Consider the following 72089-nt stretch of genomic DNA (forward strand, 5'->3'; position numbering starts at 1 on the left):
GCTGAGAATAAGAGAGGAAGCTGATTCAAGTGGCCACATGGTAGGACTCATGAACAGGTCAACCGAAGGACCAATGGAAGTTTAGCTCAGAGTAAATCCCCACAAAAGGATGGCTTCAGTTTGGTAGATTAGACTTTGTTTCAAAAGTAAGACATGACGTAAAGGGCCAAAACGCCATGATGATGATGATAATAATAATAATAATAATACATTTATTTGTATAGCACCTTTAAAAACAGCAGTTGACAAAAGTGCTTTGACATAGCAGAAATCAAATACACAAACACACACAAATACAGTATAAACAAAACAAATAATAATCATTGTAAAAATCCAATGAGGTAGAACATAACCATACGTTACGCATCATTGTATAAAAGTGTACAGAGGACAAAGGAAAGTATTATTAGCTTGTTAGTGAATTAATTTGAGCTGTTTGCAAAGAAAGGCTAACAATGAGATAAAAAGACGGCATCACAGGAAGACAAGTCTATGGAAATGAGTTCTAAGAAGTGATTTCTGCGGTGCGTATTGTATATTGTATAAACCTACGTTTAACCACAATGTCTGTTGCACTCTGTCACATCTAGTTTATTGTTTGATTTATCTTATGTTAGATTTATTTTTATTTGATTTATGTTAGCTTATTGTTACTCTGATCCTTTCCCATCTTTGTATTGAAACTGTTGCACAATAATTTCCTTCGGGATAAATAAAGCATCTTGAATCTTGAATCTTAGAAGAGGACACTGAATCAGCAAGCCTTATCTCCGCCTATGTCAGCAACGACCCAAATAAACGGATGAGGGGGTAAAACTTCATTAGATTCATTGAGTAAGAATGTAAGAATTCAAAGTTCAATTTTATAAAACATTTATTTGCAAAAAAAGTGACGTGAGAATTACAAAAATTGCTCTACTTCTGAAAATGCATACAACGCAACTTTAATGTTCCCCCAGGAAAAATAGAGACAGCTGATGAAAAAAAAAAAGATTACATCAACCAGTAACAAATTAATGACATTAATTAGTGTCATCGCCATCTCCTGTTTACCTCCATTAAGTTAAATTAGCCCCTATTTGTGTAAAATAATACATTAAATATACATACAGTGTATACAGTGTACAGTATGAGTCATATCTGTGGTCATGTGCAGAGTTAGAAAAAAAAGCTTCTTGCTTTTTAACATGCTTTATGTCAAAACCAACTGGCTGAACCTTTCAAACCTATGCTGATACTGAGATAATACTAATAATTGTGATATAGCATACGGACTGAGAGCAGCAGCAAAGTTGGATTAGTTGTGTTAGATGTCTCAGAATGAAGTGATGGACTCCACCGTGGCTCATCTGAGCTGGTAAAGTGTCCGTCCGTCACGGGTTCTGCCCTTGAATACCATGTGCAGTGTCTTCCAGCAGAAACTTACAACAGTTTGCTGCCACAGAAGTGTCAAGAGATCTTCAGAGTGCTGTGGTTAGTGTCCCTGAAGCTTAAGAAGGATGTTTTTATACAGGAAGGCTCTATATTGCTGAAAATACATGTACAAGGTTGTTATCACCACTGTCAACATGGCTTCAATAAAATAAACCAACAGCCTGTCAACTCATCTGTGATCCTCTTCTCGCAGTCAGTCTACACTTCTGCATCATGTTTCTTTTGATCAAACTGTGGCTCAAACTAAATCTACCTTTCTCACATTGAGTTTAGGTTTCCACAACACAGGGTCGGTTGTTTTATTTACTGGATGTGGACATCGATTGTTTCTTTAAAGGGAGAATCCCTGGACATGTCTGAGCACACCCAAACTGGCCGATATTGAGCTGCATCTTTCTGAGCGGGATGGATTGCAGTAATGTGAGCCTCAGATCGGCTCCAAGGGTTCTCCGAGGCTTTTCAAAGACGGCAGCTCTTCAGTTTTCATACAGCATCTCCCTGTGAGGTGCTTTGTATCACTGAAGGTGTGAATGTTGACAATACGCAGAGCTTTAACAAGATCACCTGCAAAGAAAGAATATTTCTGGCTGGAGAATTGTTTGGCTCAGTATTCATTATCATGATTTTTTTTCTTTTTGGCAGACAACATGCTTTTCTCATCCCAGAAGGTATTGCATTAGCTGACTATAATAAAGAAAAACTGGTTTATATAAGCCCTCACTGGTACTTGTCATGCTGATACCAGACAAAGCAGGAACTGCACAGAGAGGTTTACAAAAAAAAAACAGCTTATAAATACATTGTGTTTCGAGTTCATTACACTATTGAAACTTTACTTTCATGAACTTTGACTGCAGGACGTTCACTTTTAATGGGATATTTTCAAAACGTGGAATTTCTACTTACATAAAGGGAGATATAATAATAAATTCCCACTCCTACAAATTAAAACACAGTTTCACATTCATACTACACCAGGTATTGTGTAGCATCTTTAGTACGTAAGACCAATGTAACCCTATGTGACCAGCAATTATAGAAAAGGCTTGAGCTCAGACTGTGTAGTACATGGAGAATGACAGCAGCAAAGGTCCTGAGGTTGTTTCTTATTTCAGTAGAACAGAATTTGAGTGGTCCCTCCTCATCTCGACAGCGTGACCTGTGACCTTTCCAGTCCCTTTGTAGCGAAGAGAGGAGACAGGGTGATTATTCTCAATAAAGTGTGCTGACAGACGATGGGCAACGTTATTACATCAGACAGCGCACCGACGCTCAGTTGTATGTTCTGACAGCAGACATCCTGTACCTGATTACAGAGTGTTGTATTCTGGCTCACTCTGGACTCACCGGCTGTAAAATGAGTGGCCATGACGTTCCCACACAAAAGACCCTAAGCATGTCCAGTGTATTCAGGGTCACTGAATGTACACTAAAATATAGATCATTGGACTAACAGACTGCTTACAGTATATACAGTAATTAGATTCAGTGACACTTTGGAGAGTAAGAAATACAAAAGGGAAATCTTATATTCTGTGGATTAAATCACATTTATTGTTAATCATGTTATTTTCTCAAGTGTCCAATTATTGAGAAATGTTCAGAGGAAGGCTTTAATGATAATGTCCAAGTTCTGTGTGTTTTTCTACCCTTTCATTTATCACCCCTCTGTATTCTCAATACATGGTAAAATAGTATCTCTCTCTATCTAATGATCTGATCATGCTTAAGAGCTAGTAATAGACCTAGATGCAGCATTATTATATATTGTTATGATTAAATATGTTCTTTAACGAGACAAAGTTTCAGGGACAATGAGGGACTCTAAGGCGTAGTTGGGTCTACATGCTTGTGCTTATTTCACCTTTTTGGTAACCTGTTGACATAAACTCTGCTCCACTCCTGCTAATAATGACTTTGGGTACAATATTGGGTGTATGATATTCTACAGTGAGCAAGTCACAACTCAGGAGGAGAGAAAACTCCTAAAGAAATGGCTGAGAACACCATTAAGTTTAAATGACCATTAAGGAGCACTACTTTCTAGTTATTTTCTGTCCGGCTATAGTAGCTTATGATCCTTAATGTATTATTGTGTTTGTTATTTTGTTTTTTTCCCCCCCCCGTAATATTTGGTGAAATTGTCATTTTAATTGAGATGAAAGAATGATTATTTTGTTGGCATGCAGTGACTAAAATAAACGTTGAGTCCCTCAAATATTCTGTGGCACAATAATGACAGTGTTGTAACAAATGCACCATCTTACATTCACAGCAAACCCACAGCAATTGGCAGCTGATACAGTATCAGAGTGCCCACATATTTGTAAATCCTTTTGTCTGCTTGTCTGATTACTCTAACCAGGCAGTTTTAGTCCAAAGCTCTTCAAACAGAATTAAGTTTCCTTTGGATTGCAGCTATCCGGTTGTTAAGTCTGACGTAACACCCTTTCAAAATACGATTTCCGGATCCAAATGCTCCATTGAAACAAAACAGACAACGGTTGAACATGTGAACATCACCTCGATCACCTCTTTCATCAGTTAGACATCTTTTTCATCAATAAGAAAGAGGTAAAATGACAATTATGTTGTCTTTTTAAAAACTCTGACCTTTTCAGACAACGGGGAACACAGCACTGCAGTGTTGCAGAAATACGAGGCTCTGTACAGCTTGGACCCGGAAATCATGTTTTGAAAGGGTGCTACGTCACGTCTTAACAGCCGGATTATTAGGAAATGATTTCTGCCTTACATCTTGTCATCTGTATTTTTTTTTTTAATTCATCATTACAGCATGAAAAAACTGGCCTTGAAAAGACACAAAGCTCAGTGATATATTACTCAACCTGGCTTCCAGTTGAGTCTAGAATTTACAAGTCAACTCAAAACACTATGATTAAAATATCCCAAAAGAAAAGAAAACATACCAGTGAAGTATCTCTGCTCTCTCTGCTCTAAGCCTTCCTTATTTATTTATTTTATAAACACAGTGCTTGATATCTACAGTATGCATTAAATATATCGATCCCATCACTGATGACGAACATGAAATCCATTTCTTATCTTGGATTAAGGTTATGAATCCTTCTCACACAAACACACATTGAGATGAAATGATAGCATGGTGCTGTGTTCAGAAGATGTGCGCCATAAATTGCATCTTATATCTTCCCAACAACCTGCGGAGCTTTGGGGCTTTAGGATGAAACCAGCTGAGCCAAGCGCTACTTCAGAAGGCAGAGCAAAATGTCACGGCTGAAATGCTCCTTCAGTTTCATCACTGATAAGGCAAAATGCTTAGAAAAGAAAACAATTTTTCAGCATGAAGAACACCAAACTGAAGATATTTATATTTTAATAAACGCGACGATCACTTCTCTTACAGCCTAGGGTATTATCCAAGTCAGATCTGGCACTAAACGGAATTTCTGGATTAAAAACAGGATAATGTGTGGTTTTGTGATCCATGATCATGATATGTGTTCAATGTTCACTGATCTCATCTTTGTGTTTCTCTCAAATACTCTGACATGTGGAAAGAAGCAAATGTGAGGGGACATCCATCCAGAAGCAATGGCATTTTCAAAAAGGAAAGCCTGTCGTCTGAATAATCCCCAACATCCTCTTGGCTCTTCAAACTTTCAGATGACTTTCCAAAGGATGCTGTTCAAACCGGTCATGTCTGTCTGACTTTAGTAACTTCATTTTAAAATCTCCCACTTTGAGGGAGTGTAAGAGATAGAGTATGTAGCCTAAAACCTTTTTTAATCCAATTTCTCTGTTTTACACTCAGTGATATCAATGCAAATGCTGTTATCTGAAAAAAAGCATCATAATTAGCATTTGTGCAATTCTATTATTGCAATCTCACTGAAGTCTCTTCAAAAAGCATGCAGAGCACTAAATGTTTTAAATGTTGACCTACAATGACACCAAGTGGACAAAGAAGGTAACTACAGCTGCGGTAGAAGAAGAAAAAGAAGAATTCCTTTATTTGTCCCGCGAATGGGGAAATTCAATTTTTTCACTCTATTATTTTCATTTTACACACACACAGGCCCGAAATACACACAAATGCTCAGACAGGACCTATATACATGCAACCAATGGAGACATGTTAGAGCGAGGGGGCTGCCAGTGACCGGCGTCTCGAGCAGTTGGGGGTTCGGTGCCTTGCTCAACAGCACCGAAGGCAGTGCCCAGGAGATGAACTGGCACCTCTCCAGCCATCAGTCCACACTCCATTAATGGTCCACACAGTGACTCAAACCAGCAACCCTCCGGTTCCCAGCCCAGTCACCTATGGACTGAGCTACTACCGCCCCAAGGTACTTGTACTGTAAGTACAAGGTCTGTACTTACAGTACAGTGCAGTTCTGTCAGATTATTTAGGACAAAAAAAGTTTTTTGTTTCTCTTCTTTTCTTTTCAGGCAGCTATTTATTTGTATCTGTGACTTCATTCTTAACAGATGAGACAGTGCAGTCAGTTTATTTTGGCCAGCAGGATGTGACAGAGCTGGATTACCCAACTCGACATCTGGGAGCAAGATGCCCGGCCAGATGAGCAGTGTCTTCATTCCTGTCACCTATTTATACTATTTTTTTTTTCATGCATTCCTTTCAACTTTCCTCTACTATCCTTGATGTCTACTGGCCGCTTCTTTTCTCGTACTCCCTTCCTTCTTTTGGCAATCATACTGTCACATTTGTTTTCAGAGCCCCAGAAAAAAGACAAGACAAATACAGTATCTGCTGCTCGCATACCAATATCCAAAAGAGTGGGATAATAGAAACAGTTTAGTTCAGTATAGAACAATAGGAATACTATGAGAAAACACTTTGACCAAACTTAGTATCGGAATAGTTTGACATTCCGAGAAAAACTGTTCACTTTCTTGTTTAGAGTTAAAATGAATACTCTTTTGTTTGAGAGCGGTGTTGTTCTTCTCATCAGAGTACGCTGCAAGAACGCAATAAGCCCATTTCCTAAAAGGCTGAACTTTTCCTTTAAGCTGAAAAAACAACAAAACATCCAACTTCCAAACACGTGCATTTTGTACTCACATGTTTCTCGCCAAATATCAACTCATTAGTGCAGTATTTTGGCACATTCTCTGCTTATTTTACCTTTAGTTTCATGTCGCTGATGCTATATGTTCATCAAATTACCATGCACCTATATATTATAGTGCTGCCTATATACATATTCTGTGTATTGTGCATTATACTTGTATTGCACCGAGGCTCTCATTCTCATTATTATCATAACGTGTAAAGCTTATCCTAATGTTTTTTTACTTCCTATTTTAGCCAGAGACAAATAGTGTGTTTAAATTGAACACATCAGACCATACATGTGGTTTCAGAAACATCTTCAGCAAGTAGTTTCCTACTTCAGTTTACTTCTTTTCTTTTATTCACTTCTGAGTGCACACTTTGAATTGCATGAGAACAGCGCACAGTAGGACTTTGGAGACGGAGACAGAGCCAGTGACCTTCGTGCTCGAGGATCTGTTTTAGTTTGTTGGTTCTTTCAGACTCTTATCCCTTGTTCCTGACAAACTCAAAACAAGCTCCTTCTGGATCTCAGTCCAGACATTTCCTGTCCCCCAGGGATTCAGGGCAGCATCTCCTTTGTAAGTGTATTACAATAGCGATGTGCACTGAATCCTCAGGGTTTTGGTTAACTGAAAGTCTGGAGTCTTAGGTTGTGACGGCAGGCGCAGACGCCCCCCCACCCCCCTTCCTTTCTCTTCATTCCAGTCCACATTTCAATATGACAGGGATCTTAAATCTTATGAAGGCTTTAGGGGATCTGGACATGATCGGAGGAAATACTTTGTATTTTAGAAAGTAATATTCTAACTGAGGACGTCCTCTTTATCATCCATCCCCAGGTCTGGAAGACACATTACCTTCAGGAGGCTACTTCATTTTTAATGAGTTTTCTTTTCATATTATGGTAACACTTGTTTTTATTTGTCTGATATTTTCCTGATAATAGGTTCTTCCAAGGTTTTCTGTGACTTTCTACTTTGTACAGGGAGATATGAGATACAGTAGATATAAATGTGGACATTTATACAATTAACATATACTATGAAGAATAAGGCTTTTGATAATAAATCAATAATTACTTACTATTTCCTTAGCACAATACTACATGTTCTTTCCAGAAAACCAATGAATGTATTGCGAAACTATTAGGAAATTAGGGACCCACAAAGCATTACTTATTTTAGACTACTACTGTATGTGCCAACTATAGAATACTTACTCTGCCTGCAAATGTTTTCTCAGTGTTAAAATCGTTAAATATTGTTTCAGCATTTTGCACCACACAATGTAAAGTGAGCTTTATCAGTCAAGCCAGAGGCAGAAAGAATGTGTACTGGTCCTGGTCCATTTCCCACACATGTTACACACATATGTTTACAGTACTTACTCCAAGAGGCCCCGGCACCCGCTTGGGGAGCACCAGCCAGGAGAAAAAGAGCGTAAGACAGCGATAGCAGGGTAAATAAGAGTCGTCTGATCAGAGGCAAGTATTGGCACCGCTCACCTCCCCAGCCGGACCTCAAGCGTGTGGGCCCTTGGCGGGTGGATAGACATGTGGTTCTGGGACTCCGAGGAGGAAGAGTAGCCAGCTGGAGCGGTAACAGAGAGGTATTGTGAGCCGACTGACGCCTCAGTGGAGCAGAGACGCAGGCTGCTGGGGTGGCCTCTTACTGGGCCCCACAGGGCCCCTGTGCTGATACACTGCTGGAAATGGGTCAGACAGAGACACAAGAGCACAGTGGAGAGCGATCAGAGAGTGTACGCTCAGCAGAGATCCAAGACAAAGAGGCATCTAAACAGTGAAGCTTGTGTACAGTGAACTGAAAGAGACAGGGGCAAAAGGCTTTGTTGACAAAGCATTATAAAACTTCTAGTGCACAGATGATTATCTCCAGTGTGGACAGATTATTTCACGTGATAGTAGCTGCTTCGATGTTTAATGCAAACCGGCTAGTGTCTGTGCTAATGTCTGTCAAATGCACACTAATCTCCATTTGGTGTACCGATATGTACAGAATCCATCCTTGGCTATCATTTTTTGGTTTTTTTCTTAACCCCCTGAATAAGCCAGTGATATAACAGAAAAACAATCTGTTTCCCTCTTGTCATATACAAAGTAACGTGTAATGATTTGGACTGTTAATGACAATATGAAAAGGCCTCTTTGAAAAAACGTCAAAGCGAGAGACTGTAGCTCTTCTTGCCAGAGGGAGGCAGTGTTCAACACACATTAACATTCTTCACAGCATCCATTTTGCCTCCAATTCTCTGCAGCTTTTAAGCTGCAAAATGATCGCCAGCCACAGAAGCAGAGAGCAGCTAGTTATCTTGTTATTGATGTGGGCACTTTGAAGTGACAAGGGCTGCCACATTCTGGCAGATGAGAGGCTGGAGCACAACAACACAATAAAAGAAAGATCTGAGAAGACAGAGGAATGTGAAGAATTGGAGAGTAAAACCTACTTCAGAGGGCTGACAAAGGCATTGTCACACATTAACCTGAAATGTGCTTGGAAATACCATAAAGTTATGTTTGGGAGTTTGTCCAGGGCAACTTTGACCACACGCAGCAGAGCGGTGATTGTACTTGAAGTGTGAGGTGCTCAGACGTACAGTAGTCACAATATTTCAACTCCACTCAGCATGAAAACAAAAACTTTGTTAGATTATGGTGTCAATCAAATCCCAACATTTCTTAAAATACACATTGACACAAAAAACAGATTTTGTACCTTGAATATTTTCAGGAAAGTCACATTCCAGTATGCTGCAACACGTGTGTACAGACGACTGAATGGTTGTGCTTTACATCTGTCCTGGCAGCCTGTCAGAGCATCATCTGGTTACCCGTTGTGTTTGTTCTGAAACTGAACATGCTTTGTATTTATCCTCCCACGCACAGCCACAGAAGGGAATCCTGTAAGTTTAAAAGCAGAGTTTAAAGAATAAAAAAAACGTCTTTATCCCTGAAATCTGGTGACAATGGGGAATAGGGAAGTGAGATGTGGTTTTGAGACAAAACAAATCACACCATCACACGCTTGGTCTTGGTAAATACTTTATATGCAATTGTTTCTTGATCTTTGCAAACACTGTATAGAAAACACTTAAGGTAACATTTTTCAAACATTTAAAGCGCGTCTGGGCTTTCAGACAGACATGACACAGTAATCTACAGCTTTATAAACATTCTCCCCCCTCTGGCCTGTCCATACACACCCCTCACCACGTTCCCAACCACATACAATCCTTTCCAAACACGCACGCACACACACGGCCACGGCTATCAGGCTCTCCACTTATTATTCACAGTAGGCTTTATAACACTGTTTCTGTATTGTATGATGGTTCTCAACATTTTTTATTATTTAAAATAGCTATCGACATTTATGCTGTAATATTTGGAAAGTGATACATTTGTATTTACATAAGCTTATTGAGCAAGATTCAAATACAATGTGTGTACGTAAATATGTATAATTGTATGTAGGTGTGTATATTTGCGTGTGTGTGTTGACCAGAGCCACCTGATCGTTCTGTTAGAGTCACTGACCGAACACTACTTATACTGATAATGTCCAGTCTGTTCAATACAGTCCAGTTAGAAAAGAAGAAAAAAGTGGTGTGGAGTGGTGCTTTGATGCAGGGCAGCAGAGCAGAGTGAAACTGGTCAGTGACTGTGCCTTACAGCTTGTCTGTAATAGTATGAGGAAATTATGGGAGACTGAAGTGACCGGAAATGGTGTGAGGCGCTCACAGCACGTTGGACTCATCATACATTCAGCAGAGGCCAGGAGGTGTCAGTCGTTATCTTGGACGGCTGAGTTTTAGGGTCCTACAACCTCAGTGATTGGCACACTCAAGACTCATATTTTCATTACGTACCAGATACAAAGTAAGAAAAATGTGGCAAATGGTCACAGTACCATGTCTTGATTTTTAAACACCTCTTTAAGCATAGAGAAGGAGATGCTTCCAGGGCGATGCAAAGTCTTCACTCCCCCCCCCCCCCTTTCTCCTACCTTTTCTCTTTCACACAGAAATGCAAGCACTCGCGTGTACATTCATATAGACAAAGCACAGAAGTAAGCAATTACGCACAGACAAAATAAAAAAAGAAAAGAGGCTGGCACACACACATAGCCACACATACCCACACGGGGACCTGGGTAAGAGACCAAACTAATGTGAGAGGAAAGTGAGGCACATAATCTGACAGGCAAAATCTGGCCTGAAATTTTGGTATACTCAAAACAGGAGTGGATGATTAAGGTGACACAGACATGTCCAGACTTTTAAGCCCAGCGAGAACTTGTAACATTTACTGTATGTAGCACCTACAGTATATTCTCCTAGGTGCCATTACGAATACTCTGAATCCTTCAGTACCTATAAAACAGAGACAGTGGTAGAAGCTCTTGCTCCATAGTCCACATGAGTAACCACCATGTCAGCCATTAATTTAGGGGTCGGACTAAGGTACCATAGTGATGATATGAATAGTGCTTAAAGGCTTAGCTTTTCTTTCACATCCTCATTTGCTATTACCAAGGTCAAAAGGCATTGTAACAGAGATCCACATAATTAAACATTTAAAGAATTTATGTGCTCCAACAGTCTCATAAACTCATAAACTGGGTTAGGACCCAAAATAGGTCACAGGCCTATTTCTGCTGGGTTCCTACATGGCAAGAATAGCAATAGGTTGTCATGAGCTGGGGTCAGAAGTAACAGGAACTGAACTCTGTTGTTTCCTGGGTGGAAAAGCTTAAGAACCACAAACAGTCTCTGCTGAGTGCAGGAGCGACAGTGGTTGAAAATGGATGTGGGAATGTAGAGTTGAAGTTAGACGTTTACAGAGGTGCTTGAAAGGCCCATGTGGGTCTTTGAGGGCCCTTTATTCGAAGTGGCAGCACTTTGCTATCCCTGTATGTAAATATAGGTCTTGTGTTACTCCTTTTTCATCGACCTTTCCTTTACAGTTGCTACTTCATTATCCTGGGTGTATTGGTTCACAGGGTCAGTGAATTTTGTTCCAAATTGATAACAGAAAGAGATAGAAGGGGGAGAATGAGAGAGAGCAGGTAATCTGTCCATCCTTCCAGTCACCCCTCTCTTTGTTAGGATGGGGACCAGGAGTTTAGGAGAGTATCAGTTCAACCGTCGTCTGGGGTTGAGTCTTCAGGGGTAGATGAGTCTTCAGCAAAGTCGTCCGATGAGCCACTCTTATGAATGCGGCCATCACTGCGCATGCTGTGGAAAGTCTTGCGGAAAGCCTCCATCATTGAGTGTGCCAGCTTCTTGGCCTCCAGCTTGCTCTCACACTCCACGGCGTGGCAGTCCATCTGGAAGGACAGGTCATCGTTGATCTCCCGGTAGATCCAGGCAAACACGTTGGGTCTGACGCTGTGGTCGGCTGTGCAGTAAGCGATCCGTGCCACTTGGTAGGTGTCCATGGTTACTGAGGCCTCGCCATGCTCATCCAGGTGGTGAAGACGGACCTGGAAGGGCCGGATCTCCAGCAGAGAGTTGCCTTCAGGACAGGTGCCCTGCTGCCGGGCAAGGGCATGACCCTCCACCAGACCAATCACCGCTGACTCTGTGCACCCGGACAGGAACTGGGTCCCAGAGATGGTCACTTTACCCAGGTAGGCCACCTGTAGGAAAACACACACAGATACTATTAGACTTGTCTTTTCCACAAAACACAAATAACTGTCATTTGCATAGAAGAGGACATCTTGGTTACTGTATCACCTGACTGAGCGATAGTGAGAAGAGAGATGCAAATTAAAAAAAGGTGGGCCAAGGAAAGACCCCTGAAGAACGCCACAATTTATACAGACATGGGTAGAGCATTCAGGTGAAAGAATAGTGGTGACCTTGCCTCCGTATTTTAGTATCTATGGAAAGGAGTATCCAACCATAAACCACAGGCGGTTCTGAAAAAAACAAAACAATGTCTGCATGTTCAGCTGTTACATCAAAATACTACAGTCAGGCATGGTACCTGACAGCTGTTTTCAGAGTCAAGGATGGTCCAAATCACTACTAAACTGATCCTTATCTTCATTAAGAAATTCTTTTTCAAGTTACCTCAGGCAGTAATTATTCCATGTTCATTTACATCTTAGGTTAATTAACCTAAAAAACTAGGGGTACATTAAGTCTTTCTGGAGCGGTGGTGAGAGGCTTTTCTAATTTTCTGTGGTAACAGTGCTGACATGCAGACGTGTGTGTGGGCTATTTCCCAATGAGAAAGAAACTATGTTGAGCTGTGGCTCCAACAAGGAACATAGAATACCATAGTAATGACACTGCATACCAGGCGAGCGATAGACTGGGGAGATGGAGAGGGATAGGAGGAGAGAGAGTTAAGATGTGAACAAAGCTGGAGTTTGCTATGGGAACGTGGCCAATCCGAGAACGGTCCTGGAATAATGGCTGACTTGTGCGCACTCTCTACACAGTGTTCTTTATAGCTTTATAAAAATACACAGAGGAGGAGCCTGCTACGAGTCAAACACTTTCACTCCTGTCTGTGTTTATACTAGGCAGGGGAATACTCCTCTTTCTCCGGAGTTCATTACAGCTGGCTTGCATGTAGCACACATGGCTGCAGATAACATGAATGCAACGATAAGTGTGAATATTAAAGGAGAGATGTGTATCATATACCAGTCTCAGACATTAAAAAAATGAAGTAGCCTGCATGGTGCAATGCACATCTGTCTATGTCACGCCAGTTTTTGGTTTCGATAACACTATACATATACATACACATACACTACACTTCCCTTCAAAAATGTAAATAAACTATTACCTATAAGTCTTTTCACTCGTGTTTTATTATATTACAACAGCTGAGTCTCACATTGGCAGAGGATTCTGAAGAAATATCGGAGAAAAATCTGGCTGTACAAAATAAAGTTATGGGATAGGGAAAAAAAAAAAAAAAGGTCCTGACTTGTTTTTATTTCTTTAAACCAATCACAATTGTTGGGCATCTTGCAAAATAAAAGTTATGGAGACACCTGAAGGGGAGGAGAATGCCATCTGAAACAGGCAGCCAATGACAGGCTTTATCCCAACGGTCTACATCTGGTAAGTCAGACTAATTCCAGACTGACATAGAGTACGAGGAAATTGTAAAAAGCAGAGGCCATGGTCCCGTTTTACGCCATGCATGATCTGACTGCTTCTCTTTTTTCACAAGTTTTGTTTAGTCTGCAACCATCAAGTCTATCTGCCTTCATTATCTGCTATGAATTTCACTGAATGGGATCTTTCAGACTAAGCATGCAGAACAGTCAGCCAGTCACTCAGACCAGCCTCTTGGTTAGGCAGGCAGTTAAGTCATATGTAGGGCAGGTGTAGCATTTACCAATCAGCTGTGAAAAGGGTAAAAAAATTACGTAGGCAACAATATTTTTGGTAGGATGAACTCAAATTGAAGTAAAATACAGCGTCTTGTCAAAGTATTTTATAAAATCATGCACTCTTTGGAAAACTGTGGAGCCCACAACAGTTAAAACACACACAAAAACCCTTAAAATTAGAACATCCGTTATTAAAAAGGAGGAAATGAAAGCGGTGGAGATATGGGGCTACAGCATAGGCAGACGAAGCCAAGGAGAAACAGAAAGCAATTGAAACAAGCAGAAATGTATCCCTGGAAAATGTATTATAATCAATCATTTAATCTTTGCCAGTTCACTTTCTTTCCAAAAAATGGAGGAGAAGATAAATATCAATGCCATGTCTGTGCGTAAAGTGTTAAGCTGGAGCCAAGACGGGGTAAGCCTAGCTTAGCATTAAGACTGGAAGCAGAAAAAAAACTAACCTGGCTTTTAAAACAGGACAAATGGTAATATAAAATATTTAATCCGACAGAAGTGGCATATAACCCCCAAATGATGTCTAAAAGCTATAAGAAAGATCTGTAGTAGCATATGTAGTATCTGCTCAATATATAAACAAACACTGGTATGCTACCTACCACTATGGTGGATTAGCATTAGAGAACCCCTGATTGCAGCGGAACATGACATTGATTCCCAGTTTCCTATAGGCAACAGTAAGAGATCCAGGAAGTGAAAGCAGCTGCCTCCTTATGCCTGGTATTCATTAGTGCTGACCGCAGGGTTGGGACATGCAGCCTTTGCACCCGATCTATCATTCAGTCGAGTACCACGGGTCTGCAGGAGTAGCCTGGAGGCAGGGTGGTTTGCTAGTCGACCACTATGACACCCTCTCGCAGCCAAACGGCGGTCAATCACTCAGCCAGCCAACAAACCCAAAGACTACGCCAAGACACATCAACCCTCCACAGTGTGCTGTTTGTATGTCAAACAGCAATAAAGAGTCATTGTGCACTTCTTCTCACTGTCTCTCCTATTTTGATATTGAGTTACTTGTTTAAACTGCGATCATTTCTACTGATTGCTCGCTTCCTAGTTGAATGAAGGCCGACTGCTTTGCCAGGATTTATTCTCTTACAGCAGCTGGGAAAAGGCCAACAACACAAAAAAAAACGTTAATGCTTTCTCTCAATCTATATATGTCTGCCCTGATATCTCTGGTGTTAGAAAGGTAGGAGGTTATCTAGTTAATGTGCCTGGTTAAATAATGTTCACAACTTGGGGGGCCAAGAGGAGGAGCTGCAGCAGCTTGACATTCAGACTGGATTCAGCCCTTCTTTTCTCCAGGGGAAAGCTTTGTTTTGTTCTCAAACTAAACGTTTCCGCTATATTTAGGTGTTTTTAAACAGTACAATAACCACAGAAAGATAAAAAGCTTCCTCTTATCCCCCAAAGGATGTGTTATGGAAGGAAACAATTAAGAAGAGACAATTAGAGAGGTCAAGAAAGACAGTGAGACAGGAGAAGACAAGGAGCAAGACAGGAATCATCTCCATTATAATGTAGCTTAGCAGTTGAGCCCGAAACCATAAAACGTTGCTCAGGGTTGGCACTCCAAGTATCAACTTTCCTGAAAGCCCAACAACAAAATAAACTAGTAGAAGAGGTGTGTGTGTGTGTGTGTGTGTGTGTGTGTGTGTGTGTGTGTGTGTGTGTGTGTGTGTGTGTGTGTGTGTGTGTGTGTGTGTGTGTGTGTGTGTGTGTGTGTGTGTGGAGAAGATAAGTGAGGAGTGTGTGAGGTGAAGAGGTCACCAGACTAAGCAAACATTTAGAGTTTGTTTCCTCAAAGTCAAAACCAAACATGCAGCTGAAGAGGAAATTGTTACATTGCTGAAGATGAGGGACAGATAGAAACAGAAAAAAAGTAAAGAGCATATAAGGCAGTGTTCATAAAAAAAACATTTAAAAAAATACACCACTAAAACGTTGGACTTGAATCACCCTTTTCAACTGTACTGAAATTGTTTTGCCTTCAGAGCTAAGACAACGCTGAGCCCATTTACACCTGGTATTAAACTGAGGTCTATAGATAAAATACAACCATTTATTAACACACAGAAGCACTAAATGTGAAACTGAATGTGGATCTTATTAGGTTGAGCTGCTTATTAATTGCGATTAATAACAGTTTATGAATCTATGTGAAACAGTGAAACTATTTATGCATAGTACAGAACCACCATCACCGTAGGCAGAAATACCACTGCTAGAATAATACGAATAATGGGTAAAAGCGTAAACTACAAAACAGATCTGGAATTTACATTTAGATCTTATCACTTTCATTCATTTGATTTTCTACTTGTGAAGTCTGTAGTGTGCAAGACGTGAACTCACTGTGAGACTTTTTATTACCTTGAGAACAGCTGATCATTTTAATTTGCAGGGAATACACATGGAAACATTAATGCCTCCATTAACAATAAAAAAAAATCTCTCAGGCTGAGCCAAAAACTTGAAAAATACTGTAGAAAAAGGCAGATAATCTGGCAGACAACAACAGGAATATGGCCAAGCAGACATGACACATAATAAGAAATCTGTCTGAAAAAGGAGAAGTTGCTTTGATAGTTCCTCCTAAAAATTCTTTCCTTTCTTTTGAAAATAAGAGTCAGACTTGACACCGAACCCTCTAATAGAATAACATTGAAACAAACACTATTACAACTATTACAGACTGAGCTGTACAGTACATTGTCTTAATCTATATACAGAAGCCAGTTGGAGTTGTGGACAATCATAAAAATTGAAAGCAATTTCTATGAACCAACCCCAGCTGAATGGTTTGATTAGATATATGGCCTCAGAGCAGCAGCATACATACGCTAACAGAAGCACAAGTGGTTCTGTGCGCACTCTGTGTGTCTGAAAGCTTGGAGATTGCAGAGAGGACCAAAGAAAAGTTAGTGGGTGACTTTAGTGAGTGTGTCTTTTGTGAGTGTGTGAGCACAACACAATGAAAAGACACACTGACTTAAGAGACCGTAAGTTCTGCAGATGGAGAGGAGAGGCTGGACTCACTGACTGTGCAGAAATGAGCTGTTGTCAGGATCTCCAGGCCAAACTACAGATGCCTGCATGAGTCAGTGGTTGTGCAGTGAACCACTCAAGCTCTAGCTTTCTACACATCAAGCTCTGGGTAAAATTGATACATCAATCAATCCATCACGGATCAGAACACATCTGCTGTTCTCTGCTCTGGCAGCCTGCTCTCCATTCATCTAAGTGCTGGCAAGTCATGCAGGCAGCTTGGATCATTCCAGAGACAGAGTCCTCCCCTTTGTTTCAACTTTCCATGTGTTTCTCTTCTTCTAAAAATCTGTTGTCTCCGCTCTCCTCCTTCACCCCATCATGTGTTTCTACCTCGCCCCCCTTACCTCTCCTCTATCCTCACATCCCCTCATACAGTTAAATTGTTAACATTTCCATACCAGCAAACTGAATATATTGAATCCATATGAAGCGATACAGAGACAAAAATAAAGATCTGTTACAGCAAAGACAGCCTTGGGGATTGCAAGGAAGGAATGCTACGAATAGAAATGGAGCAAACATTGATAGTAAAACAGAAACAGACTGAGGGAAATGTAAACTATCCACTGGATTGAAGCAGCAGACAAGAAACTACATGTGTATGTATACCGGCTTTGTAGGACAGAGACTGAAAGAAAGAAATTGAGTGCAAGTGTTTGTGAGTGTGAGACAGAGAGGGGAGGAGCACGGTTAAACATTTGCATGTGGCGAGACATGTGGCCGCCATTACTGAATCTTGGTTCATGGTCGTATTGTCCTATTCTATTCTCTTTCTTTGCTATATTGGGAGACTCTACGGTCTGCAAGCTGAAGTCATCAGTAGGTTAGTGTTTGGTAGCCCTGCTAGCTTTTCTACTTGTACTTTTAGTTAGTTTGATTTCTTGCCAACAGTCAGATGAGAAGATTGATATCACTTAGCAGTCTCTAGGCTAAGTATGAATTAGCTGCAGCCAGCAGATGGCTAATTTAGCTTAGCGCAAAGACTGGGGGGAAACAGCTAGCCTGGCGCTTCTTAAAAAGGTAACAAATCTACATCCAGCAGTTTTAAAGATCACTAACTTGCATGGCATATCTCCTTTGTGTAATTTGTACAAAAAGTGTACCAACAACATTTTGCTGTTTTATAGAGGGGTTATGGATTCTAAGCAACCCGCAGAGACTCGAGGAAGTTAGTGATCAGCGGTCGCATTGTTTTTTGTACAGAATAAACAAATATTAGATAGCAGATTAGCTCACTAGCACTAGAGCTAGCTAGTGCTTAAGTTACGTGACCACATCTTACTGGTCGTCCCGCATACACGGATACATATTTACAAAATGTTTTTCGCCATTTTTTGCTTTTCTTTGTTGTGAAATCTGCACATTTTTATCTTCAAGGGCCTCTAAAATGCTTCAGATAAAATAAATGAAAAACATCACTGTGGTTGAACTGTCACTTCTTCGAGGTTACAAGTAGATAATGCCAGGGCCAAAAAGGCTGTGAGCCACTGCTCTAGTTCCCAAGGTCTCAGCCCATCTGTGAGATATGTAGAAATCCTCAGGGACGTTGTGCAAATATGTACAGTATATATGCTTGCTTATAAAGTTTTATCTCTGCATGTCCACAACTGTGAGAGATTCCACAACTATTACTAATTAAAAACATACAGTATACTGTAGCATATCCATGCCAACACAGTTACTCTGCCACCACTGTTTTTGAGCACATGCAAGTAACAGTGCTTTCTGTGTTGATTACATGAGGCAAACATATTTTAACAATAATATTGTTTGATGAATCACTGGATGAAAACCCAACAATGCCTAAAAAAACACAATTATAGCATGACAGTAAGAAGAAGGAGTAGAAACAGACAGACATGCATGGAGGGATAGACAGAGGGAAACTTGTTGGTGTAAACTGATGGAGAGCTAAGCTGGTAGAAAGTAACTGAAAAAAGTGAGGGATACACAGGGAGAAAGCAAAAACATCCGCAGCCCAGCAAGTGAGCTGGTGGGAAGAGAGACAGGAACATCCTGGTCCACTCACACAGAGCACACACTGTCTGTGTCTGTACGGCTCTGTATTTGTGTGTAAGCAGACAGGCATGCATGTGTGTATGAGAGGTGCAGAGCTTGGGCAGCTGTTGCTGCTGGAGCCACAGCTGGTTCGGCTATCAGCAGAGAAAGGACCAGAGGGGATGAGAAGAAAAGAGGAGGAGGTATGGGAATAGGAGGAGGAAGAGAGACTTGGAGGAACCAATGAGATACCTGTCCCTACGGAGAGACTTTGGGAACATGGAGAAAGAAGAACAAAGGGGCTAAGATGACAGGAAGAGGGACAGTGATCAGGGCAAGGAGGCAGTTTGGTCCTTTCGGATTTTGGAACAGACGGTGAAACAGATGGTGAAAAAATGTCAGCTTCTCTTCTGGAAGTCATCGTTTCAGCATTATCTTTTCTCAGACGCTGGTCCAAGGACACAGTGGTGGTGCAGACAAAACAAACAGTCCATCTCTCAATCTGTATCTTTTCCTTTTTGCCCCCCCATGGTTGCATTTGTTCCAACCAGTAAGTTTGTGTTCTTTTCCAAATGGCATGAGATGAGATGTCAGTGTGAAAATACAATTTTTGTTTTTGTTAATGTCTCAATGTCTGACTTTTCTGGAAACATATCAGACTCTTATCTGGCAGCAGTGATCTTGTGTTGTTTCATAAAGTTAGAAAAATACCTGATATTATCAGCGTCAAAGAGGAAATTTGAAACTTACCAAAAGTTGTTCTTTCAGATAATTCAGAAGAGAGAGAGAAGAAAGTAATTTCAATAGTACAGTGACCTATGGCAGGTGTATGATGATGGACATTTTAGCATATAATAAGGCTTGCTCAAAGCTAATTGTCTCCTAGCTGTAGCTTCATATGTAGAGTATAGAAATAAAGCATGGCCCTCTTATCTAGGACATCATTTTATGGAGTTTTCTGAAAGATGTTTGTGTTTGTGTGTGTGTGTGTCATATGTATACGTAAAAAATGAATAACAATACATGAATTTTTTAACTTCCTTAATATCAATATCTGTACAATTTTGTCCCCAAAGATCCATCATCGTCTAGTCAGTACCATGACACTGGGATAAAGAACGTTACTGAGCCCAATAAAAGAATGATACAGCATTTTCTATAGATAAAATACAACCGTCTCACTGTCAGAGACGGAGGTTCTCCCTCAGTAGGCCCCTGTGTCTGGATCCCCCAACATGACTGGGAATCTACTTCTTGGGAATGCAGCATTCCTGAAGAGGTTGTTAACATTCCTCTAAACTTATTGAATCAGCACAGTGCAGCTGGCTCCGCTTGCCACAGCATGCAAAGATTGTGGAGTTTTTCTTATGTGGGTATTTGCCTGTTTGTGTTGCGCGGTGAGAAGATGATGGTGTGTGTGTGTGTGCATGTGCGTGCGTGCGTTTGTGTGTGTGTATGCATGTATAAAACAGAGACTGAGTGTTTCAATGTAAGTCAAGACAGTAGCACCTCAGTGTATGTGAAAGAAGCTTTCACATTCCCAACCCTTTCCATACATACGGTAAGATTCTCCAGTGATGGTAAAAAAAAAAAAAAAATGAGTCTAAGCTGAGCTACACATTAACTTTCCACTCTAGTGATACTGGTGTCCACTGGTGGAGTTATACTATTTCAATTCCTGGCCACAAAATATGGTCTCTCCCACACAAATTTGCAATGTAAATGCAAAAAGGGTGCAGTTTTTTCCCCTTAGCAACACATGCTATTTGGTCAAGGAACTCAGGAATACTGCAACTGCTGTACAAGATTACTGCGGCAGGCCCATCAGGATTAGCCTAAAGGGTACTTTGTGGATCATCTAGTCCAGATTTTTGCACAGAGAATGATTTGTGTAACACTATAAAGACGTTATAGGAGGCTGAGCATACATACTCACAACAGAGACATTGTATGTTTATCAGGTCATCGTGTTTCTAGTCACACCAGTGTATACAACATTTTAGTGCCAGATTCTAACTTCCACGTGTAAGAAAAATGGTTGCACCGGAGCCCTGTTAATTTGCCCAGGTGTAACATTAATGGAAACTTTTTTAAATGGTTTACTCCGACCGCAGAGATAACTTTGAAAGTAAGTACAGGGATGAAGACTAAACTTGAGATAGCATTTGGTTTCACTGAAGAAAGCACTGTCTTTTATCTTGTGTTTTTTAGCGGCTCTGAGGGAAGCCCTGAAGTGCTGCCCAGTCTGGTTCCTCTACTGAGGAGTAAGAACGACAACACACTTGCTAACCTGAATTCAGACGGCCTTTATGACCTCTCCCCTCCAGTTTTCATATAAACACAAACACATTTCAATACCATAAAATATCCTTACAGTGCACTAAAATAACCAACATAAATAGTGGTATCATTGGAGTCAACATATGCACATACACACTAATACTCCCCATTACCTTTAAACTCACTTTGATGTGTAAAGAGTTCCCCTTTCAGCAGGGAATATTCCGAGAATGTTTGTACATCATTACAAATGATAAACTAACATCCACAGCTGGCAACAACTCTGCCCTGTCTTAATCTCTAAACACATAAAAAAAGGGAAAAACACAGATACAAAGGCTCCATTAGTCAAAAACACAGACATACACACATTAAGCGAGGAGCTGGGACTGTTACTGCTAATCATGTAAATGTCGTCACTGTGTGTCCTGTTCACTGGAGTAGTGTTGCTTTCGTCAACAAAAATGATGACGAAATATTGTCGTCAACGAACCTTTATCACGTGAGGAAAACTAGACGAGACGCAACGTAAATGCTGGTCATGTGATGACAACTATAATCAAATATATAATGTAATGTTGTTGACGAATAAAAACAAGACTAAATGGGGTTTACAAAATAAAAACCATGCTAAAATGTCACTTCATTTCCGTTGACCAAATCGGGCGAAATAACGTTTTGTCTCGTTTAGTCACGTTATTATTATTATTATCAGAATTTTGCAATTTTTCTGTTTCCTGTGTCTCGCGTCTGGGCGACATCACTTCCTCAATCCCCACACGCGGCGTTATTTAGATTCAGAAGATGCAGCTGCTGTGGGTTAGCGCTAACGACAAGTGAGAAAGAAAAATTAGAACAAAGTCTGATACCGAGAGAGAGACCGATGGCCGGCCAGCCGGGGGTCGTCTTTGGGAGAAAAAGAAGAAACGACATTTGGACACACTTTCATTACATCGACGTGGAAAAGAAAACGGAATGTGGAAAAAGAAAGGGAGAAATGCGGCCAAAAAAAATCAAAGGAAAAAACACCACAAATCTTAAGAGACACCTCAGGGCATTCCATAATGAAATTTAGGTAAGTCAAGACATTAAAGAAACGATACTTGCTGTTTTAGAAAGCTCATGCGACATGCCAACTCATGAGGCTACGGTTAATGTGTCGAATTTTAACGCTAGCTTTAGACTTTAGCCACTGGAGCTGGACAAATGTGTGTGAGTAGCGTGTGTGTGTGTATATTTGTTTGTGAGAGAGTGTAACGTGGGTTAACGTGTGTGAGGGTTTTTAGTTCCTACCTGACTGACTCACTCTATAAGTGCACTAAGCATCCCTTGTTGGCCAAATACTTTCACTAGTTTTGTCATTCACAGAGCAATCACACTGAACTGAATTTGGCATCAACATGACTTTGAATAACTTATTCTTTCGTCAATACTACTAGGTACTTTTATTATATTGATTAAATATAATTGCATTACTAAAAAGAGACTAATATACAATTTTCTTTGACTAAAACTAGACAAAAATAGTCATGGACAATTCTGACTAAAATAAGACTAAAATGCTCAGACTTTTAGTCGACTGAAACTAGACTAGACTAAAAAGAACATAACCGAGACTAAAACTAATAAAAACTCAAACGAAAGCTTGACACAAAGACTAGACTAAAAGTTAGTAAAATAGGCCGCACTAAAAAAACAACACTACACTGTAGGAGAAGTCGGCTCACTGACTGACATCAGAATACCAAGTACTGGGAGACAAAAAGCCTCTCTGCCTGACAGATTAGATAAAGACATGGGAGTGTGAATGACGTGAGTGTGGGAGAATCACACACTACCACTAGTTGGCTTTCACTACTGTATATAGGAGTAAAATGATGCCAAGCAGAAGTAGCAGACCCAGTGCTCATAACTAGCATCCTTAATATCAGGAGTCCATCCTCAGACTGAAGCAGCTAATTGGCATTGAGCCATTACCAATTTTAACTGTCTGTGACCTAAAACCTAAATTTAAATAAGGAAATATAGGAGAAATTACCAGCAAATGATTTCTGGTGGCAGACGGCAATAAGTCATTCGTAACTTCGCTACAAATTCACAATTTTAAGCTTTCGACACATTTATAGTAATAGTTCAAGATTTAGATGTTGTCTTTGTGTTAAAGTTAAGCTAATGGGCTCCTGGCTGTAGCCTTATATTTCACAGACAGGAAATCAGAGTGGTCCAGGTCTTCTGTTTTAAATCTCGGCAAGACAGTGACTTTGCATACATCTTAAAATGACCTAAGAGCAAAAACATAAAACAATTAAAAGCAGGCGATTTTTACATTTGAGAATCTGGAACAAGGAAATGTTTATGCTTGCTTCAAGATTAATTATAGATTATTAACAATATAAATACTTAAAGTCTAATTCCGGCACAAAATCCTCCAATGGTCTTTTTCGGCACTAACATAAATCAAATAAGCCATCAAAACAGTTTTTTTCGTGTATAAACCATTAACAGAGAAATCCAGTAGTGTTGCTAACAGGCGGACGTGGCTAACAGGTTTGCAATGAAGGCATTAAAGCGGCTTTTTTAACCACAAATACTGCTCAAAACCTCTGCAGTAGCATGATAAGTATCCCAACACATTAAACGAAGCACCGATGGGCTCCTTTCTTTTGGATTGCACTTGATAATCATCTTGAATGGACTTACATACCGGGGGCAGTAGGTAATTCAAGTTGCAAAACGCTCTTCTAATAAACTCCGGGTTTTCTAACTACATTGTTGGTGCTTGGTTTTATGTGTAGGGACTCTTCTCATGCTACTCCAGAGGTTTGGTGTTATCATGAGCAGTATTAGTGGTTAAGAAAAGCTGTTTTAATGCCTTCACCGTACTGCCTCCCAAGCTAATTAGTGCATGATTTTACGCCAGAATTACACTTTAACTTTCTGCCAATCTGCTAAGGAGCTCTTTGTGACAACTCTAATCTTCAAAACAAATAAGATTGTTTAGCATTCATTATGGCAAAGGGAGTTTCTTGTGAATGATTGGTTATAATTTTCCACTCCACATCTCTTCTCTACTTTTAGTCTTCACACTGCATCAGTACTCGGCTGCTATAAATGTAAGGTGGACGTGAATCAGACACTTGTGTGCTCATTTACTGTATTCGAGGTATATATGCATAGCCAAGGGGCAGCACGGTAAAGCATGCATTTATAAAAAAGTGATTTGGCAAAACAGGATTACAGTTTCACAGCTCAAAAAGCACAACTCTGAAGAGACAAGAGCAGAGACTTAAAGTCAAAATGAACTGCATACTCCTTCGCTAGAGACATGTGAAGAGGGACAGAATTAATGAAAGGGCTTTTTTTTAACTATTGGAAAGTAGGGAACCGACTAAATTCAAACAACAAAAGCACGAATGAGGAGCTGTATTTTGAGCAGACATTTGTCATTAAGTATGATTGTGGACCTGGCACGGCTGTAAAGTGCGTTGAAGACATTTTCTCAACCGATGTGAAGTGGACGGCTTTGACAGCGGCAGGTCAGGCAGGGCAATGAGAGGTGGCCTTTCATCCTTGCTAGCTGTTAGCTTTGGCAGAGGGACTGCAGCCCTCTGCCAGCCTTTCCTGCCTGCCTGTAAACTGGGAGCACAACAGGGGGGGGGGGGGGGGGGGGGGGGCTGCGAGAGAACAGAGTGAAGGAGAAAGGGATGACAAATGAAAGAGAGGGAATATAAAACATGAGGATAATAAGTGGTATCACATTGTATTGCAGTGTGTAAAAGTTAAGCAGGAAGAAGTACAAAAAGACCATTTTTTCTCTCAGTTTTCTCCCTTAAAAAGAAAATAGTGTCCCTTTGTGGTTTAACAGTAGAAGCAGAGGTTCTGAAACAGGTGGGCAGACAGATATGCAGACAGGCAGGTAGGTAGTGACTCAGACAGGATGTTACACAAGCCAACAGATGCAGGCTGGCAAGGCAAACAGAGTCGCATACTGTAGAAGGAGGCCGCAGACGGATGAGGGAAATGGATTTTTTTGTGTGGCTGGTATTCTGCTGAATAGCTGTAGTGGTAACCATGGCAACACGGCACTGGCATTCTCATAACGCTGAGAAGAGCGGTGAGTAGAGATGAGGATCAGGCAGTGAGTGGATGCTGGGATTCACACCAGACAGAGAGGGATACAGAGTCCAGCTCGGTTCAGCGGGCACCTAGGCGATAAATCAATATTTTTCTTCTATGATGGTAGTGTTTGCCACAAAAGGTGGCTGTCTGGGTCACTGCTACCTTGATTCCCTCTGAAAAACTGCATCATTACTTGTTTAGTTGAGATAAACAGCTGGTGGTCAATGCCCTCAAAACATTTTCCTGGTAATTACCCCCTATACGTCCGTTACATCATGGGATGCAATAGCTGGCGGAGCGATATCGGGGGTTTGGAAGTGTGGGTTTGTTTGGAAAAACTACTGCGCAAACTGTCACATAGCAGGCTGTGTGTTTGCTTTATTTACAGTCAGGATACTTAGTGTATATGGTAATCAGTTTCAACCGTGCATTCTGGGAATTTCAGAAAATTGGACTAACTATTTTAGTATTACAACACAACAGAAAATTGTTCTTTGGAAATATTTTCAGCAACTGAAATAGACATGATGTGGCATTTAATAGGCAACACTGATACGAACATGAATGAGTGTTTTCTCACAGATCGTTTGCAGGGTTTGAGTTTGAGAAGCACCGAACTCAGACATACTTCAACAATCTCACTGCAGTATTTAAATGATGAGCAAATCTTGCTTGATTTGATCGTCTCTGGTGGGATAACAGCTGTCTCAAAGAGACATGACAATGAGCAAGCAGATAGTGTGACAGGTGCAAAGCTTTGTAGTAAATAATGCATCAGCTCAACAATGTCATATCATCAGGAATGTTTTTTTAATTTGAAACGAAGCTGTCATATGTGAGCTCTCACCACAGATACTGTGTTGTGAATACCACAGCATTAGTTACTATGAATAACTCATATTCTTATTTAGGCAGCTAAGAGGCCAAAAGTGCTGAGTCCTCATCAACACTTCCCCAAAGCTCTTGAAGTTCAAATTTGAACATGAAGTGAAAGTCATTAATAAGGCCTTTACTGGCAGAGCAGACTGCTAAAAAAAAAATAAGGGAATGCTTAAATCGCACATCAGATGATGATGAAAGAAATATATGGTTTCATGGAAACCAAAATCATGAGGCCGGTCATTGTCCTGCACCAGGAGGAACTGAGGGCCCACTGCACTGCAGCGTAAAGTCTGACAATAGCTCTGAGGATTTCATCCCGGTACCTCACAGCTGTCAGGGTACAGTTGGCTATGATATGGAGGTTTGTGCGACCCTCCAATGATATGCATCCCTGGACCATCACTGACACAACCTCAAACCGCTCATGCCGGATGATGTTAGAGAGCAGCATAACATTCACCACGGCGTCTCCAGACTCTTTCATGCCTGTCACACGTGCTCAGTGTGAACCTTTCTCATCAGTAAAAAAAAAAAGGGGGGCGGACCTGCCAATTCTGGTGTTCTCTTGCGATTGCCAATCGAGCTGCAGGGTGCTGGGCTGTGAGCGTCATGCTCTCATTCCACCCTCACAGAGTCGGTTTCTGACAGTTTGGACAGAAAAATGCACACCAGTAGCCTGTTGGAGATCATTTTGTAGGGCTCTGGCAGTGCTCCTTCTGGCACTCCTGGCACAGAGGAGCAGATACCAGTCCTGCTGCCGGGCTGATGCCCTTCTATGGTCCTGTCCAGCTCTCCTCATGCAAGTGCCCACACACAGACATACGCCTATTTAATATGAACTATTAATGTGATTCATAAACAAAAACTTCACTCTCGCATATTGATGGATTAAATGTGTGTCCAAAAAGAAAATGGAAAAACAGTTGGATTATGGTTCTATTAATGCTATTACAGATTAGCTGTTCAGGAATGGGGTTGGAATCAGGGATTATCAGGTACATGTGACCCTACCTTGTATCCAGCATTGGTCCTGCCCTTTGTGAGCGGTGTGGTGGAGCACAGCTCAATGGCCTCAGGCTCGTGAAAGATCACCGTGGGCAACGGCTCCTTCCTCAGCGTCAGCACGTTTAGCTTGGTCTTCAGCATGGTCTGAAAGTGCTGATGGAAAGAAAAAAAGATGTATAAAGATACAAACTGTGTTAACTTACAACCAGTACCAGACAACTATAAGCCTATACTATAGGTAAACATTTGTAGTTACACTGCTAGAGCCTAGAAAAAAGGAGAGTTTTTTGTTATTTACAGAATAAGAGCAGAGTGTCACCACCTTTGAGTCCAGAAAAGCACAAGGTTTTTACATCTGTAAATGGGTAGAAAACAAAATTCTGCTTGGTGCGCCATAACACGTTCAAAAGGTTCACAGGGTTAAAATACTTACAAAAAACACAAGGATGTTATGTTTTAAGCTTTTGTTTGACATTTAGAAAGAAAATGTACCAGTATGAAATCAATGAAGGAGCATTCCAGATTTACAGTAACCTTAACCAAACACACACATAAACAATATGAAAAAATGGAGATGAAGAGTGAAAGTGAGATGGTGTGAGAGGTTTTTTTTCCTCCTGAAAGTGGAATTTGAGGAGCAGATGAAGGGAGCTCTGCCTTCGCTGCCTCCGTCAAAACAAGAAAAGAGAGCCGCCTGCCTTAATACTGGAGGGCCACGGCCAGTGTTTCTTGAAGCCGAGCAGAACCACATGGTGGATCTGGCCCTGTGGAATTTCTGGGCTTCCTCGAAACAGTCAAGACGAAACCGATCAGCTTAATGAAATCAGGACTTTAACAACTAAAAAGGGAAAAACACAGGCCTTTGGCACGTCGACTGGGCACATAGCGCACAAGCAATGCAATGAGTACAGCCTCAGCAATTAGTCAGTGAAAATAGTTTCTTATACATGAACTATAGTCATTTACTTGTTTGTTTGTAATTGTAATTGTTTTTGCATAAGTCTGGAATATATTTAACACCACAGTTACGCGCTTTGATTCAGACTTTTAGCCATGCTAGCAACACTGTCAACCGAGACTGAAATGCTAACACCCTAAAATAAGACACTGATCATGATAAACATTATACCTGCTGCTTAATGTCAGCACTTAGTATTGTCATTGTTAGCATTTACCTTAAAGCCTTCCAGAGCCGCTATGACTGTACCTGTACATGAAACCCCTTCCATTCACTCTCTCTTTGGCACCTCAAAGCTGTTTTCCATGTTGGACCTGCACAATGTCCATTTTTTATGCAACGGGTGCTCAACATTTTCAGGTGGTGAAAACAGACAACCCTGCCAAAAGAGGCTACCATCAATCTTCAGTGTTGGTTTGTTCGGCGAAGACCAGACAAACACCCTCAATCAATTTCAAGAAAGTGTCCAGTCTCGAAATCCTACATTGGATATTGTTATAGCAATAGGTAACACATATTCAATTCAAAACATTCTTGAATATTCCTATGCATTTCTGAGCATTGATGCTTTATAGTTCGCCTCATCAAGGCCTGTCACACACAAAATTCCAATAACGTGTGTCACGCTGCCCTATCAATAACAATAATACATGCTCTCTATATAAATATTACTTTCATTTCAAGGTTTTTAAATCTGATGCCAAATGACATAAATAAGAAAAATTTAAAAAAGTATGATGATGACCTACAATAATAAATCATGCAACCTGTTGGAGCAGAAACCCCAGGCGCAATGAACCTTCATGGGGGGGGGGGGGGGGCTTGTCAGGAAAGAGGAAGATAAGGCAAGAAAAAAAAACAAGGCGCAGATGAAGGAGAAAGGGGAAAATGCAAGATGGAGTTGTGAAAGTAAAGCCACATGTGTGTAAACGCTCGCTGACCTCCAGCGTCAGCACTTTACAGCTTCCTGACAGCGACTCGCATTCCTGAGGTCTGCCCCGGTACGGAGAGAGGGGGCTGTGGTGGGCTCAACGACTCCTCCACCCCCCACCAGGAGCAAAAGGCCTGAGCGGAGGGCCGCTTGTGGAGTAATGCTGGTATTCTTTTCATAATATTTTCACTCCATTTGAATGTATTTTATTTCTCAAGTCCCAACAGTCCCCTCATCAAGTTACTGCTGTTATTGGTTCTATTTCTGACTTGAACTTGGAGCCAGGCAGGTTTTCTGTCTCCACCAGCGGGGCAGTGTGGACTGGTTACAAGACAAGGGTCCTGTCTTCACTCCAGAACGAAATTCTAAACAATGGCTGCTGACACAAGAAAACCTCATATCCCTAAATAACGCTCAACTTTCATGATTATGAACCTTGTATTAAAGGGATAGTTTGGATTTTTTTAAAGTGGTAGTGTACAAGGTACTCATCTATAGGCTGTGTATTATTACTACAGTAGATGGCAAACAGCATGCCCCCTGTTCGGAGAAGCAGACAGGAGTACCAACGAGGAAGCTAAGCAATGTGCTGCTGTGAACGATGGCAGCAGCATAACCTTTTTAAGTCACCTAAAAAAAAGAAAAATCAATCAGTTAAAATGTATGCTGCATTTGTACACGGTTTGTTTGATATAACTATGCCCTCTTCAAAAACAGTATTTTTACCTTGTACAACACAGGAGTTTCTGGTCTACCGCTGCCTCCATTGGTTCATTTGTTTGTTATTGTGTGACTTTGGTAAATGTGAAATAACCAAAAGTCACACAATAACACAAACTAACCGACGGAGTCTTTTATTATCAATGGTTACTAACTATTATTACTTACATCTAATTTATACTTAGTAAGTTGTATTACTTCCACTCTTTATATATTTAGACTTGCTGTAAAACCAAACTTTTGAGGTCAGTTATGACATTCACTGTCACAACATTTTTAGCAGCATGACTGTAATGCTAAAAGCATCCATACTGACTCATTGCTGCCTGTACTCGTGTGATTAACATGTATTTATAGCACAAAAGAAGTCACAATAAAACAGAAATTGGCCGAACACTACCTCAATTCTTTTTACAACTTTAACAACAATTTATATTTCATGGATCTCAATGCTAATATAATATGTATTTGCTTGGAAAAACAGCCATTATAATAAACAATATCTATAAAAAAAGAAGTAATACTTATATTTAAAATTGGACAGACAACCAAGTTCAAATTCCACAGACTGAGCGCTGCCAGCTAATTCTGAATGATTGCTCCCAAAGTATGTCTCTGATTACTGCTGGAAATCCCAAGTGTCAGCAACACAAGTACACATGCTAATTTTTAAAGAGTCTCTACTATTAAATTTGTGGAATTGCACACTGATAAGTAAATCCAGGACACCATTTGAACAATCACATCAATGAGAAAATCAAGCAGACAACTTCGGAAAGTTTGCCTCCTGTAGTGATGAGCTTAGCAGGTCACAGATGGTAAGCTTTACTTTTGGCCCCCTGAGGGAGCCTTCTTACAGGAAAGAGGTTCTTGGGTCAATCTCATGGTAAGACATAGCACAACAGGGTAAAAACAGACCTCTGCCACACCTACTGAGACACACAAAATAGGGGTTATAGGGATGTGATCATGACAAAACAGTAGGAAACAGCTGGAAATAATGTTAAGAAGCCAGCAGAAGCTAAACGAATAGATGTTCCGTGTCTAAAAAAAACCAAAGCATGATAATCTGAAAAATACACTCCTTGGACACAAAATGACTACCTGTTTATCCAGAAAAAGATGTGCTAAGTACAGTTAGGAGCTTAACACAGACCTCAAGAGTATGTCGCGCACACACGTACACACGCACACACACGTACACGCGCACACACACACACACACACACACACACACACGTTCTGCATCTCATCTTTTCATTTTCAAAAACAGAATACATTCAAGAGTCCGGTCCAGGATCAGAACCATTTCACTGTGCATGGGGCGTAATATAGGTTCGTTGAGCTGACGGTTTTTTTTTTTGTTAGACAGGGTGAGCGTAACAGTGTTTCCCACAGGTGGTCTGTAGGTATGAATGGCGATGACACAGCAAAAAAGTCACACTTAAAGTGCATGGTACAACAAGATGGACTATTTCAAGACTGGCCGGGCGGGTTGCGGACGTCGCATTGAGGTCAGTCCGCCCCGTTGACAGCCGTCCCAGCTTGCAGGAGAGAGGGGTGAAGTCCAGAGGAGGAGCTGTAAAGCTCCTGGTCAGATCCACAAACCATCTTTATCCTGGGCATTTCCATTTCAACCTGGAGCTGTAGCATCACAGAGGAAATGCCCCACACCGAGCGACCAACTCAGACAAGCAGAGTTGAATACCCCAGGGAAGACTGCGTACCGTTGAGAAGTGCAAAAATATTTTCGGTTCATTATTAAACTGTTGCAGGTTGCTTTTGACCACACTTGTCAATGTGGTCAAAATCATCACTTAAACTCACGCCAATCAGATTTTCTGCCATATAACACTACTCCATATGAAAAAAAGGAACAAATAGTCAAATCTTCATATTTAAACAGCCAGATCCGATTCAAATAATAATAAAAAATAAATCGGATTCGGGTACAGCCCTACATTGCTACGGTTTTTCGGTTCTTACAGCCACCTGTTGACCACTGGAATAATAAGACACTATTGGCAGAAATGGGGGGGCCTGTGTCCTTGAACGTGTGCATGAGACATTACTCAAATGGGAGCACAACACACTCATAAAAACATTGTCCAACTGCGCTACTAGTGACCGAAAACTACACATAGTACCCTCAAAGCCTGAGCAAAATATTTTGCTTACAAGATAACAGGCACCACATCCCTGCCATTTGACAGTGAGTAAACAGCATTATGCTGGTGTTACACATCAAATCAATTTGCTCCTCAAGCGTTGCCAGTTCAACCAACAAACCATGCATTTCCAAACAATGCCTTTACTTTGAAGCTTAACAAAACCTGCGTCATTCTGGACTGGCAAACAGCTCTATCCTACCCTTGTTTGTATCTCAGAGGCCATTTATACACACAAACACAATCCTTCCTTCTGTAACCTTATTGAATAAATATGTTGTGGTCTACAGATAGAGCAAGAGGAGGAAGGTCCCCAGCATGTGGTGGCAGTTACTACCTAAATCCAAAAGTGAGATTCACCCCCTCCAGCTCATTGCATGGTAAAGATTGGGCAGTGCAACTTTCTAAGCTGTCCCTCTATGTGTTTACAGCCTCCCCCTCTGATCCTGGGACAGTTTACGAGAGGAAATATGTCTGAATGGGCTCAACCCAGAGTGGTCTGTGGGAGGTCTCTACGCAGAGGAAACCCTGTTTTTCTCAACCATGATTGGAGCACTAGGACGCGTGGGCGGGAGAAGGTCAATGACTGGATGTTGTGATTGGTGGGTTAATTTGGTAGGAGGAAGTGGGAATTAAAGTACCCAAACCTCAGAGCCTGGGGGTGGCAATTTCTGACTGGCAGTAAAAACATCAACAACTCTTTGACGTAAACAATGAACCCACCGCAACATCTTAAACCGTCTACATGGAGCCAGGGCACATACACAAAGACCTGCTAATGACAAAAAAACATGGCCCACTGTCACGAACATGGCCACTTTAAATATGTTCTATTATTCACCTACTGTCAGGTACAAAACAGTGTACAGTATGTACAAAATATCGATAAACTGTCTCAGGTCATGAGGTAGAGGGCTGAACTGAACATGCAAACTAAACATGGAGACGCAGCATTTAGTTACTGTGCGCCTCAGAGCTGGAAGAAGCTTCCAGAGGATATCAGACCAGCTAGGAGCCCCTTTATGACTGAACCTTACTCTTTCTGATCTATCTTGCCCTCCTTTCTTGTATTCATGTCTCGATTCATAATTCTTTAAATTCCTTTTGAAAAGGTTTATATTCTTTTCATTTTATGGTTTCAAGCATTTTTTCTTTCTTTTTTGACTCATTATGTAAAGCCCTTTGAATTGCCTTCGAGTATGAAATGTGCTATACAAATACATTTGCCTTGTTCATTAATTTTCTGATTAATAAATGAGTTATTTCAGCTGTAAAATGTTAACAAATTGTCCTAGTCTGAGTATGATGTTTATGTTTTTCTTATACTTATCAGCGTGTTTAATGTTCAGGACCAAATTCTTTGAAATTTGGGGGTTGTGAATGAGCTTCTGTTACATAACACTCTGCATAAGCATGGGGCATATTGAGTGTATGTTGTGAGCATCACAATTCCAGTCTTAAGCCTACTCTAGCAAATGGTAATTGGACTGCATTTTATATAGTGCCTTGCTTACCAGACAATGCTTTGGCTGCCCTGTCATTCACACCCGTATTCATACACATGCCATGCAAGATGCTGGCCTGCCATGCAAACAGGAGAAGCAGAGGATCGAACCGCCAACCTTGTGATTAAAAGGATGATCCGCTCTACCTCCTGAGCCACAGCTGCTCTTGAACGAGATCTTTGAAATCTGCCATCAAGACATAACAGGAAAACAAAGGTTCAGTTCAGTTTTGACCGATGGGAAGTATAAGACTCTCTTGTCAAACGCAAATCTTGCGTTGCCTTGAAAAATGATAACTTAGCAAAACGATAGACGGAAGCAAACAGAAGATTTTGCCCATTCATCACTATGAAGAGCCAAAAGCCATTTGTTCACAAGAGGCAAATGTGTGCTGGCTGAAAAAAAAAATGAAGGCCTTTTGCAGGAATCAAGGGAATTTTGTGCCAGTCTGCTCGTGGATTCCTTTTGCCACCGAGGCCACAGTCTCAACAACATAGCTGTGGCCGCAACCCCAGTGAGACGAAGAAACGGAACGACAGACAGACAGACAGACCAAGGGACAGAAACAAATAAAGGCAGACAGAGATGGATGGCCGCAGTAACAAGTAAAGATGCACAGACAGTGGCTGGTTCCCAGAGTGTTTGACCTCAGTCAGCTATTACTGCACTGTCAGGTCCACATCTTTTTATGTGTTCAGCCCTGTTTGTCAGAGTCACACACATTAAAGTGTCAAAAGTGGAAACCATGGCTAAAGGAAGAGCTGCTGACAGAGGGAAAAAACATGTTTGGTAGTGGCTAGGGATATTCAAAAAAGGAAGAATGTTGTTGCGTGTGTATGCATGCTTAACCCGCCTGCCAGCTTGCATACAAGTGTATACGTGTGTGCATTTGTGCCCAGACCACTGCATATTGCACAATGTGCAGTTGAACTAAAATGGCCTCTGCCTGGGGAGGAAGGGCCCCCGAAACTGATTGCTGCGAGTGGTCAGCGAGAAGAAGGTAGGGGAAATGGACTCTGAGAAAAAGACGGACAGAGGAGGAAGAAAGCATAGAGAGGCACGATGCAGCACCTACACACAGCACTGCAACACACACTTTGGTTCCAAAACACTTCTGGTTGTCAATAAAAAGCTGCTTGCTTTTTGCTGATGCCCCACTGATGCCACAACCTGTGTCTGCTCAGCCCCACACCTCCATATAGCCCCCCCCCCCCCCCCCCATCCTCCTCTTCCCTGAATGAGTGTGAGACAAAAATGCAGCAAGACATCAGGTGTTGCTATGGCAACAGAGGACAGCACAAGTGAGAATAATATGGACGGATGCCATATTGAATGAAAACAACAAAACAGAAGATAATAAACGCTAGTATATGCTAGATCAGCTACCAGACACCTTCAGCTCAAGAAGAACCCATCAGTCCTGATAAAAAAAGAGGTGAAGGATACATGTAAAGGATTTCCGTTGCCATGGTTACAAGGCAGGTAATGGGAAGGTATTATTAAATAAAAACTTAATTTTTCATTTTTATACTCTTACTTTTAACTATATGATTTTATGTACTGATCCAAAAGATCCTGGCAGTCCATGTGGACCATGAGCCATCTATAAGTGTTTCTGCTGTATACTTCAAGAGCAGAACAAACTGTGCACACTTTGTTGATCCAAAGTCACCTCAAAAGTCATCAATCAGGTTAAACATTGCCCAGCAGAAACATGTTTTATCAACTTCGGGCAGCAGCTGGTCTCAAGGAGATAAGCTGGTGTAAGCAGAGTGGCGGTTATTTAAACTATGATTTCTTAAAAAAAAAAAAACAACACACAAACAGCGAAGCAAGTCTTTTCCCTCCGGCTAGCACTGCACTTACATAAAGCTGGAACCTACAGTACATTTCCCATAATGCAACTCAATGAACTTGACAAAAATGCCCATTTCTTCCAAATTCCAAGCATATTTCCTGTTTTGTTTTTTTTACAGTCTCCAAGCTGAGAGAGCCCTGATGTTACGTTATCGTCTCAGACTTTATACAGCTCTTTGCAGAGACCCTCCAACTCTTCTGAGTCACACTCTCCATGATAAGTAAACTAATCTACAGGTAAAAAATCTGTGGAGTGCAACTTTAAAGAAAAGCATTGCCTATTCTTCTATACACTATGTACAAAACGTTTTCGAATATTCATCCAAATGGTTCCAAGATGTAACAGCAGTAAAATCATGTGTTCATTCACAGAGAGAGGATGCGTGATATCGCGGTTTGGCACCCTCATATGGTGTTCAGTGAAATGCTTACAGTATGCACGATATAAATGGTTGGCTAAGATAAAGCTGCAAGTCGGCAAGTCTGGCAGATTGAGTTGAATGTTTACAACTCTCACGCCCCTCCCCCTCTATCACAGAGCTCCTTCGCGCTCTCCAATCGAGTGCTCGTCAGTGCGTGTGCACCGGATTTCTGTGAACATGCTCCTCTCTTCTCTCATCAATAAACGGCATGAGTAGATGCTACACAGAGGTAAGCTGGCTTACTCACTCATAGATAGCAACTGCTAATGTCATTTAGCGTATGCCTGGCTTGAGCCGTTGTGCCTATGATATTGTAAGTGGACAGGATGACACGGGCGCTGTGGTTTTTTTTCTTTAAAGTTGCACTGACTGTGACCGGATTACTTATTTTGTTCTTTCGGAGCATAGTGTCGGCTTCAGGGAATATCATCAAACTAATGTTGCCGACTGGGACTTTAACAGGTGTTTACATGATACTCCAGCCTATCGTAGTTGTTTTAGAGCACCAAAAGCGTGTAAGTGCTGGACTGAAGATGGTGGTAGAAATGCAAGTTTAAATCTTAAAAACATGCAATTTACATAAAGCAAATGTATTATCACTGCGCAGTGGTTAGAGATGGGGGGGAAAGAATTGAGCCACTGAATTTAAACATTACGAAAAGAAGGCTGCTGCTGTAAAAGGAATAAAATCTAATGATTTTAACCTTGCAGCCACATAACTGTTCATTGCACTATTCGTCTTTTAGTGTGGGATCGTTGGCAAAGTACAGGGGACTGGAAAGATCCACTCACTCACATGAACTACCTTGCAAGGAACCACCGCTGATGAGACATATATGGTGACTGAATGACACTTGTTGAGCTTTACAGGGAAGGCGCTGTAAGTTTATTACAAAAAATCACAGCATGGTGTTCAGTCGACCTTAATAAATAACAGCTCATTTAATCCAGCGTAGATGTTAGAATGTTATCTAGTGTGTGATAGTTCTGGAACACGGTTGCTAGGCGACACATGAGCCAAATTACATTTACTTGGATGTTTAAATTAATTGAAGAGTCCAAAGGGGAGGGAGGTGGGGCGCGTGTATGCAGATGTGTGTTTGCAGGAGTAACGCTACTATCTGACACACCGGAACTCTCGGTGTAAATAATTAGTGATTCCATCTCTCTTGACGCCTGCATGGGGCAGGAGAAGGGGATTGTGCAAGTTCACTTTGGCAGGCAGGCAGGCCGACATCTGGAGAGCATTACGTCTTCAGGAGGAGACGTGAAGCCAGGCTCGGTGCACGGCGTGCCCCCCTGGATATCAAACTACGTGTCATTAACGGTGTTTTCAACCCCCCTCCTCAATTTCTTAACAGGTCGCAGGAAGCAGGTTACTGACCAGAACCTGCTCTTTTTTTTTTTTTTTTTTTTTTACAGCGATTTCACACGAGAATGATGAAAGGAAACTGCACATTAAGCATCCTGATGGGAAGGAGAAATAGTGACAACAGGAGAAGGCCTGCAGTTGCACTCAGTAGGTTAGTGTGAAGGTATAGTGTTGGGGGAATCAGGCCTGTGGGTTAAAAAAAATAGCCGTTTAATACACCACAGTCATGACATTTTAAGAAAATCACCAGCGGGAGGTTAGCACAGGAATGCAGCGGAGCGGAGGTACACATTGTTGCACTGTGCGTACCCCCGGCTTGCGTAACGTGAATAGGTGCATTCAAACGTCTAACACAGAGAAAATAAATATTGTTTAAATACCTACAACTAACATTTAAAAGACGACAACAGCGTCACAAAACATCTGTAGCTGCTCGGAAACCGTAGCAAGTCTCTCCAGCGCGGCGGGCTTCAGTGCCTGTTAACGGCTGTCGACAATAACCGTTTCACACAAATCACCCGGATCTTCTTACCTGCAATCGTTCCGACGCGGGTTGCCACATATTAGCACTTATCACTGGTCCTCCGTCTTCAAACTACAGCGTGTTCACTTTCTCGTAGTCCGGCTCACATCTGTTCGCTTTCACGGCTTGCTTTGCCTCTCCTCTGTCTGTCCTCCTTCTATCTGGACTGGTCGGTAATGAAGGATGTGTTGCTCCGCCTGGCTGTGGTTCTCAGAGCGGCCAGCAGGTGGAGGTACCTGCTGCTCCGGGCCTGGATCGGACTTGGTGCTGCGTTCATGGTGCTGTAGGAAATCGCGACTTTGGCAAACAGAGAGAGGACCATAGACTGTAGGACAAACAGTGACAAGGTGGTTTTGAGCAGGGGCTGAAAAAAACACAGAGAGGGGCCCCCTTACTACACACTGTAGCCTATATACCTTTTGAAAGATATAAACAGAAACTCAATGTGTCTAAGTTTGATTCCTGTTGCATTGATGTGAATGACATCAGCTGGCAGGAAGTTAACAAGGACCGAATGGGGGGCGAAGGCTGTTACCTAGCAATCAAATCCCATTGAAAAAGTCTACCTTTGTATGATGCATACAATACTAAGCTATTAAAATAATTATTATTGACCTATTAACATATTTAAACATCGTGTTTTTATGTGAAGCATAGGCCTACATGTGGAAGGCACAGTGAATACTTTATACTTAAAGGATGAATATGTAGAATCTTTATTAACAGCTATATTTAAAAAATAATAATACACCCACGGGGCGTTTTGAGGGGTACAGAATGAAAGTATTGCTTTTCCATAAAAAATATATTTAGTCTGAATTAATATTTTACATTTTTTACGGGTTCGACAATGAGTTTCTGTCACGTTCTGTTTCCATGGCACCAGCCAATAGCGGCCGGCATTGAGGGTTGCCAGGGTTGTCTGTTGTTAGGTGCAGCTACTGTAGGCTGGCACTGGGTGAAATGGAGTTTGCCAATCCTGCAGCTGCTTATTTGTCCCAGCAGCTAAGTGACCGGAGACAAATACAGAGTCAGTATAGGCCAAGCATTTACTCAATGGACTGAGATGAAGAAGTTCAACAGCATTAAAACGCAAGCTGAAATGGCTACGTTTCTCCTTGATCAGTAAACTAACTTTTCATGTTTACTTAGCTGTAGCGGCTAACGGCTAACGGTAACTGTCAGTCAAACTCCTCTGCAATATTTTTTTTTAATGGTGCAATTTGCCGTAGGGGACGGGTTCCAAACTCCTGTAGGCTACTGGACCAGGTCTGATGAACCTGGCAACGCGACTGCTTTTAATTATTTTTTGTTGTTGCGACTACGATACTTGAGACACTAGATGGCGGTGTTCTGCTCATTCTACATATCCAACCTTTACCTATGTAGTGGCTACCTTATCTAAAGTCCAGTAAGCCTCTCATCAATGTTGTGTTAAATTAAATTAAACATTTCTTAATTTCACAAATAGAGAACAAACAGTGACAAGGCTGTAACTTTTTTTGGACTTTTCTTTATTATTTTGGGAGACTTATGAGGTCTTGGTCCCTATCACAGAATGTATGGTCTTATTTTTGAATGTAGAGTCAGAAGACAAGGACTTGACTTTTGGGCAAATATCATACTCACAAGGCCACATTTCTTCATTTTCTTCACAGCAAAAACTTGTTTTATGGTGAACTTCAGACATTCTGTGACTCAGTATGTAAAGTATTCAAAAACAAAAAAAGCTTTAAAGACTTCTCATATCTTGAGGAACACTATGGACAACATTGAATGTAGTTTATATAGTAAATATCATAGTTTATTGTTATTTAGTGTTATGAACTGAAATTGTAACCTGTATATTTATGGCCACATTGTAAAAAATACTCCCTGTACTGTTACTTTTTTGTTACCTAATAAACAAACAAAAACAAACGACACAGAAGGCAGGATCCAACATACTTGCGCAACCATGCTAATAGTATACTGTTTTGATGATGTGGGGATTCATTTATTGTTTTATTTAAGAAAGTTTCAGATCATATTGAGCAAGTTTAAGTTTCACAACATAATATTTTGGCAGTTTGTTTTAAGATATTATTTCTTTTCCTACATACAGACAACCACTTTTTTTTCAAACTTGTTCCTAAATCAAAAATTAATCCGAACATAATCATCTTAAACTACACTCATCAACCCATAAAAAATGGCCACCTGGCTCTACAGCTCTTTATGCTGTGGAGGGATTTAGCGTCTTTCATCTGATTGTTTTGGTTTTATAGCCTGCAAAAAAATTTCTGTTTTGGTTCACACTCACATCTCTCATTAACTAGCCCTGCTTTTCTTAGTATCTTTTATGAAACTGGCCCAAGCAGCTAACCTTTCTTCTGGCAACCCCTAACCCTCTGAAAAAAACAGTATGCTGCCTGCTCAGCACCAACTTACACAGAGAATTAGCAACTAGCTGGTGGAACATTTAGCTGCTAAAGAGCCAGATATTTCCCTCAGGGGTTACTGGGAATATTGAACCTACATTGATCATGTGGCCAGAAACACGACCCCAAATGAATGCTCATGTTACTCTGTGGCAACAGGCAACTGTTTGCTGACACTTTCGCCATAACAACTCAATAAGGTGATGTCAGTGTTGTGTTTACAACTTGTTTCTCTGCCCCCAGGTGGCCAAAGATAAACTAATACTGCTTTAAGTGCATTTGTAAAATGATGTGGGGGAGAAGGACATGTTTTGAAGTAGCCTAAAACTGAAGAGTCGGTCCACCCTGACATTGCCTAGGTTACTCTGCGTCATATTTATTACCTTGAGAAAAGAACTTTCTTCTCTAGTGACAAGGTGGCAGAAAATTACAGCTGCTAAAATAACTGAGTAGCTCAATATGAAAGTTTTGGATACCCACATTAATTGAATGGAAAATAAACAAAACAAATCAATGATTTTACCAGCTGGACACTGATGATATTTATCATAAAGAGGATTCAGAAGATAAGTCATCCAGACCAGAGTAGCCAGCCAGGGCAGGAATGAGGTTACAATGGAAATGATATAAAAACATAAATGGCATGGCATTATTGCAGTTGGCATTGGTAATAAAAATGTGGTTGGTTTAAATCTTCCATTCTCATAATTCCCAAGTTTCACAAAGGCAGCTAAGGAAACCGTCTTGGTGATTTGCCACAGTCATGCCCACACATTTGGATCTTAAGCTTCTCAAAAACAACTTGTACTTAAAACATTCAGTTCAGATTGGCCTTGAAAGAAGCTGAGAATCTCTGTAACAGACGATATGTTTTGGGACCCGTGTCAAGCTAAACTGCGAATACTCTGCCCTCCAGCTGAAAGGTCAAGCACAAAGCGTCCAAAGCAAACCATAAGCAAAGGTGAGAGCCATCAATAACATCTGGTGCCCCCACGATGTGTGTGTATGTGCGTGTTTGTGCACACACATAATATATGTAGGTGTGTTGAGCGACATGACTCCGCAGTCTCAGTCTGTATTTAGAGATGTTTACATGGGGAACATCTGGATAAAGACCGAGGTCACTGAGGGTGTTCACATTACCAACACTCCATAAAAGGGCTTTCCCACGGCTGACGGGCCAGTCTGGTTGTTATGGCCTTGGGACATTGCATCGCTGTTTTTTTTTTCATTAATGTCAGCAGTACCACTTATGAATAGTGACTTTAATTTTCTGATCTTGTATTCTCATTTATCTGTTGAAAGTGATATTAGGGTTTTCCAGGGATATAGGTGTCGAACTAAATACTTGTTAGGTACGGACCGAAATGTGTCCATAGCAACAGGTATTGAAAACTATCAAGTAAAAAAATGTGTTCTTTGAACTGATAACTACTGGATTTAAATTCCAATTGATTGTATTTTAGAAAAATCTGCTTGTATTTCTTCCAGCTATAGTGTATAGACCTTTTTCATAGCATTTGACTTGCCCTTTAAGCTTTTCCAGTGAGCCAGCATGCACAATATACCTGGACCTCACTGTAAGGGAAATGCAGCCATAACATTACAAGTTCAATTCAGTTCAATCTTTTTTTTTACAGTGCCAAATCATAACAAAAGTTATATCAAGCCACTTTACATATAGAGTAGGTAAAGACCACACTCTAAGACTTTTTTATGATTTACAGAGATCCAACAACCAAACATCTTTGTGAATATGACTTATATATTATGACAGTTAATATAGTTGAATAGTAGAAACAAGCACAGCTAAGGTGATAGAATATGAGAATGATAGTAATTATGGTGGTAAATATGATAAACGATGAGTAGTGGTAATAACAGCTGTGATACAATGAGATATATGACTGATTTTTATGGCTATAATTTATTAAACTAATGATAGTATATAAGAATAATACTAATAATAGTAGCAGGAAGCGTCATGCAGGACCACGGCAGCAGGCACCACCGCGATCAGCAGAGACCTGCGAGACGACAAGGCAAAATCAACTCCGGGCAAGAGGTTGAATTAGTAACACGCATTGATGAGACATGAATGATACAGACAGAGAGGATAGAAGCTCAGAGTATCAGGAACAGTATTATCCCCCGGCAGATAGGCCTATAGCAGCATCATTAAGAAAGCATACCAAAATCTGCTTAACTAAGTCTTACAAGTCAAAATGACTGCTTTGACACTTCTACCTGGTATTTAAAACTTTTAGACAAAACCCTGCCCCAGATATGATCCATGCAGCGCAAAAAAACAAAACTAAACAACTGTAATTGGAGCATTTGTAGGTATGTTGACCCTAACTGAAGTGTAGGTCAAGACAATCTTGTAGGTAGTTTAAAAAGCAATCGCCACCACTTGCTGTTGTCACTGCAGAGAGCAGCAAAAGACTTCACACGGGACACCAGGGGAAGGTTATGTTTACTTGAATCTTTATTGTTTACATCACTCAACATAGATAATAAGTAGTCATGTGGTCGCTGTGTTTAAAATAGGAAAAAAAACAACATTAGATTAGCTGAGCCTATTGGTAAAACATTGCCTGACCTTGAGAGGAAAAACACAGCTGCACAGACAGAGAGTTTTCCATCGGCAGGACACAGAAGCATATATATTCTGGAGTAGATATCATCCCTCTCAGTCTCCTTCTCCTCCCTCTACTCCACCCTAAAGCCAGCAAAGAAACTCTCACCCAGAAACTATTCAACACTGTCAATGTTAGATGTGAATTTGTACACTGGCATAAACAGGTACACTGAGTAAAACTGACTATTTTCCTGTATACTGAGAAATATACCTACCTATGATCCTAAATATCACTGAAATGCATACAGTACAGTAGGATAGTAGGGTCACAGTACTCCAGTAAACCCACTTTCTTTACTATTCATACACCATTGAGAAACCTGCATGTGAAGAACAGGACAATATGTGTTTTTAAAAAGAACATTTGTGTGACTAGTATTTTATATGTGTGTATTTGATCTACTAACCACAAATTACCAAAAATATATATATATATTTGGCACAATCTTGACAGAGAGAGATACAACTGCAATGAAAAAAAACAACAACCAAGTACAAAGGATTTTGAAATAATGCAAAGAGAACATCTAATTTAACCATGCACATAGTAAGGCAACCTACTGCAATTTTTTTTAAATATAGAAAAAGATACAGTGTATGCACCAAGAGGAGTGCAACTATTTCTACCACTGCTGTCAGCACTGTCGGCTGAGTTTACACTTTTTTTAGGCTCGTGGGTTGCTGGCCCTGCCTACAGACAGACAGTCTGGTGCAGACTAAAGTCATCGCTCCTGTACAGCAGGGATTATTGGTGGTGTTGCCCATTACCAATAACTTAAATCATCCAAAGTATGCTCTTATGCTACAATAAAGCCTTATGGTGGACTTTGACAGGAAAATAGATGTATCAAATTCCAGATTTGTTCTTTTTAATCTACAGAGTATGTTTTGGATTTTCTACTTTACATTCAATTTTCTTTTGATGTTAATTTTTTTCTTAAGAAATACTTCAAGATTTGTACCTACTTTCTGTAAACGTATATATATATATATATATATACGTGTGTGTGTGTGTATGTGTGTGTGCATTTATGCTTATGTGTACATGTGCAGTGTACAGCTTATGATGTATTGGGATGGTTGTGTTTTACAAATCCTTTGTCTTGATGAGGGTAACCAAAGGCTTGTCGTCAGGACTGTAGTCTTCATAGGCGATGGGAGTGGCATCGTACATGGCAGGCCTGGCCTTCTTGCCAAATCTAATAAGAAAGCACAAACAGTGCATGGATATTGCATCATCAAATATAGCTTTACAATATAGCCCATCCTTTGTTAAAGTTATGCAAAGGCAAATAAAGAGTAAACAGTAGTACGTTTTATCAAAAGTGATTTGTTGTCTTCAGTAAAGTTATGGGGAAACACTAAAGACAGAGCCTGCGATATCTTAGCTTTTAGCTTAAAAAACACAGGATCCTACACTTCCCATTATGCAACTCAATAGCATCCCTCCCTGCCTGATATATGTGTTTTAAACTCAACATCCACAGTTTGTAATTCAGGCCGTTTGTTAGAAGTTTCTCCCAGCTCAAGCTAAGATAACAGCTCCTGATGACGTCATCAGATAACCCCTAATGATGTCATAAGGGGTTATTTTGTAATGTACTAAAAAGGCTCCTCCAAAGTAAGTATAAGCACCAACACTGTAAAAGGCTTACATTAAGCAGTTTAGTGACATTAACCTGCCACATCACTTCCAGACTTCAATGTCAATCAATCAATATATTCAAATCTCGTCACTGACCTGGCGTGGCGGATGGAGGCGATGGCGTTGCTGAACTCGCTATCGATGCTGCGGCAGTTGTAGAACTCCTGGTAGGCGTGGCGTGACGAGCCCTGGTATTCGATGCGGCTGATGCGGCAGATACCGACTATGAGGATGATGAGCATTAGGACGAAGGCCACACACAGCGCTCCGATGATGATATAGAGGGAGTGGCGGGGCATGTTGGTCAGGGTGTCCTCAGTGTGTGCTGGCTTCCACTTCAGTTCTGACACACACACACACATACATACACACACACACACACACACACACACACACACACACACACACACACACACACACACACACACACACAGAGGCATGTAGCTTTCATCATGGCAAATATAATTTAGATTTAGATTAACAGCTGAACAGAAGGTTTCTGACATGCTGACTTACGGATCTCACAGCCAGGCCCCACCCACCCGGTTTGACAGTGACAGGTGAAGCCATTTGACTGGTCAATGCAGGTGCCACCATGGTGACAGGGGTTGCTCTCGCACTCGTTGATGTCGACCTCACACTTCTCCCCTAAGTGGACAGGTAAGGTTGCGTTCAATAACAAGAGCAACAAAGTCAAGAGCAGAAACTGGGCATTCTGAGTCCTGGTTCACAAACGCAGGAACTTTGGGGTCAAACAGCAAAATGCAAAATAGACATATGTCACTATTATTTAATTGTTCAATTATTATCACAAGAAACCATATGGCGGGGCAACTCTCATCTTTGTTAGGCTTGAATGTAGTCTATACCTAATGTATGTAACTATATCATAGTAATAGATAGTTGGTCTGATCATGGTACTAGCGCTCACCCAGGTATCCAGGTGGGCAGGTACAGGAAACGTTGAGTCCTGCAGTCTCACAGCGTCCTCCATTCTGACAGTGCATCTTCAGACATGGATCCTTGTAAAGTTCACAGTGTCTGCCTGCACACAGACACACACACCACAGAAGATGTCCTATAAAACCCTAACACACGATAGTCTGTATAGATGTAAAGCTAACTTAAAGATGTGTGCCTGTTTCTGAAAATAACCACACACCAAACATACATACATACATACCTACATACATACATACCTTGAAACTGTGGTGTGCAGACACACTCATAGGCATTGATGAGATCTTTACAGGTAGCGTAATTCTGGCAGGGGGCAGACAGACACTCATTGTACTCCTCTTCACAGTACAAGCCATGGTAGCCTTAATGGGACAGATACACACACACACACACACACACACAAACACACGTTATGTATTAATGTTAGTCATTATATAATTAATCTAGGTGGGCTGTTTTAGCCGTGCTCACTTGTAAGTATAAGTCTTTCACATAGACTGATTTGGTGTAGCATTTGGTGGTGCTTTGGGACTTGCATGTCCGCAAAACAACCACAACTATTTAATCATCGTCAACATTAAGATTAGTCAAAACCTTCTTTGTGAATGTGTGAATGTGTGTGTAGCCTTGTTTATCTATACAGAAAGGGTAAGTGGGCATAGTTGTCCTTGTATCAGAGTAGTGCCAAGCATTATTACTTCAGAAAGCAGTTTGCATCAGGGAGCTCCTACATTCATTTCTTTACTACTGGTCTACTGGTCAAATGCACAACACAACACACAGCTAATAGTGCAACACATCTTTGGATATTCCTTGATACAAAAACAACACCAGTTAGCCACAGCTATCAATTATTGAACTAGTTGAAGTATTTTCCCATTGAGGTTCAATGGCAAGGGTCAAATGACATGCAGTGCACAGTTTTTTCCATAGGATGGCAGCTTTGTACTGAGGCAGAATAAGCCTGCAACATCTGAAAACATGGTCAGTGCATTAGTAACAGACAATCGGTTATTCTTTTGTTTCTTGGATAATATCTAGAAGCTAAAATTAAACATAGAAAGCCTGATGTACAGACTGTATCTGTTTAATGTGCACTACTACAGTTTTGGGATAAAGACTGGAGGATAGGATGAATGTGAGTATACGGTATGTTTCGTAAGTGAGTCACTGTGTATTTAAATCTTTAGTAATTAGGCTGAAAAATAGTTTTAACGTATGTTTACGATCATTTTATATACCTTCATATACTTGATCTCACTCTCGGCTAGCCTGGAAATCCAGACCCCAATCTATCCAGTTGTGGGTCTGGCAATGAGCATTAGACCTTCCCAATTCAAGGGTGCACCAACACATGCATTTCAAAATACTACTGCACGCAATTGGATAGCACTACGACCGACTACGACCAATCAGAGTAATGAACAAGGTGACGTATCTATCCAACTTCGATGGTGCATCACTGTCGTCATAGGTTACGCCTGCCCTAACAGGTAGTGCAATTTGATTGGTGAGTTGGGATTGTTTGACATAGTTAATGATCTCCAACGGTGTGTGCCCAGAGGCAGCTGCAGAGCAAATTGAAATTTGCTAGTGGTGCGTCTGGATTTCCTGGATAACTCCCAGCTGCTCTTGATAGAAATGCTTCACCATCTATGACTTGAGATGCAAAATCACCAGAAGACCAATGTCTCTTGAGTCCTTGCATGACTAGTACAGCAATCTGTTTTCATTAGCTCCGCTCCCACTTTGACTAAATTTCTCAATTGCGTCCCAGTGCTCACAAAGTTCCAACAAACCCTCCCTGGGCCTTAGCTAACGGGTGTTTGGGGAAGGAGAGGGGGAATTAATGAGGACCCCAGTTAGAACCTCTAGGGTCCTCTCTGTGAAATGCCAGTGAAATGTCAAGTGCCTTTCCAAGGCTGTTTGCTTTCTGTAGGCTGGCTGGTGGGCTGGCATGTGAGCTAGATTACAGGAAACGGAAGGATGGATCCTTCTACATATCAACTCCCCTGCATGCATTTACACAACATACACACTAAATCACACACAAAGAGGACATATTATAACATTTTCAGGTTCATACTTGTACGTTGGGTTTCTACTAGAACATGTTTACATGCTTTAATGTTAAAAACACATGACTTTTCTCATACTGTCTGTCTTCTGTCTTAAAACTACTGCCCCACTCCCGAAAAAAAAGCCCAGTTTACTCTGATTGGTTAGAGTTTTTGGGTCTTTCACTTTCTGCATCTCTGCACCATCACTGCAGCTGTGGAATGACTGTAATGGCACTGTAGCAGCTTTTTATATCTATATATAGTATAGTAGTGACATCACAAGTGTACAGAAGTCCTGACGACTCGTTTAAAGACAGTTTTTTAATACGGGCTGAGTGTTTTGATACTTTCATAGTATTTGTATAGCACCGCCACCTGCTTTATCATCAAAACGGACATGGAAATCTCACTTTTTACAGTATGGGACCATTAAACAAGGCAGTTAAGTGCAGAAACTATATTCATGTGCACACACACAAACCCAAACGTTCATACACAGCGTACGCAGAGACCCTCATACCTCAGACACCAGCCAGCATTTTGATGAGATGGAGAAAAGGTCAAAGTTGGTCCAAAACATCTTATGTTTAGGTGTGTTTTCACTGTAATGTTTAGGATGCTAATTACAAATCACTGATTTCACCGATCCCATTAGACAGAGCTATCTGAGTGAAGACATTTGATTGGATGATGGCATCTGCTCAACCAGCACAGTCAAAGACAATTGATTGAGAGGCACAGACACACACACACACACACACACAAACGCGCACACACACACGCACACACACACACACAGACACACACACACACACAAACACACAAACACACACACACAAACACACACACACACACGCACACACGCGCACACACACAGACACACTTGTAGGGCCATAGCAACCAGACAACAGAGGATGAAAGAAGAATATGGTAAGGTAAACGACAGGAAGACAAAGACGAGGAAGGACAAAGGGACAAGCAGAAGAAGAAAAAATATGAAAGAAATGCAAAATGGAAAACATAAGACAGAGGCTGTCAGGGGGAAAAAGATATCTGAATAATTGGAAAGCAACGGACGACTGCTCTGCATACTGAGACACAGCAAGAGTGAAAGCATTTAAATAAACATGAAGAGCATGGCTTATGGAGGGATTATCAACTCAAGCAATAACTCTTATTGTTCACTTCAAATATTTAGAAAACGGTCTGTTAGATTTGAAAAATTGCTAGAAAAAAAGCTCATACATCATTCTAAATTCAAATCAATATATGAGAGAACAGCTGTGTAGCAATTTGTCTGGGTCCTGCAGAGACTAAACTATTAAGATATGTCAATAGCATCCTGCTTCAAAGCATGCTGCAAAAGAACAAAAAAAGCTAGTTTATTACAGGCTGCTGATGCAGGATAATGAATGGGAGCATCAAGTAAAAGATCCAGATGGTTACTGGCTTATACATTTGACTGGCAGACGGTATAAACAGAGAGCAGGAGGGTCAAAATGTCAAACTATGTTTTTTTCGGCCACTGGAAAAGTTATCTACCTCACCATCCCAGCAAAGTAATTGCAAAACATGGGCAATGATAGGCCATCATTCCAACCAATTGATTTCATCACAGAGCCACCGGTTGGTGCAAGCGCCACAATCGTCCCGTCCAAAAATGCCTCATCATTCAGCCAGACGATACTGCTAGAGTCTGAGCCCATGCTTAAAGTCACCGTCTTTAAAAAAAAATCACGGAGCTTTACGTGATGGTTGTAAAAGTGCTGTTGGATTCAAAGCAAGAATCAAAAGGTATCGTTTAAATTTCTGAACGGGAGCATCATGCACAAGATCCGAGGGCTAAGGGGTCCCAATCAAATCGCTTCGCTTTGAAGTGACTAATATTAAAATTTTTGGTTGGAAGTCCAAGTTGTCAATAAAAGATGACTTGATCATATTTTAGAGACTCAACTCTAGAATGAATAAATCTCTTTTCAGCCAGCACAAATTTATCCTGCAAAATACAACAGAGACAGCTGCAAAACAATCCCAAGTGATGCATTGGGGTAGCTAATCTGGTAACTGGGTGGAGATTAGGATCAGGGGTCCATTGTCTCAAAGTCTTGTCGAGACCCTTCCGTAAGTGAGACTCTTGCTGCACACATTGTATCTTGAAAATAAGTTCAGGCCAGTAGCATGTGACACTGTCATTAAGTTATTTTTGAATAGATATATATATATATATATATAAAAAGTTGGCAAGAGTTGTGGGGAAAAAAACTGTAATGGTCTAAAGATACATAGATGCATTTAAATATGCAAAGACCTATCGTCATTCTCTCTTTGTTATGTAGATTCTGTTCAACAAAAACCTACAACAAGATGAGCTTCCCCACCTTTAAGTGACTTTGGCCTAATTTGGTTTATAACATCAAGTCTTTCTTAAAAGCACCAGTCACTGAGATGACTGACACTGCAGCTCACCTGGGACACACAGACACCTGTAGCTGTTGCCAATGCTGCGGCAGACCCCGTGGGCACAGGGGTTTAGGGCACAGAAGTCCACCAGCTGGGCACATGTTGGGCCGGTGAAGCCCGCTGTGCAGCTACAGCCGAACCCCAGGGGGCCAGGGCCCTGGGCGTAGCAAGTCCCGTTATTGTGACAGGGGCTGGAGGCACAGGGGTCCACCTTCTGCTCACATGTAGCACCCTGGTAGCCTGCAAAAAGTAGAAGGAGAGACTATGGTGTGAAATGGTAGAACAGAGGGAAATGGAGCGAAAATCGAACCCAACACAAAAATAATAACATTCTCATGTGTCTGGAAGAAAACAGAGCCTCCGGAAAGCTGCCAGTAACCTTGATATTATTCACATAACTCAGTGTCTTATCAAGTAGAAAACATTTAACACAAAGAGCAAAAAGTTGAGGTGCAAGTGCAGGCCTATTGCCAAATCTACAGACAAAAGTCAGGAGAAACTCTTTTCAAGTTTGGTCATTTCAAAGCTTCAGATGATCCTACATAGCAGGGGTTGTGTTCATGCAAATCAGGCAATGCGGCGAGATATGCGACATCCAATTTGGCATGAAATTGCACCAACTCTTCTGCTCACTAACAGCGCCTCGAGTGCAAATAAGCTCCCAAAGAAATGTGTGTGCGCACACAAAGACCTCTTGACTTAAATGCATTGTGAGTTTTGACTTTTTTATTTATACTTTAAAAATCATTCACACCAATTCAAAATATGATTTTAAGGCCTTTATGGTAGAGTCTGTCCTGGATTAAGTGACTATTACCAGTAATGTTACTCACAACTGCTTGTAAGTCTTTATAGAGAGCCCTCTGTTTTATCCGAAGGCAACAGGAATCATGTGTTTGTTCTATCTGCAGCCTCTTAAGCCACTTAAGTGATGCACACATGCCTCAGTCAGTTAGGGTACCTTTAATTGAATCTCATGACACAGCACGAGGGAGTAAAAATCTGTACACAAACTTCACACACAAAACATCCTGCTTGCATAACCAGTGCAGTAATTTATTCCACACAGATTCAAAGTTGTAACGCGCAGCTCATTAGAAGAGGAAGCGACCGCAGGATAACTTGTTGAGGTTTTTCTCGAAGCAAAAAAAACCAACAACAATATTCTGTGGATATCTTATATAATGTTCACAGAAATTCTAAGTGCATTAAACAAGCTTGCACAAAACCCTTCTGTAATAGACTAATAGACATTTCTTATTGGTTTTCTTATGCAATTATTTCTGCCCTATAGGGAGTAACAAAATGTATGGTAGCACAGCCCTACTGCCAGCTGTAGACTCATATTTTAAAACAGACAGACATGAGAGTGGTACAGATCTTCTCATTTAATTCTCAGGGGGGCGGGGGCGGGTGGGGGGTGAATGGTCTTGCCTAAAACGTCAAAGTATCCCTGCCTCACGACCCCTCCTCTGTAGGAAGATTGACAGCACTGATCAAAGAGAAAACTGAGGAAAAAGACAGCGACTGCTTTGGTTCTGTCATCGTCTACCACCCAGAATCACCACCTAATAGTCTTGCTTTTACCCCTTCCTCCTCCTTGTCTGAGACAATAACATATGCAGCTTTCAGGGAAAATGAATTGTTGCTGTCAGCAGAGCTGTCTTAATTATCGTGTTGAATGAGGGTGGTTGTGTTTCTGCCGTGCTCTGATCCATTTCTCTCTGTGGGGTGACTGGTTTTGTGTCGAAGCCACTGGTTTTCTTCTTCACCTCCTCTCATTAGCGTGTGAGCCTCTGCTCTCACCTACACTCCCATGTCTAAAAATAACTTCCTCCCTCTTTGCTTCACCCCTTCTCCTACATCTTCACCTCCCCATGAGAGCTGCCATTGTACTGCAGAGGGTAGCACAAACCGCGCTACAGTGTATGTGGGTCCTGTGATTTACAGTAACGCCATAGCAAATCCCTGTAGCAACTGTGCCGGAGTGCACACACTCCATTTAACTAATGAAGAGATCTCTCTCGAGCATCCATTGATCGGCAGGACTTTATTTCACCATGTGAAGAGGACATTTATCATTCAGGAGCAGAGAGGCAGGAATAATCTGCAGCAGTCAGAAGAAAATCTCACCCAAATCTCTCTTTTTGTGTTTCTTTTTCACTTCACTGCCTCCTTCCATGCTCCCTCTCCCCACTTTCTATCATAAGCTCGCAAGCAAACATATGCTAGCACGCACACACACACACACACACACACACACACACACACACACACGCACGCACACATACATTACACATTATGATTCGTTTTTGTTCTGTCATGGTTTAATCCCCTGCTTTCCTCTGTGTTTAGCTTCTTTGCTCTGTATAAGAACGTCCACCGCTTGAGCTCAGCGTTTTCTCTTTATTTGTCTAAGCATCCATCTCTACATCAAAAACACACACAACAAACACAAACACACACGCATTGTGTCGTGGGACCTGGCTGACACAGAGGAGTCTATTCGTTGCTGCTAGCATTGAAACCTGCCGACATTAAAGGCAGTTAACAGTTTATATTTAGCTAGCCCGCTCACTCCCCCGTTCTGTTAGCTCTGACTGGAGGCAGTCACAGTCCTGACACTCACACTTCGACTCTTGTGTCAGTGTGTATAAGTGTGTGTGTGTGTGTGTGTGTGTGTGTGTGTGTGTGTGTGTGTGTGTGTGTGTGTGTGTGTGTGTGTGTGTGTGAGAGAGAGAGAGAGAGAGAGAGAGAGAGAGCGAGAGAAAGTTAATGAGTGTGGCAGTCTCCAGTGAGGAGTCAAGAGTGGAAAATCGTACAGATTTGACTTCTTCATCACTTTTCTTTGAACTGAAGCAATCACAGTAGAGACCTTCTTAAATGCCTGACACTAAGATTGTTTGCATACTTTAAATATGCATTGACGGTAAATTGTCAATGACAAAAAAAACCTGTAAACATAAATAGCAATGAGCTCTGATTTTGGGGACAGTTCACCCTAAAAAAACAAAATACACATTTTTCCTCTTAACTTGTGCTTTTAATCAAATTAGATTGTTTGAGTGTTTAAGATATCGGCCGAGAGGTGTCCGCCTTCTCTTGAATATATAAAAGCCAAATCTTTTTTCAAAAATCATGACAGTTATTCAAGATAATCCACAGACCTGCTGTGAGCAGTTTCATGTAGTAACTTTTTTTTCCTACACTCGCCAACCGTTGTGCAGGAGAGAGCGTACTCATGGAGGAGAGGCTCATGCTCGTGACAGCACAAGATATTAACATTAATGGCGTCCTCGACAGTTGAGCTGTAATGTTAACTGGCAGTATTGGTTAGCTATAAACGTATCTTCACAAGCTAGCAAGTGGGACCACGAGGGACTTCTGTGAGCGGATACGGTCGGCGTTTGTAGTTTGGCAGAAAGAAAATAGTTCCTATAACACGGCTCGTAACCAGGTCTGTGGACTATCTTGAGTAACCACGCCATGATTTCTGGGTTTCTGTTGAGTTTTTCGAATGTGTTTTCTTGCTGCGTTGAGTTGTCATCTAGTTCTATTATATAGGGGAGAAGGCAGACACCTCTACGGCTGATATCACTGAGACTCGGCAACTTATCCCAAAACAATGTAGACTGATAAACAGCACCACAGGTAAGAGCAAAAATATGTAATTTTCATTTTGGGGTGAACAGTCCCCCTTTTGAGGTATCCCATAGTCTGTTTAGTTGTTATTTCTCTCTGGAAAATCTGTTGTCTTTTTATGCTGCTGACAGGTGTGAGAATATTACTATCTATCCCTGCAGGGTGAATTTAAACCTCCCTGCCTCCGTTGTGATTTAGCAAATAAAAATGCAGCTTTGGCTCTCATCGTGGCCTAGCGATCACAGAGTTGATGCATCTTTGATGACATTTGCTACAGTACAGATGTCATGCCATCCATCATTTTATTTATTGCTTCTGTCTGTGCAGGAACATTGCACAGACAACTTGGAGGTGATTTGTGGGGGTGGGAGGGTATCTCCATCTGCTTTCTGGGCATGTTCATTTGGACGTTTGAGTGTGCTAACATTTCGTTACCTGTGGGGGAGACTCCTGCACAAATGAAATCCTGATGATTTTTTTTTTCCCGTAAAGCATCCAAGTGTTTTTTGTCTTTGAGAAACATGAGCAAATAGACTGAAGAGAACTTGACCGAAGTGACTTCTGCTCCAAACAAAGAAACAAGGACTTGGTCCTGAGGGAAATGAATGCAGGAGAAGCAGCAAACTTTATTTTCTCCGTTTTCTTTGTTATCTCTCCCTGATCTGCATACTGAAAGTCTTTACACAAAGGATACGTAAAGCATTCTTGGACTTGGTGTGTTCATGAAATCCTTTTTTTGATACAAGATGAAATCGTCTCTTGTACTTGAAAATTGTACATCCTTGTTTTAAAGAAAACATAATTCTGGAGGAAATACTATCTTCTGTGTATTAAGACGGACACTGAAATCCCCCTGATTTGTTCATCAGTATGGATACACATTTCTCTTTATCGCTGTGTTCTTGTTTTTGTCACTAAGGCATTACAATGAAGTACATTTATTCCCCCGAGTCCTGCTCCAACCTAAGCTTGAACACTACACTTTACATCTTAGACGGACAAATGATGCAGTGGTTTCATTTGGCTGTCACGCAAACCTCATCAAGTTATTGATTAATCATTTGTTATACAGCGTGTCCGATACTGGGACATCCTATTCTATGGATTTCCCATTTTGAGTTCGGATGAGTTTAGCTCTTTTTTTCTGGTCAATTATATTCCTGCTTATCTTGAAGTTTTTCTATTTCAATTTTCCGATTATTATTTTCAACATCTATTGTATTTCTCTTCTGTTGTCTGTCCGGACTAGCCTGGTCTGTCAGGATACCTGCTGAGGTGCGTTCCTCCTTCCAAAAGGTTTTTGTCTGCGGGAATACGAAATGCATAACCTTATAAGCAGTAACTTTATGGACATTTAGTTTACAGTATTTATGAGAAAAAAATGTGGATTATGTTCCCTTTTTTTGATTTGTTGACTTATTACACAGCAGACATTTAGACATGTTAGACAAGTTTAGAGTAAAGATGATAATAACCAATATCATGAATGACTCCGTTCTTCTCAAATGTCCCAGTAAGCCATGACAGAGGGACAGCGAGCCAGAACGCACAATGAAACCCTAAAACGGACGCAGGTAAATCAAATTTAGCCATCGTTCATTTTATTATTTGCACCCATGTTTTCACTCTGACATCATGATTTACGAGATTGCAAAGTTTGGCGTGTTTTCTTAAATGTCAAGTGAAGAATTATCCCATAAACTCAACAAAATCTCTTTGCACTAATAAAGAGGTGCTGGTGGGTTCTTACCGCCGCTTCTCTCATTTTATGAAAATAACTTCACAAGTGGTGGATTATGAATTCCTTTCCTTATTGGAGACATTTGGGAGCAGCTGCAGATTAACAGCACAGTCAGGTGTTGCAGTGTGATTGAAGCCTCCTCCGGATCGAGAATGAACTGACTGCTGGGAGCTGTACCTGGAACAATGAAGCAGCCTTCCTGTTTCTTTATTTATGTGGCGAGCTCCATTGTTACCTAATGTTTTCCCTGTATTTTGTACGTGCGTATGTGTGTGACTGCACATTCTGTATAGACTGTTACTGCCAGTACATTGTGTACGTTAATCACAAACTAGTGCGCACTTGTTGAGAAATGCTGTTTCGACAGAAGTTTTGCGGTCACAGATTTCCCCGGAGAGGCTGATGCAGGTCGCTGAGGCTATGAAGACTAATTAGAATAGAGGAGGAAGGTTTAAATTAAGCATCTCAGTGGCACAGATACTGTTAAAAACGCAGCAGACACAGCAAGCATTTAATAACTGGATTCAGACAGCTGAAAAATACACACACTATATTGCAGGATACGCACATATGCTCCCAACGAACACAAACTGGTGTCGCAGGTTGTTTTTTTTTTTTACCAGAGATGCTTGTGTCGTGTGTATATCTCATTTCCTTCTAAAATGTCAAAATTATTTCTTGTTTCAAAACCAGTTTTGAAACCATATTACTGTGTAGTGTGTAGATATTTCTATTAATAACAAACACAAAGCATTTCCTTCTAGCCCTCTCACCGCCACACACCAACACATGCACTGATTGATGTGATATGATAGAACTTCATTCATCCCGAGGGGAATTGTTGTGCAGCAGTTGCAGTACAAAGTAGGAAATAGAGCAAAAAATAGAGAGTAAAAAAATGTCAATATATCGGTTCATACCTTCGGGACAATAGCACCTGGGTCCGGCCAGACTGCTGAAGCAAGTGGCTCCGTTCTTGCAGGGCTGAGAGGCGCAGTGATCAACCAGCAACTGACAGCGCTCCCCTTCATAACCTGAGAGACACGCAGTTTATTGACCATTTCACACAAAAAGTAAACATGAACATTCTTAACGTGTCCCAGTTTATTCCCTGTTGCAGTGTTTGTGAATGCCATGAGCTTGCAGGAAGTTAACAAGGACCCAGGCTGTTGCCTAGCAATGGAATCCCATTGGAAATGTGTACAATCAGACTTGAATGTCAGCCAAGGTATTGTTTTTGTTAGAGAAAAATGTTTGCACGCTCATGCTGTGCTAAATTGAGACAATTGTACCCCAGGTCACAGTCGCTTCAGTTAACAATATAACAGCAGTAAGTCATGACTCATGATAGCTCAGCTCTCTGTCTCCATGTATGACTGGAGAACAGCTGCATTGATAAGACTCCTTTAAGGATAAAAGGAGTTAAACTAAACACAATACACACAACTAGAATGCCCTGGAAACAGGAGATAGGTGCACAAAACACAACACAGACCTACCTATGTGAGCTCTACCTCGGTCTGAACTTTGAGATGTGTTGAATGTGACAATGTAACTTGTTTTTAAAGTCCAATAATATCGTTACATAGGTAGATGGGTAAGCAAAGACCATATTTGCTTGGTTCTAACCTTGTATGTCCAGCATGAGTTTAAGTACTCCAAGTTCACTGGCTCTTCGTTTCTCTGCAGCATTTTCCACCTTGTGAACCCAGAATTTTGTCTGTGGACAGGTTTTGTCACCGCGATAGCTTCACAACTGTGCAACATGCAGTCATGAAACTTTACAGGTGTGTATTTTAGATCAAGATCTAGAAAGTAGGGAGGGGGCCATTACCCCCACCACTTTACGCTCCTAGCCCAATTTGGCGTTGCAGTTGGTGTGATCCAATAGAAAGATGGTCTCTAGTTTATTTAATGAAATTTGGTCAAACGCAGCTAAAAGTGATCCAATTAAGCTACAGACAAAACAAAGCAACTACCATTACACAGGCACGTTGTGACCAGAATTCAAAAGTTGGAATTCTGTTTTGTTTTTGCTGTTCGTGTTTTGGTTTTTTTGCTTAATTGGAGTCATGAATGATTATGTTTTATTACTTCTATGTACATGTTTATCTGTTGTCTATATATACATTTTTGTGAACTTTAGGTAGAGTAGCAACTATAGTAGCTAATGAGGATCCTGATACAGAATTATGTAAATGAATCATTAATGAGCACAGAATCTATACTATTGTCTGGATGTATATTTCCCCTGTTCATTTTTTCTCATCAGCTGATCACATGGGGCTTGTTATCCCAGTTCCATAATAGGGAATGACAGGCAATCAGTGGTCACCTCCGACATTCACCCTCCTGCCGAAGGCCCTTGCTTGAAGTCCCTGTCCTAAAATAAACCTAACAATGTCAAAAGTTCAATATGACCTGTGCTCTTGTGCTCTCATTCAGAGATTTTCCAAAACATAGAGAGTATTTAAATCTGCAAAGCTGTAATCAAACCGACAAAGACCACACGGTCAGGCTGGACATACACACCTGGTGAGCAGGTGCATGTGAAGTTACGTCCTTCGCCTCCCTGCCTCACGTCCGTGCAGGTTCCGTTGTTGCGACAAGGTCGGTGGTGGCAGGCATCGAATTCCTCACAGAAGATTCCAGTGTATCCGTCCTCGCACTCACAGAAGAAAGTGCTCTGCAAAACACACACATTTTAAATGTCAAATCAATGAGCCTGGAGGTGAAATGATGGGAGATAGCAATTAAAAAGGAAGAAGAACTAATGAGATCGGAGATTGTAAAATAATTCAGTAACTTAACAACAGAATAACAAGCAGCGGTGGATTTCTAGGGAAGACATAATGAGAAACTGAATTTCTGTTCCTCCCTCTCAACCCCTTTGTTACATTTTTAGCATGTCCAGTGAGAGTCATTACCACTACATCTCTTTTAGCACAATGTATGGATGAGGAGCAGACTAACGGGTCCCAGGCGGTTCCTTCGCCTTCTGCTGCAGCATGTTTTTCTTCTTCTCTGTCTCAAAGGGTGCTTCACCAGACCCAAGACTCATTTTGATGATGTCTGAATGAAACTTTAAATCCCCACTATTAAAAATGCATCATGTTGCACTGCTGTCCTTTGTGGCATTGTGATGTGTTGCTCTATAGTGTCCTGACTTTTGTTCTTTGTGATGTTCTCTGTTTTCTTTTCTGGTATATAATGATCAAAAGGAGCTTGCATCACTGGAGGCATCACTGCAGCTGCAGTGATAATGTTAGGGTATAATAATATGGAAACTCTGCTTTTGTATTTTGCAGTAGCAATATTGTTCTGTTACTAAGGTCTGCGGGGAGTGATTGCTGAATCATTGCTTATACAAACAGTAAAAAATAAACATAAAGATGCAGCATATTAATCACTGCAATTTCTCATGTCTATCTGGATGCTACAGTTTCAATTTAGATGTGGTGCCTCTTTACCAAATTTATATTTGAGGACACATGGCCTCTATGAGATAAGTATATAACAATAATAATAATACTGCAGGATGTTTCTCCTGTGCGTTTCAGCTTCATTCACACTAAAGCTCAAATGGTGTCTTGATAAGAAGAAACATTCTTTCTCACCTCAGAGGGCTGTGTGATACATTTCCCTTTCCCGGAGCACTGAGGGTCACTGAAGCTGCTGCCGGGCTCCACACAGCTGCTGGCTTTCAATGTCAGGTTGAGACGCAGCGTGACCTCCGGGGCTGTTGGGGCGCCCACGCGCAACACACCTATCGCAGAAGAGTTGAGGGCCTTTTAAACTATTCACGTAACATATTCATATGAATTAGTTTTATTTATTTATTTTAAAAAAACCTGTACTGCGAAGGCAGTTATTATTAAATAAAAATGAAAACTTGACTAAAGAGGTTTTTAAGTGAGATGTATTGGCAACTATAGAAAAAGTTTGGATAATTTGTGTCCCCGTCGGGGTTCTATTTCTCAATTACCTTGGTTTATGACCAAATATCTGTTTATCTAATGATATTCCCATCAGCCATAGCTGTACCTGTGTTTAGTGCTAGTTAGCTAATGTTAGCATGCTAACACACATCTTAGTTGAGATGGCGAACATAGTAGGCATTATACTTCCTAAATATCAGTATGTTAGCATTGTCATTGTGATCATTTTGGCCTATGTATGAGCCTGACAGAGGAGCCAGCATGGCTGTAAACCCATGTTAACATAATGTTAACAGATTTGAACTTCTCCTTCCTGTAAAGTACACCTTGCTGCCAAAAAACTCTAAACCCCCATGTGGCTAGAAGTGTTAAGAAAAGAACTGATGCAGGCAGCTCTTCATTGTCACCAAAATAGAGAGCACGCCTCTCTGTCTCATTTCTCTAGGTCCAAAAGTTCACAACATCTCTTATTATATCTTCAATCAAAGCTGACAGCTACATGGGCACTCGGATAAAAATAGCCTCATAGTGAATATGAGCTGCCATTTTTAGAGCCTGATCTGAGCCAATGAACTGCATGTCCACCAGTGACAAGACTTTGACGATGCAATCTCCTCAGCCAATCAGGGGGCCAACGAAACAACTTGTGCTTCTCCGTCACACCTGACCCAATGATAGTCAGCCCCAGCGACATCGAACATTAGTCCCGCAGAGTCACCGCTCCATCACGTTTATCACGAATATTGCAGGTTTGTCAATACTCGTACAAAGTTACGTGTGAAGAGGGAAAAGCAACGTCAACACTCCTCCCTCTTTACTAATGCTTTTCATGTCTTCCTCTTTCTCCTGCAGTTTGACCTTCACTCTTCCCTACTTCTGCATCCTTCGTCCTTCTCTCTAATCCCTGTCTGTCTTCCATCTCTTCTTTCCTGTCCTTCTCCCTCCTTATCTGACTCTTCCTCTCTCCCACCCTCCATTATCCTGCCACCCCTCTGATTTAAGTCCCCAATGTCATCTCCCTCTCTCTTCTCTCTCTCTCTCTCTCTCTCTCTCTCTCTCTCTCTCTCTCTCTTTCTCTCTCTCTCTCTCTCTCTCTCTCTCTCTCTCTCTCTCTCTCTGGCGATGCAGAGGCTGTGTTGCCACAGAGTTAGAAGACATGTCAAGGTCAGAAGACAGGCAGTACAGTGAAACAGCATCAGGTATGTTGAGCACACACAGAGGTCAACCAGCCTGTTTGTGTGTGAAGCTCAGTATTAAAAAACAGATGGATTATCAGCATAAATATCTGTTGTTTTTTTCAATATGCAAATATAATATTCTGACTCATGCATGCAAATATTATACGATTCTCCCCAATGTCACGTCCGGAACAAAAGCTCTAAATACAATTTATTTAAATTCATTAATCCTCAGATGTTTTTTGGCTCAGTTGTAAATTAGCTATTTGGGGGTATTTCAAAAGTATTTTTCCCGTTTATCTTCTTTATGGTCGTTGGATGAACGATCATACAAATTAAATGATAAAAACAGAGATAACTTAAGTAGAATTAAAATGATTAGTTGCCGATAAGACTCAGAATTTCAGTTTAGCTAATGAACTTTTATACAACCTAGAGCCTGTCACCCATTTGTTGATAATATGACAAAGTAGTGACATAAATTAATTTGGTTCATATGTTTGTTTGCGTGACATCTTACTGAGAAAGTAGTTCTGTCCCAGGGGCAGCAAGTGGTCTGGCACCACCAGTCCATCAGGAGCCTGCAGGAACCACATCGTAGTGCCATTCAAAATGGAGGAACGGAGGAAACCCTCTTCATTTACACGCCACAGCACTGGAGCTCCACTTGCATTCACCGCCACCCTGGTTGGAGAGACAAAGAAGGGGTTTAAAGGATGGAGGATGAGGACATAAAGGGGAAAGGAGAATCAGAAAGAGAATATGATTACTGTGGCCTTTCTCTACAGTTTGGCTGGTTATCATAGTTCCTTTTTAATTGGTGGCCGTTCTCAGCTCCTTTTTCAGCTTCTGTTCCGCATGAATGGATGGCACCAGAATGAAAATATTGAATGTACAACATTTTAGAAACTCAAACCACAATTATCAACTCAAACATCACCCTCCATTCTTCGGCACCACAGCAAGCTGACAGTCGGTGTCTTAGAGGTGTACCCTTTGTCTTGTGTTTCAACCCAGGACTGATGATTAAGAGGACAGTTCTCCTGTTTGTTACTACAACCTGACATCATGGGATGGTATGGTGAGTAATGGCTGCCAGTGGTTTGACTCAGTGGAGATGACGTTGCTTCCTGTGGAAACACTGTGTACCTCATGAACACAAATTATAAAATACAGCCAGTGTGGTATGGGGGCCATCACTGGGGCCTCAGAAAAAAGACAATTCGCCAACAGAAAAACTTTGCCTCCAAATGGGCAGATAGCCATTAAACGTAATGCTCTCCATGAGATGAGACCTTGCAGTTCTGCTACTACATGAGCTTCCGACAACTTCCAGGTTGTCAAAAAGGATGTTAAATATTTATCCATAGTACATATTCAGATATAATACCTCTAATACGATGAATACTGGGACATCTAAGTAAAGAAACAATAGTTATTACAAATGTTCTCTATCTGGATGCCTTATTATGGGGTCGAGGATGGTAGAGCCAAAAGGATGATCTCGAGAAGGTTTATGGCTGCATATGCAAACATGTGAGCAGAGCACAGCCAGTTTCCTGCTGGGCAGAGTGAGAAGAACCATGCAGGCCACGTTTCCTGCCCGAGACACTGAGCTCCAACGACCTGCCTGCAAGCTGTTGAGGAGCTGAGGAGACGGTAATCACACGTGAAAGAGAGAGTGTCAAGCTTTGAGAGAGACACTGAAAAGATCATCGCTGGTTAAATGCAGACACATCAAAATCAAGACCCTTCAAACTTCACACCCTCATCTAAAAGAATTGTTCTTTTATATATATATATATATATATATATATATATATATATATATATATATATATATATATATATATATATATATATATATAAAATATATATATATTAAATCTGGGATTGTCCTCTCAGCCTTTGTGAATCTGTTTTAATGACTGCTTGCATAGCTATAAGAACAATAATTATTATTATTATTTACAGTACTTTTCATACAAAGATCTGCAGCTGCTTTACAGTGACAAAGAAGATTAAAAATAACTGATGCATTCTGTGCTCAAACATGAATTCGATGTTTAGTATCACAAAATAAATGATAAATGGTCTTGTACTTATACAGCGCCTTTCTCATCTCCTGACAAATCAAGGCGCTTTTACACTTACACTTGTCACATTCACCCATTCCCACACACATTCATACTATGATGTCAAAAGGCAACCTGCATTTCATCTCATCTAATATCATTCATGCAGACCAGAGGGGCACAGACAGGGATCGAATGGCCGATCGGCTTAGCCACAAGCTGTTTGATTGGTTATTGGAAATATGCGGCACCATACTTGAGCCATACACATGAATAAAAGAGATCAGCAGAGCCAATAAAAAAAAGTGACCATTTAGAGCCATAAAAGAGAAATATTGACAACACTCCCCTGCATGAGCCAACTACAGACCTTTAGAAAAAGGCCTGTCGGGCAATGTTCAGGAAATAATAATAACATAGTGTAGGTCGTGTTCATGAGTGAGGCCAAGTTGGAGCGTCACAGGTGGATCGGCTGTGCCAAAATGAGGTGAGGGAGGAGACAAGCCTGAAGGTGAAGCTATGAGCAGTGACCAGCATGATAAGATAGTAGACAGGCTACCAGCAGCTGAAATGAGTTTTCCTTTGCAGGGTGACTGAGGTTAACCCGAGGGGGGAGCTCAGATATCTGGGGAACCATTGCTACTTCAAGATTTCAAGATGAGCCATTTGATATTTAATATGTCAAGGGATATATATTTAAAATTATGGGCTATATTTGATGTGTGTTAGGAAAGTGGAAGGCTTCATTTAATTTCATTTTGTTGGTATTTTCATCTCATTTCTTATAGTTATTTTTATTATGAACGTAATTAAATGTTTTAAAGCAATTCATTAGACCTTGATTTGAAACCGTTAATATTCTCATGAGTGGTACTCAGCATCAGCGTAGATAATGTAACATAAAATGTGTGTGTCTGTAATCACCTGTAGCAGTATGACAACCTCTCACTCTCTCTCCAGCCCCTTTGGGATAGAAGAGCTTTATTACATCATGATCAGCGTCTAAATCAATGTCACTCTGCGGCTTCATTTCCAAGTGGTGCATGTGCGTTTGTACATAAGTGTCCTTCACCGCCTGCGTTCAGGTTTCATGTGTAATTATATAGTATGAAAACAAAGCAGCAGCAGTTGATTAGCTTGCAGCTCCCACTCTGCGATCGTGATCAGGGCCTTAAGTCATGCCTACCATCTATAATTAGGGGCACCTTCAAGGACATCCAACATTCACCTTGACCATTGCTTCTGCCTTACTCACTGACCCTTATTTTTTAGCCATTATGATTCTGTTTATGAGCAAACTTGTTCTGAAAAGATGTCGTACAGTACACTACAATACAGGTAATACAGCATCCCTGAGGTGCACCATGAAGAGATTCAAAATGAAGGTTATTAGTTACAAAAGGTGCTGCAGGAAGGTACAGAGATCCAATGCTCTGCAGAGTTAGTATGTTTTTTCATTTTGCAGACAACATATTGTACAGCATGTTCTGCTGTTATTCAGCATATCCATCTGGCCTCGTCAGTTGATAGTGTGCTTACATGGTGTGTATTCCTCAGTGAATTTAATCGAATTGCCCTAAATGTTTAAACCTGTAGCAGGATAGTATTCAACAAAGTATGATGAAGCTGCCATCTGTAAACAGGAGGGACCCACAGCTACATTGTGCCCCAGGGCCCCTCGCTTGTTAATCTGGCCCTGCTTTAAATGGATAGCAGTCAGTCTAAAAGTTACTCTTACTAGGGGCGCTCGGTGGCACAGTGGTTAGAGCAGTCGCCCCATGCAAAGAGGCTGAAGGTTCCTCGAGGCAGCGGCCGCGTGTTTGACTCCGACCTGCGGCCCTTTGCTGCACCCCCCCCCCCCCCTCTAACCCCATTTCCTGCCTGTCCTATGTAATAAAGGCTTGAAAAACTGCCCAAAAAATAATCTTTAAAAAAAAAAGAAAGAAGTCACTCTTACTTTACAGCCGTCTCTTCAGGCACTTCCAGAGACAGAGTCAGAGTTCCTGATGTCAGCTCACACAGCTCAGGACTCACACAGTGCAGACCCTCCGTCACCTGAAACAGACAGACAGACACACACACACAAACACACACATACAGAGCATATGTTAACATGACAAAGCGTAGCCATGTGGTAGTTAATTGTGGGTGAGTGGGTTAAGTGTTGGTTTGTTGACTTATTATTTTCACAGTTTGGTCAAATATAGACAACAAAAATACTTAGTCAGGTTTAGGCAAAAAAAAAAAGGGTGAAAATAGCATTGTTGGCTACTGACACCCGGGTACAAATAGTATACCTTTACCTAAAGATAAACCCAGAGGAGCTTGAATTTAGCGTGGAAGTTATCTCACCCTGTCTGCCTCCCACGGCACCACCAGCAGCCTCTGCCCAGGTTTGGGTTGCCATGGCGGCAGGGTTGGAGGTGGTGGCGTGGTGGTGGAGGGGACGGTTGTTGGCTGTGGCGGCTGAGTGGCGGCTGAGGTGGTGGAGGTGACGGGGGTGGCCAGTTCAGGAGCGGAGGGGGTCGCTGGGTCCCAGTCAGCAGCAGGCAGGTCCAATAGGATCTGATCACACCTCTCCCCCTCGTAGCCTTCGGTGCATTCACAGGTGTAGGCCAGCTCCCCCACTTCTTCGCCACCGTCTCTCCGGCTGCAGTTTCCATGGAGACAGGGGCTACTGGCACACGGGTCTGTGAAAAACTGAAAGAACAGACCACGTAAATAAAAACAGGAAGAGTCAGAACAAAAAAAAAGATTATCTAACAGTGTTTTTCACCTCTGCCCTTCTGTCCCCTACGCTCTTTTTTGTGACACAATGAAAATGTGAACCAGGGATCAAGCTTAACTTGAACACTTGAGAAATGAAAGTGTCCACACTCACACTGATCATTTCCCTGAACTCATGCTACTTTTTGTTATTGCTCTCTGACTCACTTTCCTTCTTTACAACCTCCACTCATTTACTTTATTTTATTACATTTTGTCTCTGTGCTCCAAATCAAATTGTTGTAGGTCTGCTTTGCCTTTGTTTCCACTTTTTCACTCACGCAGACTACAGGGTTTAAAAAAAACAAAACATATTATAACATATATAACATATATAACGTTCAAACGATCTGTTATCAATTCCCAAAAAGAAAAAACAATCTTCTATATGAAACTAGAAGATCTAAGTTGGGAAGTGGGTTAAACAACGCTGCAAATTTAGGCAAAATTTTGTGGTCATTTTCAAAAAGGGTACCTTGACCTCTGACCTCAAGATATCTGAAAAAAAATGCTACTCAATACTCTGTAGTCTGTAGGATTGAACTTTATTGTGTTGATTACTGCAGTGTGTCCATGTTAAGTAAAGAGGACATTAATATCACTGCTTCGGGGTCAATTGTAAATAATGCACAAGGTCAGGGGGTTCCTTGTAAAATTTACAGCATTGGTTGTCTGAGAATCTCTTTCATATCCAAGCAAAAGGTTGTTTTGTATATGAAATACCCCTAATTCAATTAACCTGACTCCGCCAGATGTATTGATTCACATGACTCGCATTTGCTTTTGATATCCATCTGGGAACTCTCGTTTAGAGATCTTTTGGGAAAGGGCGAAAATACTGGTTGCTGATTGGATAAACCACCTGTCTATCACCAACATACGGGCCAAATCAACCAATCAGATCAACGAAGCGTATGTCGTACCAACAGCGTCGAGGCAAAGCTCAGAAAGTAAACAACTTGTCGGTAAAGGATTTTTGCCATGCACCACCTCAAAAGCAACGCTGATTGGTTCAGTCGCTTGGCAAACTTCTCCAAATTTTCTCCACCGCACGTTACCAGACCGGTCTGCGGGTAAAATATAATGGAGCTCGCAAGATCAGGATGGTCTCACGAGGCTATAATTAAATCGACCTTGAATTGAATCGAGTCGGAAATGGAATTGATTCAGACAATTAGTGGCGTTACCCAGTCCCAGTCGATGGTCATTTATTAAAAATCATCCAGTATAACGATCTGAATCTAACACCCGGCCCTAGACTATGAGCGTACTACCTGCACACAAACAGACTTGTATTTCGACCCCAAACAAGGTTTCCCCTGTCATGCAGCAATGGAAAAAGCACCCTGACCGCTGCCATCAATATTTGATCATATTTGAAGGAAAACCTTCCAGTATAAATGTTGAAGGTGAAAGAGGACAAAGCCGAGCCTACGAAGCTTACTGCTTGACAGTGTGTTGCCTTGTGCTTAGTTCTTCAGGCTGAAAAAGAATCTATAATCCTTCTGCCTCTTATTTCTTTTTGGAGAATTCTCTGAAACTAACTCAGCTCCAGCTGTCTGATTAAAATGTGTTCAGATAACAGTTTTAATAAAAACCCAGAGAAAAACAAAAACCTCCGGCTGGAGAGAGGGTGAACAGAAGGATGGTAATGATGCTCCTACCAAATCCCCCGCTGCATAGATGTGCATGTGAGCATGTGCATGTAGGCTTCATTGTTTGTGTGAGAGAAACAGTGAGAGGCAGAACAACAGAGCGTCATTAACAGTCCGCTCTCTCCACGACCGAGTCACAGCTCATTACTACTAATCTCTGTCATGGTTCTTGCTCGCGACGCCTCTATCAAACTTTCTCTGCTCTGAAGCACAGCAGTCCCGACCGTCCCAGCAGGCCACTCTCTGGTCCTTACACAGTCTGCTGCTCTTATCTCCACTCAAACGGCACCAGGGACTGAGTTTATCAACCTTTCGAGAATAGCAGCATCGGCTCGTCTGGGTTAGAGGAAGCATTAGAGTCCAGCTTGTGACCTTTTTCATCTGTCACTCCTGATTGCTCTCTCATGCTAATGGTCTCCATCCAGGCCGCACAGAATGTACTTGAACAAAGGATGAGCATAGTAGATGAGGGGGGGGGGGGGGGGGGGGTAAGGGTGGATGCCATCCCCCACTTGTTAGCAAAATGAAACTGAAATGAACTGGAATTCATGACCCTTTTTGACCTGCCATACCCCTCTCACATACCCACACTGTCGGTTTTTATATCAAACCTCAAAATGCACTTTATTCCTTGGTTTTTGGCTCGGCATGAGTGTTGCCTATTTGAATCATTTTTCCTTTCGTATTGGTCTTAACCTTTTATTATTTTAATGTCTGTCGTTTTAAGTTGGTTTTGTGTTGTTTTTATGTCTGACTGTACTGCACTTCAACTGCAACTTTGTTTTTAGTTTTTTTTAAATGTGCTTGATAAATAAATTAGGATTGGATTGGAAGTGTTTACTTATTTTTCTGATAAGTTTGGTTTTGATTACTTATTTGATACGATAAAAATGGGATGAAACATCATGATTGACAGCTGTGATCGAGTCACAGTTGGTCTGCAGCTGTCTGGACAGGACTTCGAAGATGTGCTAACGCCTGACCCCTACTGCCCAGACCCTACTGGCTGCAAAATTACAACATGGCGTCGCCCGTATCAGGGATATTTTGGCTTCACTTTTGGACAGTGCTAGGAAGCGGAGCTGTGATCCCTCCTATAAAAAAAAAAAAAAAAGCATAATCTATAAGGTAAAGTAATTTGAAGAAGCCACCTTGGGTCTATGGAATTTTGCTGGACATCTTTTTTCCTGAAATTACTACATGATTAACTGATTACAATAAAACTCATATTAATTCATAGTGAAAATAATTTGGGCTAAGTGGTTGCAATTGGTTGCCATTGGTTGATGTGGCTGCTCTCAATTGAATGATATATTTAGATGACTAATATAAAAAACCCTGTATTTTTTCATTAAGTAATAGATTCACAATGTCACTCATTTAAAAGGCCTTGCACACCCATGGTCGGTTGTTTAGAGGCCTCTTTAGGACAGTGGCGCTGTAAACAGCCCCCCAGGGATTATTAAAGTATTTCTGATTCTGATTACTATTCAGTGTCTGTGGTGTCTGATGCCATTAGTATTCCTAGGCCTATTGTTCTTGCACGATGTTGCTTGTTATTCTGCGGCACCAAACAGCTCATATGCCCCGTGTCCTGGCAAACCATGTGAATCAATTTCTTCTGAGCAGCTGATAATAACTCACATTAGTACTTTTATCTATATTCCCACTCGGGCCAAGTCACCAATAAATAGATCCTCCCGGGCCAAATGAATTGCTTCTCAAGGTGCTGTGATCTATTTGCTAATTGGGATGGCCGCCCTGTGGAGGGAGGATCAATACAGCCGGATGGACGGAAACAGCGATGCTACTTATGCTATTGGCATCATCAATTTAACCTGGTGGAGTGGCTGAATGCATCTGTTTGTGCAACCTCACACACCACAATCTGAATAAATGCATTGTGTTTTAATTGGACTGATTGAAGGAATGAAACAGACAGACAGTATTCACAAAAGGAAAGCAGAGAGTGGAAAATGAGCAGAATTACCATCTTTATTCATTTGGAACATTAAGCTCTGCAAATGGATGATTTAATTTAGCAGAGTAAACCAAACATGCAACCACTACATTAGGCCTACGTCTCAGTCTACACACTGGTAACACATCAATTATGTAAGTGAAAAAAGTTAGATGCAAACAAATAACTGAACCAGCCTTGTGAGAAAGTGAAATGTCCTTTTATCATAAAAACTGCTGAAAATCTTTTGTTGAGTTCAGCTGCACCTAAAATGCTGAGTGTGCAAGATCAACCAAGCAAACCTGATGCTTTTTCAGGAGAATGTTTATCTATAAATCTGACAATTCAAATTAAAAGATGTTATGGCAGGGCGTTGCCTAGCTCTAGCTACTCTGACCCATAGCCCTTTGCTGCATCTGTCTCTTTTGATTAAACGTTATTGTGCATGTGTGCGATTTACATAATGTTCTTATAAATTTGATTTTAATTGTAGGGGAACTGGAGACACTTTATTAACTTCCAATTAATAGATGCCATTATTAAAGATTATTTTAGTCGGTACACATATAGACATATGGAGCATCAAGTTTTCAATAGTTTTTATTTATAAATAATGAATATTTCCTATGGGTTAAATGAAGCATATCTTTCCAATAAACTATCACTTATTTCTAGCTTTTTTAAGAATTATTGACAAATCATGGACCTGTAAAATAGAGCATCACTAATATTTTATATGTGTATAATCTATAAGATCAGTTACATGACGTTTCAAGCATGAAAGAGTAATGCGTTAGACCTCAGATAGGAAGACTGGCAGAAGTGCCCTTGAGCAAGTCATTACAGTAAATCCCAACCAGTTGCCTTTTGTCCTCAGAGAGTTAAAAGAGAAATTCTCCATGCAGATTAAAACATGTTTCAAAACTGCCTGCTGGCTTCCTTATATCACTTTCTCCAGAGGGTGTGTGGAGATGGCAGCCTGCAGTAGGTTTACGCTCATGATATTACAAAGTAAGTGGGTGGTGATGATAAACAGAGGGTTTTATTAGAAAAGGTGATGCCATGAGGGAAACCAAAACAGCAATATAAGGATTTATCAATTATACATACTGTTGTCTTTGAAGAACTCCTTCAATCCTGTAAGTAAAGCTGAAGAAACATCAAAAGCTGGAGTTATGAAGGTTTTCCCAGAGATATCAGGGAAAATGCTGCATGTACAAAAACAGCACCAAAGGGGAGTTTTAAAGCTGAACTAGTTAACTTTGATCAGACAGCACTTATCAAATGTGAACCTAGATTCTGTGACCATATTGCTTATTTTTCGCAGAAAGTGTTTTAAGAAACATTTTACTGTTCAGCTGTAAAATGAGAGTTTGTCCGTGGGCGGTGCTTTGTTTTGGCTCGACTTGGTCACAGGTCGTTATGGCTGCGTATTAATGGCCATGTTTTTTGGAATAAGATGGTCAACAGTCACTCATGGGTACAATATTTTGGGTCTCCTCTTTGCTTAAATTCAAGCTTTTAGGAAATTAACTTTAAGAGAGTTTGTTCTGAACAGACAGATTGGCGGCTAAATTCGACGAGCTCCTGTGAAGCTACAACCCTGAAGGAGCTTAAGCGATCGCCTGTTTCATAACAGCGGCTAACTGAGCGCTCCATTTCACCAGTTTATCAGCCACTTACTGTTTATGGAAGACTCATTTGAGCAGTAGGTCATAATACTGCAGGAGCTCATTTTAATGGCCAGATCATTCAGCTAAACACACAAAAAAAACTTACAGGTGAGAAAAACAAACTATAGACTGTACAAAAAAAAAAAAAAAAAAGGCTCTTCAGCAGACATCTCCTCAAGTGCACGGACACACACACGATCACAGGAAAAAGGTGAGAAGCTGATTTGGTCACTCAGCAGGTTGCATGAAATTGTTCTACAGCCCCTCTGTTAACCATCAAGATGTGTTGCCATGGCTACAGTAGCTAGGTAACATGAGCGCGATCCGCACACATTATTATACAGAGTTTGTGTGTGTGTGTGTGTGTGTGTGTGTGTGTGTGTGTGTGTGTGTGTGTGTGTGTGTGTGTGTGTGTGTGTGTGTGTGTGTGTGTTTTCACACCCCCACCGCACCTGTTCCCTACACACAAAAACACACACACACACACACAGTATCAATATTTGCCCTAAGAGCCTCATCATGCTGCAGAGAGACGATCCATCTTAAAATCCACTTACTTCTTCATCTGAGCTGTTTATCACCTATTTGCCTCCTTCTGTCGGAGTGATAACACCACCCGCTGTGCAGGGAGAGGAGATAGCATTTGCTTAATCACTCATTTATGAAAAGACTCGCTCACAAATAGGAAAAATATCTCTGAAGGAACTCAGAGCGGATACATTTGTCAAGTAAAAAGTCCCTCCAGACACGAAGGGACACAGACTGGTTCCTGATAAAAATCCTATCTCTGAACGAGTCAGTTTGCGTTAATGTAGTGATGCTGCTGCAGCTTGGAAATAAAAACACATAAGAAGAATTATCTCTGAGAATAAAGTCCATTGTTCAAAGTGAATTATGGTGGAAACGTTTGCTTTGAGAATGCAACTTTAAACTGCTGTTTGGAGAACTCAACCCCAGATTTTCTTCCTGCACTTTGATGAGAAATGTTGCCTCAACTATCTGTAGATTACATTTCAGGGACTCTTATCATGCTACTGCAGAGGTTTGGTGTTATTTTGAGCAGAATTAGTGGTTAAAAAAGCCGTTTTAATGCGCGCTAATCAGAGTTAGCCGACTCTCCCGGATTTCTCCGTTAATAGTTGTTACGCGAAAAAAAACTGTCGCAGTGGCTTATTTGATGTATGTCAGTGCCAAAAAAAGACAATGGGATGATTTTGTTGGAATTACACTTTAACAGTGGCAAGAGAAGAATGCTATTGTCATTCTCGTAAACAGCTTCTCTCATTATTAATCATACATTGGATTGCCTATGCTAGAAAACCTCAGTGAAACTATAGGCTACATACACTTCAGTTAAATTTTTATTATCTGTATTCACAGTGCTATTTCATATAAAATAGACTAGCCAATCAACTGAAAATAGAGGATAACTTTGCAGCACCAGAGTTCCAGGTTATGATACTGGAGTCTGACGATCAGCAGAAACTTCATGTGACGTGTCGACAAGGGTCTTATATTTCATGTTTTACTAATGGGAGATATAGTTAAAAATTGATGCGTCTGATCTAGATCCATCCTCTTTTTAA

General features: G+C 41.1%; 2 protein-coding genes across 2 annotated transcripts in view; both read right to left on the minus strand.

The window, feature by feature from the left end:
* Positions 1 to 9589: 9589 nt before the first annotated feature.
* Positions 9590 to 37843, minus strand: pid1 (phosphotyrosine interaction domain containing 1). The gene is made up of 3 exons (XM_083913356.1): positions 37699 to 37843; positions 27241 to 27387; positions 9590 to 12153 (listed from the first exon to the last, which is right to left on the minus strand). Exons 1-3 carry the CDS (start codon positions 37726 to 37728, stop codon positions 11653 to 11655), a joined length of 678 nt encoding a protein of 225 aa, XP_083769482.1. The 5' UTR covers positions 37729 to 37843; the 3' UTR covers positions 9590 to 11652.
* A 5994-nt stretch (positions 37844 to 43837) lies between these two features.
* The window catches only part of dner (delta/notch-like EGF repeat containing), a gene marked incomplete at both ends in the record, with an annotated part of 49277 nt that continues 21025 nt past the window's right edge, over positions 43838 to 72089 (minus strand). The window contains 12 exons of the mRNA XM_083913610.1: positions 43838 to 43949; positions 44492 to 44738; positions 44912 to 45043; positions 45327 to 45436; positions 45591 to 45717; positions 49882 to 50115; positions 56179 to 56292; positions 57791 to 57944; positions 58876 to 59024; positions 60895 to 61058; positions 64407 to 64504; positions 64802 to 65149. Of these exons, the coding sequence (XP_083769736.1) occupies positions 43838 to 43949; positions 44492 to 44738; positions 44912 to 45043; positions 45327 to 45436; positions 45591 to 45717; positions 49882 to 50115; positions 56179 to 56292; positions 57791 to 57944; positions 58876 to 59024; positions 60895 to 61058; positions 64407 to 64504; positions 64802 to 65149 (1989 nt within the window). The remainder of the gene's footprint in view (positions 43950 to 44491; positions 44739 to 44911; positions 45044 to 45326; positions 45437 to 45590; positions 45718 to 49881; positions 50116 to 56178; positions 56293 to 57790; positions 57945 to 58875; positions 59025 to 60894; positions 61059 to 64406; positions 64505 to 64801; positions 65150 to 72089) is intronic.

This window comes from Echiichthys vipera, assembly GCF_963691815.1.
Source record: "Echiichthys vipera genome assembly, chromosome: 5".
In the NCBI taxonomy this organism is placed as follows: domain Eukaryota; kingdom Metazoa; phylum Chordata; class Actinopteri; order Perciformes; family Trachinidae; genus Echiichthys; species Echiichthys vipera.

What these genes read in the sequence shown, in the direction of transcription:
- pid1 (XM_083913356.1), bottom strand. Translation starts at nt 37,728, where the DNA reads ATGTGGCAACCCGCGTCGGAACGATTGCAG. An exon ending in CCGCGTCGGAACGATTGCAG is followed by an intron (nt 27,388 to 37,698) that starts GTAAGAAGATCC and finishes TCTTTCCATCAG; the next exon opens with CACTTTCAGACCATGCTGAA. An exon ending in GGACCAATGCTGGATACAAG is followed by an intron (nt 12,154 to 27,240) that starts GTAGGGTCACAT and finishes GTTTTCCTACAG; the next exon opens with GTGGCCTACCTGGGTAAAGT.